Source organism: Tenebrio molitor, chromosome 8 (genome assembly GCF_963966145.1).
Source record: "Tenebrio molitor chromosome 8, icTenMoli1.1, whole genome shotgun sequence".
NCBI classification, from domain to species: domain Eukaryota; kingdom Metazoa; phylum Arthropoda; class Insecta; order Coleoptera; family Tenebrionidae; genus Tenebrio; species Tenebrio molitor.
Genome location: NC_091053.1, coordinates 11,800,763 through 11,872,851, shown reverse-complemented (window position 1 = coordinate 11,872,851; position 72,089 = coordinate 11,800,763). Strand labels below are relative to the sequence as shown.

At 35.4% G+C, this 72,089-nt stretch overlaps 2 protein-coding genes across 2 annotated transcripts; one reads left to right on the top strand and one right to left on the bottom strand.

The window, feature by feature from the left end:
- Nucleotides 1-785: 785 nt before the first annotated feature.
- LOC138137312 (uncharacterized) lies at nt 786-3,303 on the bottom strand. The gene is made up of 5 exons (XM_069056624.1): nt 2,425-3,303; nt 2,070-2,354; nt 1,810-2,017; nt 1,397-1,755; nt 786-1,336 (listed from the first exon to the last, which is right to left on the bottom strand). Exons 1-5 carry the CDS (start codon nt 2,536-2,538, stop codon nt 848-850), a joined length of 1,455 nt encoding a protein of 484 aa, XP_068912725.1. The 5' UTR covers nt 2,539-3,303; the 3' UTR covers nt 786-847.
- A 13,304-nt stretch (nt 3,304-16,607) lies between these two features.
- Nucleotides 16,608-61,258, top strand: LOC138136689 (homeobox protein B-H1-like). The gene is made up of 3 exons (XM_069055968.1): nt 16,608-17,021; nt 47,606-47,825; nt 60,498-61,258. Exons 1-3 carry the CDS (start codon nt 16,799-16,801, stop codon nt 60,937-60,939), a joined length of 885 nt encoding a protein of 294 aa, XP_068912069.1. The 5' UTR covers nt 16,608-16,798; the 3' UTR covers nt 60,940-61,258.
- The last annotated feature ends 10,831 nt before the right edge of the window (nt 61,259-72,089 follow it).

Here is a 72,089-nt window from a genome sequence, read left to right as displayed (position 1 = left end):
GCAAAAACCATTGCTTCAATTCAACGACAACTTTTAAAAGCATTTCAAGTGGAAACAATTCAAGATGTAATAATTACACCGAGCTTTCAGAAATAAACTTGTGATCAAGTGAACCGATGCTCGCTTCGATTCGACGTAGACTCATCATCTGTCAATTCGTAAATGACAAACGTCATTTATGATTCATTTGGTGTGAGCTATTTCTTCTCCAAGAAACAGTTTTCTTTTGAGGGATCTTAAATGATCTCTAATCCCCTTGCTTTTAGGCAACCAAGTAATCACATCAATTGAGCTTTCGGATAGTGTAGTTACGCTACGCCTTGCACGTGGCAAACATCATAGCCAACTAACATGTAAGAAACGTTTATAATAATTTATATGTCCTCATTTAATTTCATCAACATCTCTTCAATGTTATGAAGATCATAGTGTGATTAGCAAACCTTTCAGAATATTGACCTGATTTACTATACCTACATACGACTCAAAACTTGTAAAGTAGTAACTACACAATTTTTTAATTTTATTTTTTAGTTACGATTGAAGCAACAAGATTAACCTTATGACGTAGACTTATCATCTGTCAAATCGTAAATAACAATTATTCTAGGGCCCGGATTTTAGGCAATTAAAAAGTCGGAAATAGGTGCCTAAAATAGTCCCTTAAACTACTGCAAATAGTCCCTTAAAAACTGAAAATAAGCCATACTAGGTCCTTAAAGTTGTGGTTAATTAAATTAAAAAATGTGTTTTTAAAGTTTTAAGTAGGTACACACAACAAGATATTTACTAATTATTTTTTATTAATTAATATACAATACTACAAGTTTGTTAGTTATTTACATTGTTACGTATTTACATTGCATACAAGATATTGCTCTAAATTTTCTACTTTAAAACATTGTCGGTTATCCACCAAAATGGACTTATATTTTGAAAAACTTCTTTCTACCTCGCAAGAGGTAATGGGCGCAAATTTGTAATAAATTTCTTCCATTTTGGTGTCATGTTCCGGCACATCTTCACCTCTAAAAATTCTTGCCAATTCTAGAAGAAATTTGTATCCAGGATTTTTTTCAGTAACATCTTCAAGTTTTTTTAATGCTACTGCTGCTACAGGGCCTGGAGATTTTTTTAGGGAGGTAAATACGTTTTCAACAATTTTGATTGAATCGGTTAAAGGTAACCCATTTTTTTCCAATTGAGTAATACTTTCGCAGATTATTTTAAAATTACTGCGAACATAAATTAATTGGTTTTTTATTCCGGGTTTCTTCATTATAGACTGTGCTTTTTGAATAGCAACAGCAGAACTTCCATCAAAGGACATGACAACCTGTGAGTAGTTAAAAACAGTTTAACAATCAATTAATTTGCTTATCTTTTATATACTTACTTCTTTAATGGAATCAAAGTGTTCGCTGTAAAACATAGCAGCCTGAAGCCATGTTCCCCATCGTGTTAAAATTGGCTGTGGAGGCAGTGGCATTTCTTTTAGTTTTTCTTTGTACATTTCAACTCTCAAAGGTGCCTTAACGAAAATTTTTTTCACGTTCGAAATTAAATTATCCACATCTTCATATTGATAGCGAATTTTTTCAGCCACTAGATTTAAAGCATGCGCTAAGCATGTGACATGCACAATTTTTGTATAAAACACCTTAAGGTGTCTACCAGATTTTATCATATATGGTGCTCCATCCGTTACAAACAAAAGAAACTTTTCAGCAACAACTCTGGTACTCCACAAGATTTCTACGCATAGAAATTTTAAATCAAAATAAATTTAAAAAAGTGAAAAACCCTTACCTAAAGATTGATTTACGAATCTAGCTATTGTCTCATGATTTGTTCTTTCTAATTGTTTAGACGCCAAAAGATAAGATTTTCCAGGTTCATCTTCTGAAAGTTTCCCAACCAGACAATTCGCCACATATCGCCCAAGTGCATCTGTTGTTTCGTCAACTGAAACCCATATGTTAAAAGGATCCAGCTCATTCCGAATGCGGTCAATAGTCTAAAAGTGAAAATAATTTTAAATTAAATATTTAAAGGTAGTATGTTCATACATCTTTGTAGCATTTTGGTAAATAATTTTTCCGTAAAGTAGACTCATCCGGAATTTTTCTACCACAATATTTTGTCAGAAAATTCTGAAACGCAGGATTTTGTAGTTTGTGCCATGGTATATTGGCAGCTAAAAAGACGTTACAAAGTTCCATATTGAATGTACTATTTGCCGATTCCTCCAAGTTCTGTGTCAGCAACGTTTGCCGAAGCGGTGTCATAATGTTCTCTTTATGGATGGCCGTTTGCTCATGCTGTTGCAAGTGACATTTTTTTTCGCATATAAACTACAAAAAATAAAATTTTCAAATAAGTAAAAAATATAAAATGACATATTTTTAATTATGCTTAACTTACCAGTTTACCACAAGCTTTACAAAACATTTCTCGGGTTGATTTTATTTCATATAAATCTTTCTTGCTTGTCCACTGTAATATTTTTTCGCGTAAACTAATTTTTTGTTTCGGCATTATGTTCACTTTAAACAGGTTCACAAGAAACACGACCACTGCACGGAGATAAAGTAAACGAGAAATGACAAATTTGTAATGCTTATATTTACGTCTCCCACCAAATTTCAGAGGAGATGGTTAATTTTATATTTCTTAAATTTTTAGAAAATGACACCCTTAAGGTTTCTCTTATTGTTTCACTTCGGGATTTTAATTTTCGTTTTTATGGCAAGGACCATTTTATAAACGTTAAAGCTTCTAACAATACCTAAGTATCAGAAAACATTAGACCGCGTATACCTGCACCCCTTCGAACAGAGGCAAACAGATAAACTCTGTAATTTATGCCAGTCCAGTCTAATGGTTTGTGGTACTTAGGTATTGTCGGAGTATTTACCGCTGACATCATGGTCCCAACCGTAAAAGCGAAAAAGTAATTCCTGTATTGTACTGCACTTTGTACATTTCAGTAATTACATCTCCTTAAATTTTAAAATCATAAAGCATTGTAAATTTTATTGAGGTACCACTTTTACATTTTCAATACCGTAAACTTCCCAGAATTCGAAAATTGGGAAAAAACCGCAAAAATGAAATTGATTTTTGGTCATTTTAGGCATGTTCAGGCAGTTAAAAGGTAAAATAGGTATTTAAAGGGCATTTTAGGCCGAATAGGCAGAATCAAATATGGCTCTAATTACTCTAATTAAGCCAGAAATCATTTATAGACAAGTTTCATACATGTGCCTTAAAAAATAAAAATAGTCCATTTTGCCTAAAATCCGGGCCTTAATTATTACTATTATTAAGTAAAGAGACAGATAAGGCGGTATAAAAATTCTTAAAAATATTCCACAACTGGTTAGAGTCGGAGAATAAAAAATTTCTCGGTTGGGACAGTTAATGCACACAAAAGGAAAATATCCTGAATGAGACAAAATGAATCGCCACCAACTGCACCAGCACCAGCGGGGCGCTATTAGTGCGCCCACAAAAATCAAGATACAGCCCCGATAAGAGCCTTTGTCGCTTAGATCGCAAGTGGGGCAGTTAGTGTGTTACAAAAAGACACGAAACAATTAAGCAACTGTCCATGTGAGCGAAAACACACAACAGTTGCCGCGATGGTATCTGTCTCTTTCCCAGCACGAAAGCCGTTTGGAAAAAGAGCTGAGCTGCTTCACGGATGGCGACTTTCACGGAGGGTGACGATCAACCAAACACTTCAACGTATGCTAATGCGAAAAAATAATGCCAAGGTCGTTTCGTGTCGTCGTGTTGGCAAGTTCGTGGACAGTTCGGACGTGTGCGAGTAATTGTGGGAACTGGAAGAAAAGAAGACAAATACTCGTATCACGTGATGTGGAAACAGAAACACAAACAATCTTCAATTTGGACACGTATTAGCTATTTTCAGAATTCTTGTCTCTCCGTCTGTTTGTTCGTTTCCACTTAACTCAAAAACTAGTCGATCGAATTTCTTCAAATGACATTTGCTGGAAAGAAGAGATTCGTGATTGTGCTCTCCACTTGGTTTAATCACGATATGACGTCACAGAGTTGCGCGGTAGCGACAAATCTGTGCGATGCAATACAGTATTTGGGCAAACTGGACGCTACTACAGCACAAATCTGTTTTATGCAATGCGAAGCCTTAACAAATATAGAATTATAAATAATATTTGAAAGTACATCGATCATTCAGCTGTTTTCAGAATTCTTGTCTCCCCGTCTGTTTGTTTGTTTCCACTTAAGTCAAAAACTAATGGATCGAATTTCTTTAAGTGACATTTGCTGGGAAGAAAAGGTTCGTGACTGTGCTCTCCACTTGATTTACTCACGATATGACGTCACAGAGTTGCGCGGTAGCGACAAATCTGTGGCACGCAATTCGCAATACTGTATTTGGGCGAACTAGACGCTACTATAGTACAAATATGTTTTATACAAAGCGATACCTTAACAAATCTAGAATTCTAAATAATATTTGGAAATCTATCGATCATTCGTTTTTGTTGCTCGACTTCAATAAATAATTAGTGTGTCGATATAGATGATTAATTTCATTATCCGAGACATAAACACATCATTAAATTAATAGTCAGATATCTGTGCGTCTATCGCACACATTTAGACCAATAAAACTACACCTCGACCATAATTCTGTATTAATGATTTTCGTCATGTCGGTCTTATCTCGCAGGATATCCTAAATGGTTTATTTTCCCACTCGAAAATATAGGTGAGACCCTTCCGTCTTATCTGCTAATCAGCAGTTTTATCGTCGCTCACCCCACATTACAGATAAATAATTATACGGCGAGAGTTGTATTGTTGAGAGCAATAATGTGGCCGACGGTGCGAATTAAAGTGGACCGTGACCAGTGGCGGGTAACATTCGAGACAATTAAAGCAACAGCCTGGATGCTTTGTTTTTGCACATGAAAAAATACCGATGAATTTTTTACAGGCTAGCAGACGAGCAGGGGGCGGCGACGCCGCCCCTGGATCCGGAGAAATTTGGCAGGGTTTTAATGCGAAAGGTGGCCGTGAATTGGTGGGCTCTCATGCTTGACTCCCCTCAAAAGAGCTTAGTGTTTCAGGATAATTGTTACTGTGACACCATCTGTTTCCTTTCGGACAGAAGTAGTAGGTAACAATCTGATTAAGTTCAGGTTGCCGGTGTAAAACACCCCTTGTTGGGGCACGGAAAATACATTTCGTATTTAAGTCGTTAGAACGATTTGGGGGCGAAGTTAGTGTCATTTATGGACAACACCACAAACATCCTTTCATTCAAACAGCCACAAAAATGAAAAAGTCAATATTTTTTCCATTCTATAGGTAGTGTGGGGTGCGGTAACATCTTGTTGAAACTACAATCGAAAAAATTAGCACATCAGACAACACATCTTCCGTAATAATTCTTCTCCTTTTAGAGATCTTAAATTATCTTAAAGCCCCTTGAATTTATGCAACCAAGTAACCACATTACTTGAGCTTTAGGGTAGTGTGGTTACGCTGTGTGTTGTAGGTGACAAATCAACCAACGAGTTTAATAATAACAGTAACATTAATAAGGTATTTGACTCTCTAGAGGACTCACTCTGTATATCTCACTTTATTGTTGCAAGTCGAGTTCCTGGCCATTACTTCATGTTTGTTTCGATAAATTTCAACATTTATTCATAACCATAATAGTCAGTTAAGTAAGCCAGGTGGTCTCTAATAAGCGTAAAATTAATTCTTATCGTGGAGTAAATCTCGAGCTCTATAAAAATTAGTGCAGTTAAATATAAAATATGTGGAAGTCGTATAATTTAGATCTATTAAAAATTTTCTGCCAACATATCTGGCAAAATCTCTAATTACCAACACAACAGCAATAATAACAATAATTAGTTATGCAGATGGAGTCGTATTTGAATTGAGAAGTGATGAAAGCTAAGCATAGGAAACGATTACTAAATTACTTTATTATAAGTCATGAAGTCGTTTATCGCTTTTATTCACCAAGTAAGACCAAAAAATTAAAATATTGTGGTGTGGGAGCGTGCATAGGGGTTCACTGCAACTAAAAGTGAAAATCGAAATTAAAATGTTTTGCTTTTTCAATATAAAAAATCGAAAATGATCGACAATTACTTATAATTTGCGCAACAATTTTCTTTGGAGTATCTAGACACTACGAGATTTTTTTGGGAATTTTTAAAGAACATGTAGACTTTCTTTAATCAATCAATCACGCGAAACTGGAGTATTTCGCGGCGCCCTTTTAAACATCGCTCTTTTTATAAACTGTTTAGGCAATGCGATGCGGTGCAAATGTATGACAAGATCTAACGAACCGATTTGAACCATCCATACATTTTTTTACTTAACTTAATTAGATTGGTCTAGTTGTGGAAGACAACAGTTTGTGTCTTAGACACATAAATTGTGATACACTGAAGGGTAGGGGTGTTGGATTCTCTCATGGGCTGTGACCTTGGTATTATCTGCGCGAAGGCGGAGCGATAAACCAATGGAAAATCTGTAAATGAAAACTGAAAACGTCGACTACTTTCAAATTCGAATATGTACATACAAATAGACGAGAGTCCATGAGAAAATCCAGCACCTCTAGCAAGATGATTTTCCGATTTCGTCGATATACAACTGCCACGACACGAATCGATGACAGCTGCCAATCACCTGAGACTGTCCAATATGTACTTCCGAAACGTCGCATCTACGATCGTTCAGATAATGACGGTTTTAGTAGCTGTCTAATTGCTCGTCGTGTTTAATTACGGCGACTTCCGTCATTACGTAAGACAGTAAAAAGCGGGGCAGTTATATGAATTTTCACTTTTTTACGGAGATAATTTTGAAAATAATTAAGCAAACGGCTGCACGGAACAATAAAAACCAATTAACAAAGCAAAGCGGTCGTGGTGTTGAGCTTTTCGAAATTCATGAATATGCATCAGATCGGGAGTTATTCGTGGCCGGTGTAGGCTCACCACTGACACTCTCATAACGGACTTTCACTCTAAAATAATAACGCAATTATAAAAGTGAACCGTTCACGCTCCAGACAATGCCCAACTATTACTCTTACCTTAACCATCCATTTTCGTTGCGTAATACATTTAAATTGTTGTTCCTCATTATTAGTCTAATTGCCCTGCGCGGCCATTGTGTTTTTGATACCGGATTAAATTTCGTCTGCTAATGATTCCGGTTTGCGAAACCGTCTCAGCTAAACTCGGTTTAGTCGGCTTGCATATTCATTCGGTCTTGTTTCGGAATTATTTTAATATTAGATTAGGCACTGCTAATAACTTAATCGAATGCCCGCTCCTGATTAATATTCTAGCAAAATGGTTTCCCTCTCGGGATCAGATAGCGATATTTCCGCCGGCGAGGATGTCGACTGACACTGACGAGTCCATTTGAATTTTTATCGAGACACATTTGACTGTCTAATACGCGGAAATTACCGTTTAAAAATGAGATTAAGTTTAATCCGAATTTTGGCGCAGTTTTTTGCCTAGAAAAATTTACATCACAACGAAAGTAAAAATTATTCCAACAAGTGAATTTTGTAAGAATACATAGTGTTTGCATGAATGAATTATTAACTTTATGAGACTAGTGGATGTACAATCGTTTAAGTTGACTTTGTTACATGGAATGAATCAGTAGAGCGGAACAAGACAAGATCTTGACAGTATCTCACTTGCAGAGAAACTTGGAATCGCTACAGTGCAATTGAGCACTTTTCTTGAAGCTGTCGTACTACTTGTGGAAAAAAATTCTCGACAATTTTGTACAGTGTGACTATGATAGGTTGTGATGTTTGTTTTTTTTATGTTGGCAATGCAAGTCTGGGTATTCTGTCTTCTGATGACAAATCTGTGAAGGGGATATGAAAACTGTGAATTAATTAATTAAATTAAATTAAAAACATAGATAACATTTCGACTCTGACATTCGCTATAAGTAGCATCTTCAGTTGCTTATTGCAATTCTTGCAAATTGTTAATTGGGTGTGCCAACAATTTTTTTAAATGGAGGAAAAAAAAATAAATCAAGAGGAACTAAGTCAGGTGATAGGCTTGGTCCCAATCCTACTTTTATCAATTCACTCTGGAAAACTCCTCTAAGTCTAAATAATTGTTGTTCGTGCAGTGTGAGCAGTCGCTGCAGCTTGTTGGAAATAGCCGTTTTTTAGTCCACACCATCCAGTTCATAGGTTCATTAAAGTAGATCGGGTCAATAATTTCCCCTCGAAACGTTACAACTCATACACCAATTTTAATTATATGCGATGACACTTCAATAACATTGTGAGGATTATAACCAAATTCTATAATTTTGAGAGTTAACGAAACCAGAAAGGTGAAACCGAGTCTCATCAGAAAAGAAGTAGTGTCTTGCGTGTCATTATTAAGTAATTTGTTGTACCAACGGCAAAATTAGACTCGTGTTGTTGAGTTGTTGAATCAAGGAATATTTGGAACAGTGTAAATGTAAATTTTTCTTGAGAAGTGTGCTAAAATGAAAGAAAATAATTTTGGAGAGGGAAGGAAAAAGATCAAGTGTTAATTCGGAAATACTTATTTGTTGCAATAAAGGACCCACCCAAAGGTGTGGATTGTGTGAAACCATTTGGTTTGGAACATTTTTCGCAACATCTGGTGTAGCTACTGTTACACGTCCAGTAGACTTGTCTAGAGCTCAGTACATATTTTTAAAACGTCCGCCTCTACCATGCGATCTTCTGGATTTAGAACAAGAAATGTATGCACAGATTGTCGTGAATATTCTCAATATAACAGTTTTGATTAAAAAAACCGGTACGCAAATAGGCCAATAGTGAAAACCATTTTAGAAATATTTATTATTTTAGAAAATTAATAAAAAATAAATGTCCAAATGACAAATGTTGAAGCCAGTGTCTTGATTTAAATGTCAGCAAAAGCAATATTTCAAAAGCATTACTAACCTAACAACTTTTTGTGGTCACCTGCTTTAAAACTATACAAACATTTCTTAGACAGAAATTTTGAAAAAGTAAAAAAAAATATGTTACAATTCTCTCCAAAATTGTGTTAAAAATTAAAGTTGTACCTATCGAAAAAAATATTCAAGGGCATCGTTATGTAGTAACATTTTTAAAGATTTCGTTTCAAAACTGAAAAAATATACCTCCGAAAGCTTATGTTGCATCGAGTGTTTTTTTAATTTTCTCCTCAAAGTTGAAGGATCGATTGTGAACGCACCACTCATCAGTTTGCAGAGTAAAAATACAAACATCGCAGAAAGTGAGGTTAGATTTAAACAGCTGATCCGTGATCCGTAATTCGTGGTGCGTTCACAATCGAATCTCAACGCCAACTTTCATGAGAAATTTAAATGAACACCCAATAATTTATTCAAGTAAAAGTCAAAAAGTTCTAACTCATTAAAATTAATCTTGTAAAAAGGAATTTTGCCGAAAAAAAAAATTACTTTATTCTATTGTTAAATCGTTAATAATTTTGCTAATAATAATAATACTTAAGGAAGTAAAATTAAAAAAAAAAAACTCTGTAACAACTTTAACTTTTTATTATTGGTAATAATTTTGTTCACTATACAACGTGTCTCAGGTACAAGCACCTCTCCAAAATCATGACTGGTAATTAAACAAAATTTAACAAAATTAGTAGGTAAGTACACTTCTGTGAAATAAAATTAAGCACAAGCCTTATGACTAATTTTCACAGTATTTTAGTTGTATAACACGGATCTATGGTAATTGATAAAACATTTGAAAACATTTTTGAATTTTTTTCTAAATGGCACGGCATTTTGACATTCCTAAAAAAAAGCATAAATTTTTTTGTTGCTAGGAATTTCGTCTTGTCCCGTTTAAACTATAAAATATTTGCTGTGCTTAATTTTATTCCACAGAAGTGTACATACTATCGATGGAGATAAAAAACTGGGACGAACATCACAATTGTATAAAGTCAATAATTACAAATATACATCGTGTAAATTGGGCTTTTTATAAATAAGGTTATAAAAATTATGACATATTAATGACATATTGTCAGAAATATCAAGTTAAAGTTCAGTTCTTTAATGTTACCTATCTACATTTACAAAATTGCGTTTTCGTATTGAAAGACAAACTAATCAAATGATTTATGACAAAAATATATAATTTACCAACAAAAGGATCACTTACCTTTTTGAACCCTCTTATTTACAGCTTCACCATAAAAGTGAATGGAGCCAGCTCGATTCTAGGATACTACTACCTGCTCCTGGCCAAATCCTATTGTCGCATAATTTACGGCACTTCAACTAGGCAGATCGTAAATAAAATCATTTTTAAAATTATATAGGTATGTATAGTGTTCCCATTTCTAATTTGGTTTTACTACCAGCCCTGTTGTCAGGGAGTTAAATACCCCGACAATAGGCAACTACCGCCATAAATCCTAGGACTGTAAAAGAAGGTCTGTTGTCTGACCAGGTTACAATTTCTTCACTATTGCCAAAACCACAACTCCAGCCCCTAATAATTACAATTGCACTGCCATAAAACCAAATTATAAATGGGAAAAGTATACTTAATGCAAAAGTGGGTTTTGTTCAAAATGTTTCCGCTAATTTCCTCAATAAATATCCCCATACGCCAGCAAAAAAATCAGAAACTGAAAATTTGGTTAAAATTACTTTTTTAATTTACAGTTTTATTTAATAACAAAAAAAATGTTCTTCAAGGTTAACTAACCAGTTACATGTATCAAATTTCATTAAGTTTGTATAATTATAAGTCGCAATTTTTATCTGTATACTTAAATGTATACAGCCGTTCCAGAAATAAGTAGGTACATTAACTTTAACCAAAAACAGAACTTGTCTGGAACATTTTATTTTAATATGAGAATGAAAAATAGTTATTTGTACAACTAGTTATGAAAGTCATACTTTTTTTCACGAATTTGCAGATTGATGAACGAGGGCGTAGCCCGAGTTAATTAAGCAAATAAGTGAAAAAAAGAGACTTTCATAACGTGTTGTAATTTGGTCTAAAAGAATTTATGAAAAATTACAAAAAAAATAGGTACCTATGCTTTGCTTGACAATCATCTCCAAGGAGATGGAATAAAATGATGCAAAAAAGTACCTACTACTTTCACTACGATTTTGCGTGTAAAAAAGTGCCACTTTCATTACGATATGCAAAAATAGTAGTTTATTTGACGAGTTTGTGTGTAAATTGGGCCTTTTTTGGTACGCGTGGGCCATTTTAAAACGCGAGTGAAACGAGCGTTTTAAAGGCCCACTCATGCCAAAAAGGCCCAATTTACACTCGAACGAGTTGAATACAACGTTTTTTGGTTCGACGAGCCCCTTAAAAGCTCCAAATCGTTTAAAATCTTTAAAATTAGTTTGACGTTTCGTTTTGACAAGTTGTGACATTTATCAAAATCCGTTCACATAGGAGAAAATTCTCAAATTCTGACAGTGTCGAACCAAAAAATCTTGTTTAAATGAATTTGAATTTTTTAAATACCGTATTTGTTTAGTTTTTTATTTTTATTAGATATAACCAGCATGATGGTGTACAGCACACATGTTGTAGAAAAGTGACTAAACGCAAATTTTCTCGCAGGCTGGATTGTACGAAATGGTCCCTGCCAATCACCACAGCCAGAGCTCCATGTGATTTTTCTGTATGAGGAAATACTTAGACTTAGAAGTTTTACGAGATTTGCAACCACAAGATATTTCTGCAAAGAGTGGAAGATTAATTTCGACACAGTGTTGTGACCATAACGGCGGCAGTAATTGTGATTAATTCGAATGTAATTAATGGTCGTTTCGTTCAGTGAAGAAGATGAAGACGACTATTTTAAAGGAAGACTTTCTTTGATCTTTGGTACTTTTGGGATATCGTTTTTTCGATAGGGCAAGAGGGTGGACACCCCCAGGAATTCTCAATACAAATTGTGATTTGTAACAGATGTACAAGTAAGTGTTATTCTCTTATATTTCAATATTTCTACACGGCAAGTTACACTTTACCCGGACTTTGTGATGATTCTTTCAACATTAACATACCTAATATACTAAAGTCTCTAATTAATGATTAATGCAATAACTTTTAGAAACATTTTGCAACTACAATTTCAGGTATGGGCGTTTGATTGAGGTCAGTCGCACATCTAGCCTTTGTTGTCAACAACTTATTGTAATAATCAATAAACAATGAATGTACCATTCTAGTTACAAATATTTTTCAAGTGTTTTTTTTTTTGTTGTAATAAAAGATTCAAGACCACAACTGCTTTCATTTACTACCACAATTTCCATTTCACTCATCCACATTTTGATACTTCCCATTTAATATTACAACAACAAGGGTCGCAACAATTAGCTACTATGTCTAAAGTGCAAGTGAAAGTTTTCTTGCATTCGTTTTTTGTTTGTCGTTTGTCGATGCCGGGCAAAGAAAACAGTAGTTATTCATGCGCCAGTAACGAAATGTATACAAAATCTTTCAACAGTTTTTAATTTCATAACTAAAGTATTTACGGAAAAATTATTATTGAAACATGTTGCTAGTATTGACACGTTCTATTACCTATTACAATTAATGTAATTATTTCTGGGAGACCATTTACATACCACTCTTTAAATCGTGTGGTGTAGATGGTGTCTCAGCTGCAGTTGTAAAATATAATTGTTAGTGAAGAAATTATTTATACAACTTTAAAGATATTTCTCTCCTTCTTTCTAACAAAAGATATATTCTATTATAACCCCCCACAAGGCAGCTAAGTGTAAAAGTTTTAAAAGTATAGTTGTCCGTTTTCTCTAAGGTTATATTGGAGTCGCAAAATTATCCCATTGTGTAAAAGTTGATTTGTCTACAATAGGAAACATTTTGTGGTTGTAAACAGCAAGCAAACCCGGCTGGTTGTTTCGTTCAGATTCAGAGTTTTTTGATTTATTGCAGGGGCGCGTAGCTTCTGAAACCCACACAAAAGGGCAGCTTATTCGGAGTAACTACTTTTACGGCTCCAATATAACCTTAGAGAAAACGGACCACTATACCTACATACATAGAAAAATAATGGACAATCCACTGAGACAATATTATTTTTATTCATTGAATAGCTAGCTACAGTACATTCAAATAGAGAAGTACATGAGCTATCCTATGATTTACGCTACAACCAGTGGGACTAAACACCACGTGATAGGTAAGTATGTACTTTTTTGTTTGAGTATGCTCTAGATAGGTACATACATACATATATTCACGCATGGATGAAGAGACTGCTAGCAACTGAGAAACATCATTGTTTTATGATAATTTATTTATTATTGCACTGATCCAAAGCTTTTTTGATAAGCTTTCCAACAGTATACAAGTTGCTCCAAATTTAGTGATTTTAGGATAGCACCCTAATTTTCAGATTCGACTATACAAACCCGATTTGTCTAAAAGCTTGTCAAAAAAGCTTTCGATAAGTGCAATAATAAATACGGAGTGCCATTTGAAAAAAAAATGAGTTTTTGACATTTTTACTTTATTATCTATCTACGTTTAAAAAATCGCAGTAGGCATATGTGACTGAGCAGGTTGTTGAGTAATACTCAACAGATGCGGCAAACATTCAGGAATCAAACAGCGTCAATTATTCTAATTTAGTGCAACGTTTTGGAAGATACGAATTTTCGAACGGACCCCTGCAATTCGAAATTCTGACAAAAAAAATGGCCAATGATCAAAAACGATGGCAGATAAGTAAAAACGATTTGATTAATAAATTTAGCGTAGAATCCAAAAATGAAATCAAACTGGGTAGGTTCTATTTAAAAAAAACATAACTTTAGTGTTTTTATAATATTGGAACACCGTGTATATATACCCCAATATTTTCCGAATGTGCAGTAAAAGCGTAACTATCATCTCGAAAAAAAAGGAAAGTTGATATCTTTAATAATAAACAAGTTATGGAGCTTCATCGCAACTCTGGGACATCCAGTATGTATCGGGTTTTTTAACTTTCACCTCGTAGTGGGCGTTGAAGAGTCGATTGTGAACGCACCACTCGTGTAAAACGTAAGATTTAAACAGCTGATCCGTAATCCGTAACCTCTATAGTGCGTTCACAATCGACTCTTCAACGCCTACTATGAGGTGAAATTTAAAAAAACACCCGATACCTACAAATAGATCAGAGAGAGATGAAACTAGCGTAACGAACGACGATGTTTTCCTATCGATTTGTAGCGCCTACCTGAGACGGATATTTGTCGTTTGCGCAGATATGACTCATAGCCCATGAGAAAATCAAGCACTTCTATACCGGGTGGGGCATCGTATACGCGCACGCGAGAAATCGCGACTTCTAATTAAATAAAATTGGCCAAATTTTATATACCTGACTAATTATTGATAAGGTTTATTTGAGAATTTTTAAAAATTTTTTTGTTAATAAATAAGGCCGTAACAGTTTTATTAGTTTTCTGAAATTAACTGTTAATTTACCTATAAAGTTTTTACACTAAATGAATCTGTATCTGCTAGCCCATCAAACCCTGGTGGCACAATTACAAATTTATTAATTAAATAATTCGCTTTTTTATTTAAACGTAAACCAGATTTACGGCACAATGGTATAATTTCCCAACAAAGGTATAGCCGACCGTTTTAAACCTTTTTGCCATAAAATTGACAGTTTCCATTGTCACCTAAATTTACGATAGCACAAGTGGCAGGTCATAAATAAAAATGATTTTGAAAGTTGAAATGTAAAACTGCGTTTAATTCAAAATCTAATTGGTATTTTTTTCCGTAAATTTCGTAAATAATTATAGGAAGTGAATCTGGGTAGGTTAGTATAAAAATCAGAATTTGACTTTTTGGTTGAAATTTACATTTTATTTTTTTGGCTTTGTTTGTAAGTGAAAAAATATCAAAAAATTATGAAATGTACCTTACCAATAGCCGGGTAAGTCTGAAAAATTTCGACAATTTTATTTAATTAGAAGTCGCGATTTCTCGCGTGCGCGTATACGATGCCCCACCCGATATAAATGATCCTTCTGTTGGTAAACTAAGTAGGTATGTATAAATTTTTGTTATAAATCATTTACATAATTAGTTTGTCTTTTGCTACAAAAACGGAACTATTTAACAAACCAATTAAATTTTTGTAATTTTGATTTCCGAATCAAATACTGAATAAGAGGTGAAGATTCATCTTATTTAAAATGTAACAAATAAATTAACATATTTTAGTAGAAAAATCACTAAAATTGCTAGCGCTACATGCATTAACAAAAAATTTAAAAAATGTGATGCGTTAATACACAATGATCTGTACCAATTTTGGTTAATTGTGTTTAAATAATACTTGTGTCATCTAGGTATACCTAATTACCTTGATGTAACGGGCGATCAATTAAAAAAACCTATTTTTTTTAAATTTGATCGCATGGTATTTATAGGTAAATTGGAATTTTATTGTTGTTTTTATACATATTTAAATATATTACACACAACGTGATCAAGAATGACTGAGTCTGTTGGTAACAATGAAAATTTGAATGATTTTGGTACCACTGTAATCTAAACGCATTTCCAGTTGTCAGCTTTGACAGAGTTGACAGGCGAATTTTATGTTTACCATCAAAGGGTCATTTTTACATACCCGACATAACCTAATTTTTTTTTAATGTGTCAAGTTAAAACATCCGGTCAGTGCCAATTACGAAACAGAAAAACACCAATATTTTTCAATTGTTATTGCCAACAGACTCAGTCATTGTTGATCACGCTGTGCTTAATTATTATCTAGTTATTTAAGTTAAGTTTAAAAAAAATCTTCACCTGTAATAGGTAATTATAATCCTTGTAACTTCTCACAATTAACATTTAGATTACCTACCTATCTAATTTCGTACCAGATTTTAAGATGGATAAGCTCGTGCGACAATTATGACACCACCAGCAGGTGCAATTTATCTCAAATGACATCAAATCCATGGTAGCAATTTAAAATAAATAAGTGTTGATTTAATTTATTTTTCAAGTGATAAAAAATGTTTCGTGTGGCATAAAAAACGTAACCGCATCAAAAGCTCGATCCTTCGCTTTTATTAACTCTTATTCGGTTAAGTTTATCGACTGCATCATAAAACGCGCAACAAAACGCTCATTCAAATGGTCAATAAAAAGCCCAACAATAGTAAAACAACGCCAATTCATAATACCTGCAAAACTAATAGAATAGAACCGCACAATAAGAGAGGCTATTTGAGAGTAGCTTTATTATGTAACCAATGAAAAGAGCTTAAAGCATAAAAGCATAAAACTGTTTACCTAAATAGTCAATCTAATAAAATCTGTACGAAAGACCTGCCCATAAAATAAACACAAGAAGACGACTCACTAACGCCTCGGCCGCCCATTGGTCCGCCAATTATCAACGCGTCCCCGCGATTCGTCAGCGAGTTCTGGAGGGGATATCTGTCGGAGTGGGGCGCACAACATGGCTGATTTACGGCCGGTGTCTGCACAGAATGCCGCTTTTAGGTTAGTTTCCAAGTAAACGTCTCGAGTGTTGGTTTTAGGCACGCAACACACCTGTTAGCGACCGTTTACGTAAGAGTGAGTCTGTGCGACCGGATCTGGTGGCGCTCGAGTTTCGGTGGTCGACCATCTCGGATCAAAGTGTTGGGTGTAGGGGAAAAAGTGTCGAGTACGGTGGCTGGCATGACCGTGCAAGACGAGGTCCGGACCATGCCTCAAACCGCCGCCACGCGTTCCCGTTTCATGATCACAGACATTCTGAGTGGACCGGCCGACGGGGCGGCGATCATCAGAGGGAGGTCGCCTAGTCCGGGACCCAGGGATTTGTCGCTGCACTCCAACCCCATCCACGACAGTGATACGGACAGTTCCGGACATCCGGATAATTCCAGTGTTTGTTCAAACGGTAAGTGACAGTGATTGAAGTTGAGGGCGGTTCTGGCGGAACAAGAGTACCTACCTATCGCATCGGCGGAAACGCATCTTCGAGAAAGATCGCGCTGATCCCGCTTAAAATCATGTCCTAGGTGACATTCGGAAGACAGAAATGAGGAAGAAGAATTGATGGCACTGCTGACAAAATAATGTTAGCGCACGCAAACATTTTGTAACGTCCTAAACTTGAACTAATTTGGCGAATTAAAACGTCAATTTGAAAATTAACAAATGTAAATCGGCATGTTTGCAATGCTGTTCTTAATTAGTTGAAATCGTGATTCATATCTACGATGTGAAATTAGGTAGAAAATGATCTTAAAATCGTTACAATTTATGCTTTAAACACACATGAAAAAAAACAATAACGAAAAAAATATGAATACCTAACAAATTTTCGATTTGTAGACGTCAAAAAATGTGTTCTTAGAACTAGTGACATTTATGCCAGTTATTGCGTAATAACCTAAAAGTCCTAAAACAATAGAATTTTCTAAATTCTTAAATACAGGCTGTCCTAATGGGAATAAAAATATTCAATAAATAATGAATCAGAAAGTTTAAAATGTTGTACAAAAGAAAATACAAAATAGAAATGTCAACTCGAACTTTTCTATTTCTATTTTTTTAGAAAAACAAACAAGTAGGTATTAGGTAATTATGTACCTAGATGCGGGTAGATAATTAGCTAATATTTAGTAGATACATATTCTTAACAGGAAATCTTCTCAATTCTATTTGTGCTTAACAGACAAGAAAAAATTCCATAATAAAAATAACAATAAAATCTTAGATACATAATCCAAAAAGTACCTATAGATAAAATAGTACCTACCTATATCTAGTAGGTAATTGTACGATAGTAGATACATAGGTAATGGAAAAATTAATTTAAAAATAAAATGACGAAACTGTCATCCACAAATACATTTAGATAGGATTTCAAAATTTCATAAAAACATTTTAACATTTGTATTTTACATACATATTTGTATTTTTACTTTAAGCTGTAGTTCCAAAATGTATCATAATGTAAAAGTTTTCACTGAAATTAAGCATGCTAACTCAGTTACCGCCTAATAAAACATATTAAGAGTTATTTTATAAACGCTGTGTAGATAACATTATGATAAGAAATATTTTATGTCAAACGCCCAAGTGTTTACAATAATTAAAAAAAAAACTATGATATATATTCTATGCTGTCTTTAAATATACCTAACTCTACCGGCGTCTAGAAGCTTCAGCGAGTACAATTCGTTTCACAATAATTCTAAAAACTTCCTCTAGTTTAAAATGTAAGTTAGTTGTATTAGTAATTAGTTGATAGATACGTACCTATATCAACTCCAGTTCTACTGTACAATAGTCTAGGTATATGAAATTCCAGTTTATGTGAAAATAAACTGTACACTGTCAAATTATTATTACTTTTTTTTATAACTTATTACTATTAGTGATTTTTTTATTAGAATCAAAAGAGTCACAATTAATAATTGGTAAAAAAATTTGAAAGATACCCACTTATAGATACATATTTTTTGTTGTAAAATTTTCCAGTTTATATTGTGACAAACTGTACGCAACACTTATCGATTAGGCATTTAGCTATTGTTCCATTGTCGAATTATTCATTCAAAACATATTTTGAACAGATTTTCCATTATTACGTACATTTTTAATTTGAGTACAGTTAATTACATAATAATTTCTACACAAAAATCGACGCATCGTGATTATTATTATCACGTTCTCAATTAGAAATTTAATTATGTATCTTGATTTCTGCTCACACTGTAATAAACTGTACAAATACTTGGCTCGTTACCTACTCCATTACGAACACTCATAAATCAATCAGCGGTGAGCGTCAGCACCATCTTGTTGGCACACAACAGATGCAAATTTATTAGCAGCGAAACTGCGCATTTGCATTTAATCCATTATATTTAGTACAATTTTCACTTAATAAATTTTATCTTGCGCATCATCACGTGACCGGAAAAAAGTGAAATGAACCCAAAATGCGTAACGTCCATATTTTACCGTTCACTTGTATTGTAATTTTTTTGCATAACTGTACCGCTCGTTACGTTACCATTTGATAATGATAATACCAACAATCGAACCGAGTTAATTTGATTTTAATTAATCCACCCTGCAAATTAGACGCGTAATGATCGCGTAATTATACAGGAAATAATGTATGTTTTAACACATTACCTTGCGGAATACCAAAACTAATCCAGTATAAAAAATCACCGGACACGGTAATGTCCAAATCGGAGGGAAAAATAAAAAACGAATAAATCCTAGACGTATCTTTGGTTAATTTGACGTTTCGAATGTCTCGAATTTTTTCTATTTACATAATACGTCCATATATGTCGATGCTCGAGTGTTTTTTCATGGACGACTGCGACCTTTGCCAGCGAAAATATTTCGTCGCTTGTCGAACACGATAATTACGGACGGCAAGAACAAAATTCGAATTTGTTCCTTACATCCAATTAATTAGCGAGCACCAAGGACGACGGCAGATAAGCGAATTTGGAAATCTAGTCGGCCGGCGGTCACGTGCTCATTAATGTCAATCATTTATGCTCGATTTGACAACGGAGCGAAACAAAAAATTCCACAAACCAAAACGAAATATTGTTAGCGTGAAAAAACGGGCACGGCATCGAGGCCGGATTTTATTTCATCATTACAGATATTTCTAACAATAAATAACAACCCCTTCGAAACCACTATCTATATGTATTATCATTTTCCTATTATTATTAATTCTGTTATTATTATTATTTTGTACTTTGTACTTGAGTGAACCGCCCAATTTCCAGCTTGCTTCACTCGGCGCTACTGTCCAATCTGACGTTTCTCGAAGCTTTTCCTCCCATCCAAGATGGCGGCGCTCATCGCCATATTCTTCATTAACGCAAACGTTCCGCGAATTTTCCGGTGACGGTTTCGAAAAATTTCATTCATGCCGCGAACACCATAATCTCGAGGCGCTTTGCACGGTGCTGTGACGCTGGTACCTTGTACTTTTCTAAGACACCGGTGCGTCCAGCCTTAGAAAATTGATAGACGATTTATCAATTACTATTACTTGATGCGTATACGTCATTCGTAACCGTCAATTTGTCGCCACGATAAACATGAGCCGGCACGGGAATTTTCTATGAATGGATTTTCCATTCATGCGTCCACTGGGCACCACATACGGATTCACACGCAACGAAAGTCCACGCTTCATTGTCCATTTAATGAATGACAATTTCCACGCGAAGGAAACGAGGACTAACGGGCGAAGGTCGCGTTGGACACCGGGAAATGCGTCGAGAAGGTCTCGTGAACGGTATGGATTTTGCTACTTCAAAGATGTAGGTAATACAGGTCCTGTATCAAGTAAATATGTTACTAGCAAGAAATCAGAAGCTTGACATTTTGCTGATTTTTGACGTTAGTGCCAGGTACTATAGGAAGCTTTTTTGAATTAAGTTCCGCTACACTAGAAACATCACCCTAAGTACATATTGTGCTACAAATGGTACTTTTACAATAGTACCATTTGGTATGACAAACAGTATTGTAAACCATTGACACTAGTACTAGCAACTCCTGGACGTATCTTATTATCAGTTTCCGCTACAGCAGAACTGGATATTTTACGCCAAACGCATTCTGACGCAAATGGTACTTTTACAAAAGTATTACTTTGGTACGACATATACTACCAGATATCTTACACTAGGTACACCCTAAATGGTACTTTTACAAAAATATTAGTTTGATATGACACACAGTACCATACACCCTTGACATTATTACTAAGTACTCTTAGAAGCTTTTTTTAAGTATGTTTGCGTTGCAGTAGAAGTGGATTTCTTAAGCTATAGTACCATGAATCTTTGACCGGCTCGCTCGAAATGGTAATTGCACGGTTTTCGATTGTTCTTCGTTGAATCGAGTTAAACTTTCGTTTTCATAAATAAATGAATTTCTAAAATTAGATAGGTAGGTAGAATAAATATGTGGTGAACTTCCTACGTTTATGTAATGGTTACGTGTTTACGTGTGCAAGAGCACAATGCACAGGAAGCCGGGATCATGCGATTTTTCTGATGTGAAACAATTGGTACAATTATATTTTTCCGTATTTTTTGACTGAACACTTAGCGACACAACAATAAGTACTTAGTTTAAAAAATATTTAAAAGATCACTTGTGGCTTGTAAGTTTTATCCTCTTTTAAAGTAGTAATAATAATAATATGTAATAATGATACAATATGGCCTCAAACCAAAAAAATGAAATCATTTTATGCTGTAACAGAGATTTTGGCGCACGTTAACTGCAGCGAGCACCACGCCCATTGACCATACAAAAAATTTTGAACGCTCGATACCATTTGCCGAAAACAAAACTATGTACATGTTTATTTAGTGGGATAAGTATTGTTTTTTGTGGGCTGTAGCGTCCGTCACCGGAGCCACTTCCACGCCACGCATTTGGCGCGTTCCATGCCCGTTTTCGTAACGGTGTTGCCACGTCTTCATTAGCGTCATTACCGCGGCAAAAACGCCAAAATGACCGTTTTTAATGGGCAAATGGTATTAGCCGAGATTTATGTCGACGAAGACACGAGTATAATTAACGGAATAATAATAATAATGGGCTCTTTTACACGGAAACTGAGCAATTTATGTGGACACGGTATTGCGCGATTAGACTAGAAAATTATGACGATTACTTTTGTTTTTGGTGTGGCGTGCCTCAAGATGAAAAACTAATTTATCCACCTGGCCTATCGGTGAGGAAAATCTAACGGAGAAAATCGCTTCTTGGCTTTGGCCCCGTTTACGTAATCCTGCAACAATACTTTCGAAATCCTAATGGTCACAACAATAAAAACAAACCATTAAACAATAATTTCCGGGAATTAGTTCACACTGGATTTTGAATCGGCTCTAATTAGATATGAACAATTTGATAATAACTTTAACAAGCTATGAAGCAATTAAGGAAGAATCCAATTCTTCACATAGCTCGTATAATAAAAAATAATTGCCGAGCCGTTTTACTCTTATACACTTTTTTTCCTTATTTTATTGTTGCGAGTTTTGTTTTAATTAACTTAATTTCAGTTTGTTCACACACACTTGTTAAGTCCATTTGTTACAGTTTTTTTTACATTTTAACGATATATTGTTTAAGAATAATGAGTCCAACAGTTCTTTAATTTGTCAGCTTAGGCGTTCGCCTCGAACGAGGAAAAGCAACGGTTGTGAAACGTGACCGTCAAACTATGTACCAGAAAACAGCCAAAATGTGGCAACGTCTAGTAGCTCTAACAACGGTTTAATAGTTGTTTACGTAACAAGTGGAACATTGACGTTTTACCGTACTTGTGTGAGATGTGGTATGAGTTTGTGTGAACACACAGGTGCTACAGTGCAGAAAGACGTTCATTACAGCACGACGTGCGGTAAAGTAAGTTTTTAGGCTCACTTCGATAATAAAATCGTGTTGAATGCGTCCCTGTTCTTGTCAGACGCCCCGAAAATAAATCAGATCGAGTTTTGTCCACCCGCCCGATGAATAATTCATAAAGCGAGCGCATCGTATTGTCCATTCATTATCTTCTTTATTGGTTGACATTTGGTGTGTTGTGTTAAATCTCTTCATAAGTTGATTCGTTTGTACAAATATTGGTCATGCAATAAACGGCCGACGAGGAAAACAACCACAAATCAAACGCTCATAATTTATTCACATTTCGATTAAGGCTGTTCACGATGATTTAGATCAACATGACCAAAAGACTACCATTAGATGAGTAAATATTTGATACGGTTATAATGGGATGTCATATCACGCGAAACTGACCTTAAACGCAACCCCACAATAAAGTTTTCATTTGTGATACTCGGAAATTATTGGAAATGTTTACGCAATCGACGATATTTCGTTCGACGGGAAACTAATTCTCCTCTGATTTATTTAATATCGGCGTCGGTGGATGGTGATTGGTGGGTTTGCGGCTTGTTAGAAATGTCAGCGGCGGCGCGATTGCTTAATTAATTGTTGATAAAAATTCTCAAAAATTATTATTGTGGAATTTCTATTGTGAGATATGAAAAAGCAGTCGGTGATAAAATGAAAAACAAAAACAATGATGAATAATATTCAATGGAGAAAGATAAATATGCAACATTTGTCTGTTAAAGGGACGCGACCAAGAGAGAATATTTTCTTAGACCAAGAACGCAACGTGAAATGAAAATAGATACATACTGGGAAAAAATTCTAGTTAATGGTAGTAGGAATAAAATTATTGAAACTTAAAGTATAGTTTTTGTTGAATATCTATCTAATCAGTAATCATTATAATCAATAGTACAGCATTGAAAAATTATCCTTGTACCTATGTAGTTGTTAAATAGGTAAATAAAACCGCCTGCTAGCAAATATAGATGTAAACTGTTCTGTGGCCGCAATTGTAACTGAAGAGGAATAAAATATTAATGCCAGTTGAAAAATAATAAAATAGAAAATGATTTAAGATGAAAAAAAAATTTTGAATGCGTTAGTTTCCTTGTTTTTATTTCACTAAAAAAATTTAAAAAATGTAAAAATTGGCGTTTAAAACTGTACCTACTAAAAAATTTTGTGGAACCATGAAAATGTTATTTTAAAATGTACGTAAAAATATTTTGGAAATATGTAAATACAAATTCTGTTTCACGTCAAAATCAAATCGAAAATTTTCTTTGGTTAAAAATTGCCAAATCGCGTTTAAAATGTTTCCAAAAAATGCCATTGTACGATTGGAAAATCTCCTTTTAATAGTAGTTTATTTAACGAGTTCATGTGTAAATTGGGCTTTTTTTGGCATGAGGCCCACAATGACACAAAAAAATTATTTCAAGAAGGTAATTACAAACATTTCATTTTAAACGTTTCCAAAAAATTAAATTTTGTGCTTTTAACATAACTCAATGTAAAAATAACTTAGAAGTGACATAACGGCATGTAGACAGGTTTATAGTAATAAATAAATGAAAATAAAATGTAAAAGTTTTACTTCTTCTTGGAATTAAATAAGAAATGCAAAGAAATTTTAAAAGGAATCTAAGAACTGAATTACAAAATAATATTGTAGTGCAAAAAACAAAAAGTAACATTTGCTTGTTAATTAGTGCGGAACTGGATAGAAACATACATAGGTATACAACTAAGAAATAAACTATTTATAAAATAATCTAAAATAATAATAAGTAACGGAAGACGTAAAAACAAAGAAAAAGGTATAAGTAGGTATAACAGATTAATAAAATGAAAAATTAGACAGAAAGCGTATTAGAACTGAAATAATAGAATGCGAGAAATAGCAGATGGAAAATGGAAACTTCTCAGAGAAAAATTTAAAATAAATTCTATACATATAAAAATCAGATTGGAATATGTATCTGTTATAACTTATCAGAAAATTTTTGAATTCTTGTCTGTTTAGTTCTGTTTTTTAGAAAAATTAAAATTCTTGATTGTATTATGCACGTCTGTTTCATAACCATTTGACCCCAAGGAGCTGTTAAGTAAAGATATATTAATGCCAAGTATGTTGGGGTGTAGCGAGCTCACCCCCCTTTATTTCTGTTCCGTTGATTTTAACCTCAGTTGCTTTCTGTAATCTATCTCATGTTTCTTTAATTTGCAGTCTTAAACGTCTGAAGTTAGTTGTCAATTAAATTCTTATTTCACTTTCTTCATGCTTTAGAGTACGTTTTTTCCCTGAATTCTTATTATTCGTATGAATTAAATTTCTTAAAATGTTCGCTACCAATTTATTTTTCTTCCGCAACGTTTCAGCACTTGATAGGCGACAGCTCAGGCAGAGAGTTAAATATAATTTTAATTAAAACATTGTTAGGAAATAGGGATGGAATTGAAAGATAAGTAATTAATATCGCATGATAGAGGTAACATTTTTTTTGTCGTTTTCATTTATCAACTAAACCTAATATTTAGCTCGAGAAGAATAAGATGACTAATAATGTAGATATAGAATGGCTAAAAAGATAGCTCAGAAAAAACTTCGAAGAAAATTAAAATTTAAAAAAAAAAAAACATTAAGTAAGAGAGATTTAGGAATAAGGTGATAAAATAGTGAAAACTTCCCGAAGAAAGAAAGTAAAAAATATATCTATCTCTAGGTAAAGGAGAAAGAATACCTGGGCTGAATAAGCGTTGAAAAAAAGTAAACCATTAGGAACAGTGTCAAGTTTGAATTTGCCGCCGTTTGACATGAATAACATTAGTACACCATAATTAAACATGTTTGTTTTTAGCAAAGGGTGCCCTTAGATATTTACTTCTAGAATAGAAATCGTCAGTTATTCTATTTTTAATGTAAAACGTTGCAAAGAAAGAAAAAATAGATTTTTTTTTGTTTATAAATTTTAGGTTAGCTGTCAATTACAACTGTCAATTTACACTTTAAAAAAGCAAAACAATGGACGGTTTCTAACTTCCACCGCCTCCCCAGCCCAGGATTTCATTTAAACGCCCGATATATGGTAAAAGAGTCTGAAAACTATTGGGTAACTCAAAATTATTGTGGATAAGCCTGGCAACTATGTACGAAAAATTATGTGGCAACTATGTAGGTGGGGTATAGTTGACATTTGTATGACATTTCATATGTGTACATTTGATTGTTTTTATACCATTGCACATTCACTTGACAGTTTTCAAAACTGCGCTAGTATGAACTGTCAAAGAAATGTCAACTCTATCCTACCTACAGAGTTGCCACACACATTTTCGTACATAGTTGCCATACTTATCCACAATCATTTTGAATCACACAATACATAGTTTATTATTTGTTTTTAATTCAAATTTAATATTTAGATTAAAATAAATATAGGAATAAAAAGTAATGGAGTATTGAGACAGTTAGTTTTAATTTCTTTGTACCTACTCAAAATTGCCCAATTTGAAAATTATATTATTTTCAGTTTATTTTTAGAAAAAATGCCAAAATGTAATATCATACATATTTCGTTTTTTATCAAAATGTTAAAATATACGTAGTGACTCATCATACCTAACCCTTTTTATCACTTAAAAATTGAATAGTTCCTTTAAAAATGTAAATTCAGAAATAAATTTCCAAGAAACAAATTTTCAAAATTAATTAATTTTTATAATATGAGAAGGGACCCTGCTGTTACAGTCTACCAACAAATAAAAAACCAAAATATGGAGCATTTGCTCACTTTGCCCCAGATATTTCCCAATCAATAAACAAGGAATCGTTCCACTCGAATTTATCCAAATAAAATACATCTTTTGAAAAAAATTGCACCTTCTGTTATTTGTTTGTCGAAGAACATTCCCTATAATCACCCGAACGACCACCACAAGAACACGAAAACACCACATGATAAAACACCAAATTCCCCACGATTGCCATTCTTTGCTCTTTGAAAAGCGCATTTAATAAATTCCGCTATTCAAATCGTACAAGAGTCGTTAACAGTTTGTTCGCGTGTCGGCTGCCGTCATTTGAATATCGGCCGAATCAAACATAAATAGAACGAGCGTTTTGTTGCATCGAATCGACGAAAGATCGCCAGAACGAAGGCTTTTATTAATATAGGTAAGTCCGCGAAACGAGATCCTATCGGGGGCGAATTTTGTTGGGGGGGTCTTTGTTCTCGCACGGTGAGAAAAGCCGAATAAATTACGTGGAAATCGGTTTTGTGTAAACATTAGGTGGTCAAAACACATTAACACAAGAGAAGGTTTTCATTGGACTGTGCTGTTTTCACGAAACGGTGATTTGCTGCCGGTTTATCACATTAAAAGTGGATTAGGAACGCACGAAGTGGGTGGGGGAGATGGTGGTGGTGAGTATTATTATTATTATTTTAGAACTAAAAGGGAAGTATCATCATCTGCATCGGAAATTAAAAAAAAGTATTTTTTTTGTATTTTATTATTATTATTACTTAGAATACTGGTCAATTAGATTAAATTTATCAAAATAAGTTGCTCGAGTGCGATCGCTTTAAAGAAATTCGTAAAATCGATAAAAATAGATAAAATCGTTGGTGCATATGTTTAGATGTTCGGGATAAAATCGGGAACTATTGGACCGATTTTCAAAATTCTTTTAGTGTTAGACAGGTTGATCCTTCAGGAGTATTATAAGATATGTGTGATGGCGATATCACGTGAGGGGGTTGAGCAGTGAAGTAAAATGTCGGTGCAGTAACTGTATTATCATTGCATTTACAGTAGAGTTCTCCGTAATTTAAACGTCAGTCGAGTTTTTCACCTTTCCGGGTGTGAATAATGTAGAATCGATCCACCTGACGATAAAAGCCCCATTTCCCTCCATTCAGGCAATTTCTGTGTCAGTCGCCAATAAAGGAAGCCCATTGAGCGCTCTCCTATTTACACATATTAATTTAAGGGTAAACGAAGGGGTGTGAGCATTTTGTAAAGGACTTTAATAGAATTTGTATTGAAGTCAAGTTTGCCGTCAATACCGGACAAAAGAGCTGAACCCGAACCAAGACCGAATCGATTCCCGTTTGAGAAGCGAAAATTCGTCCGAATCGAAGCGTTGAAACGGACAAATCTAACTGTCAAAATGCAGACGACACCGTTGTTATCGCATTAAGACATCAAGAGCCGTTCGACAATGAGCGAGAAATCGGTTTTGAAAAACCGGTAGTGGCTGTCACAAAGGGCGCCACATTTAAACGTCAATTCTGATCGGATTAAATCCGGCCGGATTTAATCTTCTTAACGCGTTTATTTGTTAAAAGTCGATTTCACACATCGCAGCCGGACCAATTAAAATATTCACGTCAGATGGGGACTCGAAAATATTCATACCCAAGGGCCTCGACTTCTTGTGAAATTGCTGCGCGCCCAGATCGAAGATACAAGCTTCCGGTTTCACTTTAAATTATTCAGATAAGATCTGGTATTAAAGTCGACGTTTAATTATTTCGAAGCGATAAACCGCTCCGCGGTTCACGAGAGAGACACAAAGAACACGAACATAATAATAATCGTAAACGTTTACCCTCTGAAACGCTACTCCACAACTTTCCAATGGGACTCACATCTGGAATCCAAACACCAAAATAAGAATGTATCAAGTTTTATATGGAAAAAACTCACCAAAACGCTACTCCACAACTTTTCAGTGGGACTCCGATCCGGACTGTCAACAAGAAAATAATAAAATCGTAAGCAACACTCTACTCCACAATTTTTCAGTGAGACTCAGATCGGGACTCCGCACACGAAAACAATAAAATAAAAAACTTTTACACGGGAAAAATTCACCAAAACCCTTCTCCACAACTTTTCAATGAGACTCAGAACTGGACTTTCAACGCGAAAATAATAAAATGATTACCTTTTGCTCACCAAAGCTCTACTTTATACTTCAATGAGACTGAGACTCATATCTGGACTGCTGACCAAACTACTTGACCCTTTTTGCAATTGAATTTAAAGCGACCTGAGGCGCGCCCCAAGGCTCCGCATTAGTCACGAACTTGTTACCATCGACAGTCTATCGGTGTCAGATATATTTTTTATTCGGTCGCAACATAAATTGCTCTTTTTGTGTTTTGACAATATTGAATCTGTCCAAGTAATCTCTTGAATAATTGTTTAGATGTTTTTGCGCAAAAACGGAGAGCTCGAGGCGTTTAGCCCGCACACGTTTCAGATTAAATTTCGTATTATTCCATAAAAATTCGAGTAATTGGAAACAGTGGTTCCACATCAGCTGGCCTTTGAAGTAAAAAGCAGAAACGGCTTCGGGCCAGAAACCGTCGGTTAAAATAGAAGAAGCACAATGTAAATTATATGATTACTATGTATTATTATTTTTATTCTGTTGGCTTTAGTCTGGGAGTGGCTAAATAGAGGTAGTCAGAAAATCTGTCGCTTCTTCTGTTCCTTCTGGTCCTTCGAGCCGGATTTGAACCAACGACCTAACGTTATAGATATTAGTTATTAGAGGGGTGACATCAAGACATACGTCCGAACCAAGCGAAACAAACTCCTCGTGCACTCTTATTCGATCGTTGTCGACGCCAACTTCATACTTTGACGTGGCATGACCGCCGGCAATAAAGTAAACAGTAGCGCGAGCAGTTGGTGACCATTTCTGAATGGTTAACGATGCGAAAAACCGTATTACGCTAATAACAAGATTTATAGAAACTGCTCTCGAAATTACAGGATAAACGATTTATGCTTCGAAGGCAAACAAAACATATTTGTGCAATTTAAATGTCATTAAACGATATAATATTTCAGTAATTCACTTTTAATTAAAGGAACTTTAATCAAATTTGGTTATAATGAGGCGTTTTTTTTTTTAATAATGACTAGTCGACGAGTGGACGTCGTCCTGGAGAGTGTGCAGGGAAGGGGTATGGAAAATAACGCTTTCTCGGGGTGGAAAGATATTTTACCACACTGCTCACTCCCCTTACGAGATATCATGATCATACATATCTTGTATTACTGTTGAAGAACCCAGCTATCCAAAACTGAAAGAATTTGGAAAATCGGTCAAGTGATTCTTGCGTTTATCCGGAACAAATAAACATACACACAAGAAATGTTATCTATTGAAACAAATAACTTGTTTTTCACTATTTTTTTTTAAACGAATGAAGTCTAAGACCGTATATGAACCTTTTTCTTGACAATTTCAATCGAATTGTTCAACATTCTGAATGATAATAATAATGATAATAATAATAAAATACAACAAAAACCTTTTTGCGAATTTCTAATCCAGACGATGCTGTTTCTCTTCATATTCTCAAATAAAATACATAGTACCTAATAATAATAATAATGTTGAAATAGATTTTTTTTTTTGTAAAATTTCCAGTCCAGTTGATGATGCTGGCTTTTAATTCTTATAAATGAGTCGTCCTTGTGGTAATTGGTAAACACTTAACCGTAAACGTCTTCTGGTGAGCTAACGGCAACGGCGAACATGTCCGGCAACTTTTTAATAGGCAATTATCGATAAAGTATCTAAAATAAGTCATAATACATTAATAACTTTAAACACGATTAAAGCTAAACTGACAGGCACTTAAGGCTAATATTTATTCAAGAATCGATAAATTTGCATTAAGAGCCACTCGCCACAAAAACTGGACCGCGCATGGATATATACGGAGCGTCCGGATGCAATTAGCGCCGATTTTTCCTTTTGCCAATTCGCCCGTTCTCGATGCCCTCGAATCGGGACGGCAATGGGAGTCTTCTCTTCTTCTTATCGTCGGATGAACTTACTAATTGGTCGAGAACCGTTTTGCGCGATTATCAGGCGAAGAGAACTGTGCTCGGATGGTAAATGTATGCTAAATTGTTCGCCGCGAACAAGCAAAGCGTAACGTTAATGTGTAAAATAATTGTTCGGTTTATGAAACACTAATTTACATTAAATTCCGGCGGTATTGTTGCCGAGAATAAAAATGGTAATTGTGGGACGGAAGCGGATCGACTAGGACCGTGGGTGGTGAAAGTCTGACACGTTTTCCGATTTTCGTTGACGTTTCGCATGAGCGATCTTGAACGGCGACACGTTTCGGTTGTTGGAGTGACATCGCCAGGAACGATGTGGTGGAGCGTTGGGACAAAGTCCCGGGTTGGTAGGAATGTGAAGAACTATAGATTTTATAAATGGGGCTGGAACCACTACTAGTACTACCATGAGTAGTACCTACTGCTAATTATGTGGGAATAATAAGATAGGAATGTGAAGAACTTGAAAATTTACAAATGGAATTAGCACCAGTACTACTAGTATTATGAGTACAGGGTTATTATAATAAATGATTGTCCCATCGCAGTTGGCGTGGAAAACCACACAAATTTTGGATGTGCCGCCAGCCTCGCAACGTTAGAGAAACTAGTAGACAGATTTCCACTACCACCAATATTACCACCTATCGGCGATACTAGTCTGACTCATGTAATGAGGCTTGCGGCACATTCAACGCCAACTGCGATGGGACAATCATTTATAACGACCCTGTAGTAATAGTACCTAATACTTCTAGTAGTACTAGATAAATAGGAATATAGTTGAAAGGGGGAAATTGTGCTGCGTCTAAGAATGTGTTAACTGTGGAAGACAATATTTCAAAATACATAATAAATAAAAATTAAAAAGGCGAAGAGTGTCATAAAATATACAGGGTGAGTCGAGAGGAACGGCCGAAACTCCATGAGTGTATTTAGATGTGAAAATAATGTAAAAGAAACTCATATGTTCTTATCCGATTTTCATTTGTTTTCAAGTTATAGCGTAATTAAAAATTTTATCTAGCGTGTTACTTGTATCCAAATTTTCGCTTGTTACAATGTAGAAATGAACACTCGGGAAGCACTAATTCGACGTATTAGAAATACTGCACCCCAGAAAGGGATAGCAACAAGCGTCTTTCATGGACGAAGCAGAAAATGTTTAAAGGTCAACGGCGGCATTTTTGAACATTTAATAAAAGAACGCGCTTATTAAGACAATGTTAATGTTTGCACTTTTGTTTATTTGTTATTAAGGTTATACCTTGAAAACAAATGAAAATCGGATAAGAACATATGACTTTTTTTAACGTTATTTTCACGTGTAAATACACTCATGGAGTTTCGGTCGTTCCTCCCGACTCACCCTGTATATTAAAAAAGATTGTATGTAATTTAGGTACATATGCATTGAAAAAAGATTTGATTTCTGGTGCACCAGAATATAGAAGTTACAATTCAAAGAATTCAGCATTTGTAACAAATTGTGTACCACAAGAAACTGCTTTAAGATCTCTAATTCTATAAATGAATTCTAGATTGTACTTGAAAGATATTTAACAGTACTAATGCTAAACATCATTGAAACATCTTACAGTTGAGATAAAACTAAAGTAGTAAAGCAATTGACCACTTCGAAGAAATGTTTGTTATTTTTCAAACAATATTAAAGGAAATGGTAGACAGAATTTCTACCATAAATGGAAACGTAATTATTGTAAAAATTTCAGTAAAAATAAAAAAAAGACGAAAATGACTGTGGTACATTTATATTGTTGTAGTTATTCTATTTTATTCAGTTTTAATTTTTGAAGATGAATTTCTGTCGAATTTATAGTGCAGCTGCAATTCATGCATGTATACAGGGTGTATTTAAAATGCGTGTTATTTTTAACACGTAGCAGAGCTTGTTAAATGAAACGTTTTTTCTATATGAATTTTTTACGAAAAAACGTTACAAATTGAAAAATGAGCGAAAATTTTCTGTTATGATAGAAACGGATCGTTGTCAAAAAAGTTATACAGGCTGTTTGATAAAAAACGCCTCAACCCATAACTTTTTTATTTATTATCCGATTTCAATGAACAAAAAAAACAGAGATATGGTTTTTCATGCGCTACGAAACAGCTATAAAATATATTTTTTCTATTATTGATTCAAAAAATTGAAATTCACGCATAGTTATCGGTGCCTGAAGTGGGTCATTTTCTAACGTGTATTTCTTTTTGCATTGTTAGTAAGATCGAAACCATAGAAACCATACAAAACAGTGTGTGAAATGCGATTTCACGCACACGACTATTTCTGTGTTTCACTTCACGCACTGTATTTTATTAGTTACCTAGCAACATGGTCACTGCATTGAAACTTCAGAGTTCCTTCAAAAATTTGAATTTTTAATTTCAATTTTTTGAATCAATTATAGAAAAAATATTGTTTATATTTCGTGCGTGAAGATGTTTTTGTGCATTCAAAGGCTTATACTGCCTCGACCTTCGTCTCGGCGTAAAAGACCTTTTCATGCACAAAAAACACTCTCTTCACGCACTTAATATAAAAATAACTATTTTTTGGCGTTATTTTCAGTAGCTAACGATAGTCAACTTTTTTTTTAATGGACACATGTAGTTTTTTAGGCATAGTCTGGTAAATTATTTTTTTCTGAATCTAATGATGTATTAAAAGTTATCGTTTGGTCCATAGCTGACTGAAAAAAAAATAAAACAATTTTTAATTGTGGTTCAGCTTATTATGAAATTTTCGAGTGTGCCGTAAAAACAATTGGAATACAAATAGCAACAAATGTCAAGTGTGAGTTTGAAAAATTTCAGGTGCAATCTTGAAAAGTTTTATTATTATTTTCTTGGAAAACATAAATAATAATAATAAATATTATTATTTTTTCTATTAAATTTTTGTTTTGTCTAATTACGATTTTTATTACACTCGAACATAAAATAATAGTCAAATGACTGCTATTCTGCATGACTGACAATGTTGTTATTTTATACTAAATAAAAAAAGTTTAAAAAAGCAGATGAAAAGTTCTAAGTTGACGTTTAGATGACATTTATCGTACTTTGGGTAATCTAGCATTTTACGGTGGCAAATGTGCGCATGTGCAAACTTCATATACTGACCCCCTGTTGTCAACGGTATAATTTGCTAATTTACTTTCAAAATATAAATTAGACAGGGCGCAATTTTTATTAAGAAACTACTGCCGCGTTTAAAATTAATTGGGATTCAACAATTTGATCTGAAGCAACACATTTTCGCCATATAATAGACATTTCTACGCATGCGCACATTTGCCACCGTAAAATGCAAGATTACCGTACTTTGTATTCCGATTGTTTTTCACGGCACTCTTAAAAATTTTATAAGCTGAACCACAAAATTTTTTTATTTTTTTTTTCAGTTAGCTATGAACCAAATGATAACTTTCAATACAGCATTAGATTCAGAAAAAAATACCTTACCAGACCAAGCCTAAAAAACTACATATGTCCATTTAAAAAAAAAAGTTGACTATCGTTAGCTATTGAAGATAACGCCAAAAAAAAATATATTTTGTGGCTGTTTTGTAGCGCTTGCAAAACCATATCTTTGATTTTTCGTTCATTGAAATCGGGTAATAAATAAAAAAGTTATGGGTTGAGGCGTTTTTCATCAAACAGCCTGTATTGTTATAGAAAAAATGAAATAATCAAAATTAAAATCTCAAGGTTACAAAAATGTAGAAATTATTGGGTGATTCAAAATGATTGTGGATAAGTATGACAAGTATGCACGAAAATTTATGTGGCAACTCTGTAGGTAGGATAGAGCTGAGATTTCTTTGACAGTTCGCAGTTGCGCAATTTTGAAAATTGTCAAGTCAATGTGCAGTAGTATAAAAAAAATCAAATGCACGCTAATGAAATGTCAACTATACTCCTCGCACACAGTTGCTACATAAATTTTCGTACATAGTTGCCATACTTATCCACAATCATTTTGAATCACCAATAGCATAGTTATTCACACAAAACGACTCGTTTGGTAAAAATGGGGGGACAAGAAATCTTGTACAAATTTTGCGAATTTTGCAAAATGTTATAGAGAAAAGTAAATTGGCGAGATTTTCCACTGGTTAAAATTAACAGACGTATTTCAGATACACCCTGTATAGTTTTTAGTGTAGCATTATTGAAATTGTGTCCCACCATGAACCATCTTAAGACCTTAATTTTAAATAACTAACGGCCGGTTTCATAATCCGACCCTAAAGTCTCCTTTAATAAAATGCGCCTTTAAGGTAAATGCGACTTTAAATCTAAAATAAAGGAGACTGCATTTCATAAACACGGACTATCGAAACATTAGTTAAAATTTGCATTAGTTCGAAAACGAATCATTCACCGTGTGTACGTAGTCATTTTCCTAGGGAATTCTAGGGAATTTTACAGTAAACGTTTGAAAGTTTTGGTAACTCGCAACTGTTTCCCTCGGACTTTGAATTGTATTTCGAGTAGGTATTTTAATTTTTGTTTACATTCTGCATTTTACATTTTGCTAGTGGAGCAGCGCCAAATTAAAACATCCGATTAATAAAAGATTGCGACCAAAAATGCCAAATCCAACCTTTCAAGTGAAGGAGGAATTTTATAAATCTAAAACAAAACTTGTATAAAATAAGATCCTACACTTAAAGAGAAGAGAGGAAAGAGAAGAACATGAAAGGAAAAAACTGTTACCTTAGATTGAATTAGCAAGAAAACAATTGAGCAATAAAAACTAATGAATTCATGGAATATCTTTATTTTCTGAATACCTATAAGTTTCCGAAAGTTGATTTAATTATTCGGTAAGTACTATTGCGGGCAAAAAAAGTGGGACATCAAATTTCTGTCAGTTTTGAAAAATTCGATGTAGTTCAAGCTTTATTGTCATTTTTTTTGACACTATTCCAGCTGACAGTTTAAAAATTTATTTTATACTTCTATTTTCCTTTTCCAAATGCTCTCTTCTTTTGATAAAGGTAGATTTTGATTGGAACTTTGCATTAAATAAATATTCACTACCTGCTTACTTACAATCATTCCCTACAACCTACAATACTTAATGACAACGTCAATCAATTCAAAGTAGGGTTAGAATCAGGTAAGGATTATTTCACATTAAAAGTCAAGACAATGACATTGATGTCCCACTTTTTTTGCCCGCAATAGTACCTACTAATTCACAAAAAAAAAAGCAGCAATTTGTGGCAATGCACTAGCCTAGCGAAATGTCACTTGTCATGTAATTGAGGTTATGTTCCCCATTTAAATCCACCTTTAACGAGATAAAAGGCCGACAACGAGCTTTTAAAGTTAAAGGGGTTTTTAAGGATTTAAAGACGCCTTTAATGAATATGAAACACAATTTTTAGTTAAAGGTGGTTTTAAATTTAAAACCGCTTTTAAAATACATTATGAAACCGGCCGTAATGTGTAGCAGATGGTTTAGTAGTATGTACCAACCATTATGATTATGAAGATATTTTTGAAATGTGGCTGAGCATTTTCGTTTAGTTTCCAAAGAACTGGAAAGTTTTCTTTTTACTCCAGAAAAAAAAAACAGCAGTAATTCGACCAGTTTAGGATGTGCAAACAACATAAAAATTATGTGAAGAACAAATTAAACGAGGAAGAATTTGAATAGATAGAAATAAAAATAAAATAAAAAAAAGGTATAGAAAAAATCACAAACATATTGCAATAGCCAGTTGCACTAGCCATGTTTTAGAAAATTTCATTTCCAAATGAAAATGCTCTGTTTGTAATGAGTTTTGTCGTAAAATATGTACCACAAATATCCGCTTTAGGACCTCTAGCATTAGCAAATGAACTCTATACAATGTACAGGGTTATTATAAATGATTATTCTCGAAGCAGGCCACGCCCATGTTATGAAATTTTTGCCGCTTTCATGTGAACTGTCAATTTGTGTTGCTGTCACTCATTTTTTAGGTGAAAAGTGTGATGATGAGAATTTTATTTATTTATTTATTTATTTAAATTAACTAGTGAATCCTAAAATATTGAGTTGTGTGGCAACCAATTCCAAAAATATTGAGTTGTTTTGCACCCAATTTAACTCCTGTGTGTGTACTCACTTATTCACATTATTTCGATGTTTTTTATATGGAGCGGCAACCATCAATTTTACATTCAATTTTTATGCTTACTTGGACTACAATCATTTATAATAACCACGTATGATATTTAATAAGTATCAATTCTGGCAGTGTTTTTGCAAACGTGATAAAAAAATTTAACTATTTGATATTGCATATGTACCTATTAATAACGATTATAAATCATTAACTCAAAACAAATTTTGAAAATTCTGAAAAGTGTTTTTCTTTTGAGAAATACTATACAGGGTGTCTCAAAATTCGCGAATTCCGAATTCAGAGCGTTGTAGGGGATCAGTTCAGTAGCCCAATATGGAAAAAAAAATCGGGACTCCCCCCACAAAGATACATTGGTCTGAAGGTGCACTTTTGAACTGGGTTTTCTTCAAATACCTACAGGCTGAAAAGTTCAGTGTTTATTGTTATTTATGGTGTAGATGATTGTGGAAAATAATAACGTAAAACAATTTTTTGAAAAATAGCTTTACTTTGGAGTAAAAAATTTTAATTTTTTGTCATTTTTCTTAAAAATGGAACGGCAACGTAGCTAGAATAGTAACGTGCGATCAATTAAAAAAAAAATCGAGTTACCTGGATTGTGCTATTCTGATGCTTTGATTGGTTCAAACCACCATTTTCGCCTACTCTAATTTTTTTTTATTTGATTGCACGGTATTCTTCACTGTGGATATGAAAGCTTCTATGTATTGAACAAAAAGTGCTTAGGTATATCTTTTTCAGGAAGAGCGATTATTTTTCGAGCTCGACCACACTCTGAATTCGGAATTCGCGAATTTTCAGACACCCTGTAGATGTAAACAACGAACATTATCAAAAAGGGGAAACAAAAATTCTGTCTAAACAAATTGAAATAAAAGCATGCGTCCCACATGATTCCATCTTAGGATCTCTATTTAATGCTTACATTTCACACTGCAGTGATGATTCTTTTGATTGTTTATTCTGAACGTCAAGGTACAATTAAATTAAATAATTAAATGCAAAATACGGGGTATTTCACGAGCGATGATGAGTCAGAAGGAATTGAAAATGCAACCCATAATACATTTGCAAAGTTAACGTAGATATTTGTTTTTTGCTTTAAAAACATAAAATCTGTGCAGTTTCGTAAATTTTGACATAAACGTAATTTCCTTGGTTAAATGAAATTGTAAAAAAACGAAGAGTTTTTGGGAAAATGTTTATTATCTTCATGAACGCGCAACAGCAGAAGCATTTTTATTATATTCACCATAAATCAGAATCACGTCTGTTTTCTCATCGTTCGAATACATTTTAATCGTCGTAAATGTCAGTTGTCACAAATAAAATTCATAATTCATAATTTTAATTTTAAAACAATACGATATTAAAGTAGCCACGTTAAGATGTTGTATCAAATTCTTCTTATAATACATTTTACGTACGATTACCAAATATTACTCAATTGGTACCAAGTCTGGAACCACGCAGATCAAACAATTACCCTAACGTTACTCCTGTTGCCGTGCGAACCCGAGCATTATCTTGTTAAACACAAAAAACTTCTTTCTATCTATCATTCCATCTCTCCACTAATTGCTACACATCCACATCCATATTTACCTCATAAATTCATATTTTTCAAAACAATACACTTTTCGAGAATACCATTATCACATTGAATTCTAATTCCTTGTACTGTTACTACTTGTAGCTTTGAAAAATTCCCATCAATTAATTATCCAAATGAACCTCAAGCTCGTAACAATCCCAAAAATCCATGTCGAACACGTTTCTGTTCCACGTTGTTATCTCGTACATGCATGAACCTCACAGGACTCGTTGTGAAAGCGCTCAAAATGAGTACACAGGACATTACATTTTTCTCTCAAAGTGCACACCAAATTCGATCCATCTTGGGGCACTCCCGTACGTGCGTACCCCAAAGGTTCCTTCGAGGACCACTACTCATCCTAAAAAATTGTTTTTCGCGAGTTTTTTTTTTTTGCAAAATGGCACTCACTCGGTCCTGACTGGTGCACCCTCGTACGTGCGTGCCCCAAGAGTCTCTTTTAGGACCACCACTTATTGCTAAAAAATAGTTTTCCGCGAGTTTCTTTGGCAAAGCGATACCCACTCGATCCCGACTAGCGCACCCTCGACGTGCGTGCCTCAAGGGTCCCTTTAAGGACCACCACTTGTTAGCAGAAAATAGTTTCCGGCGTGTTTTCTTGGCAAAATGGAATCCATTTGGTCAGAATAGACGGTTCATCGGAAATAAACGAGACAAAACGCATTTTTGTCATTTAGAGCGTGGTTTCTCCGGCTCGTAGGCGCGAACAAACCTCGAACCGGTGGTCTTCTTCACAATGCCATGTCCACACCTTCACTCCGGCCCTTATCTAACCGTCGTCCATGTCGCCACTCAAATCGATTTAAAATTAAACCTGTGTCGAGATAAGACAGTACGTTTGTGTACACTTCACCTATCTTAATGTCCTCTTATCGGTCTGTTTATTTCAATTAAGTATTTTGCGATGTCCTCACGCCCACGTCCACCAATCCCGACGTGTTTTCGTCCAAAGTAAATGTTACAGCAATTGGCATTTAGCGTTTTTATCGTCGATAGGGCACACACGTGGATGTTTTATTGCTGTGGAGACGAAATCCGATTTTATTTCAGCATAAAATTTTTACTGTTACTCCGAGATTATCTGGACAAGGTGTGATCAGTGGGAAGTGGTACTAAATATATTATTCTTTTTGTGGTCTATTTCTCGCGTTTGCAAGTTTCAGGTATGCTGAATTTGCGTGTTAAAATCGTAATTTAATTGTAATTAGCGTTTTTTCCGACAGAAAAAGCGGGAAAAATTACACGCTTCCTGTCTTAGTATTCTTGAAAATTTTTTTCAGGAGTGGCGTTCGTGAAAATGTTTCCTTCGTAAAAATAATGTACTCTAATCATAATTTACATTCTAATGCGAAAACGTTCAAGGAGAGAAAATTTTTTCATTCGTGTTTGTTCCAATTTTTATAATAATACCGACAGACTCGGCCTAATCATTTCATTTCTTCTTTTTATAATTACATTTTATTTTAATGAGCCACTTATTCCACCTGTACTATCAGATTTTTGAAATCTGAACGTAATTACTGCCATTACTGCAATTATTTGCATAGTCAGGGAAGTTTCGCGGGCAAAAAGAAGGTTGACGTCACTGCCGATAAAATCGCACCGATAAAAACAAAAAACTACACACACTGAGTCTTTTTAATATGTAAAAACAATGCATTTTAATTAGTGGGGTGGCTCTCTGGTGCTCTGCTTCAGACAAAGAAAAATTCAAGACCGAGTTAACACAAAAAAAATGACAGTCTCCTGTGTTATCAATTGCATCCGGGCTTTTACGTCATTGTCAATTACGCTAATTAACTTAATGACAAGTTCGGCTTGGAAATGACACATATTAATGAATTTTAAATCTGGCATCATTCCATCGATATTAAATGAGATATTTTCCCATTTTCTTAGAAGAATGATTGATGGTCATTAGGAATTAATTAGCGAGTCGTTATCGAGCAAACATTTGAAATACTCCATCTCCAAGGTGACTGCGATTTCCAGAAATACGAATTACGTTTGGAGATCAGAATCGTAAATTAAGCCAGAAACGAAGTTGCTAACCTTTTTCCGATATAAATTTTCATGCGAGTGTGTCGTAAATCTGCCAGAGGTTGTTGTAAGTTATGTTTGAGGAACATTAGCGGCTATTGTTGGTCTAATTTATGGTTTTTGTTTGATATTCTCTGTTGGGTGGGTCCGGAGTGATACAAAATCGAAGTTGTTGTCGAACGTGTCGGATTAGGATTGGGTTGTAGGCTTTAATGTTAATGGTAGTTTATGCAACTGGTCGGAAGTGGCACGAGAAGAGGTGTGATTAATTTCTGATCTAGAGAATTATATCAGAACAGAAAGTAAACATGAAAGTGAGAACAAAGGAAAAATAAAGGAGGTGTGAAATGAAGGGGAGGAATAGGATGGAAGAGCAACACAAATTTTAATAAGGAATTTTTACCAGTAGATAAAGAAAAAGAATTTATTTCATTCTATTTTTTATTTAATCCACATGCCTTCATTTAGTATTTTTTCTTTATTTCTATTTTTGCACTTGAATCTCCTTCAAGTTTTTTTTGTTAATCCTGATTTTGTAAAGCTTTCGTCATTTTTGCGATTTATTTGTGGTATTACTGACGATATTTTCTTATATTCGTGACAATATAATTCATGTATCACGTGATCATGAATGATCCAATGAAAACGCGTAAAGTCCTTAGTTGCATGGCTATCACAGCGATAATACAAAACAAAAAAAAAAAATCTTATTTACTTTCCCCGTTACGATTTTTGATTGAAATAAATTTGTCAATTTGACAAATAAATGAATAATTTTGTATTTCATTCATTATATTGTCTCATCGAATATAACACGTGGTATGATTAATCATCGATGATATTAAATTCGTGAAATTGAAGCAGGACATTTCACTCGTCCTTCGAACTCGCGAAATCTCCAGCTCAATTTCACTCACAATATCATCGATAATAATCATACCACTAGTTATATTATTGCTGAAAATGTAACGAAACTAAAACACATTTTTGGCTTCTCTGTCAAATATTTTCTTTTTATTTCTTAATATTGCACCCTGGATTGGAAAATTTACTTTTATTTTTATCGCTTATTCTTTTTCTTTCTATTTCTCTTTCAGTTAAAATTTGGTCATTTTTAATCATCTTTCTCTCCTATTTAAAATTGTTATTGTTCACATTTACACAACATACACTCAACAAATGTTTTAAAAAATATCATTCTCGACTTTTTCTCTAAATTATTTTTACTGAAGAATTATTTTCCTCGTTTTTGATATATATTTTTTATTTTCCTATTTTTATCACATTTTTCTACGTTTCATACCAAAACATCTTTCTGTTTCTTATTATCACTCTTATTTTTATTTACCTTTGCTGTCCTCTTGCTGCTTCTAAACAAAAATTTAAAATAAAATACATAGGTACATACTAGTATCTCCATCAAATATATTTTTATCTTTTTGCCTTAGAAAATATTTTTTCTACAATTAGATTATTTTCTTCTTCTTGTCAATATATCTTTTGTAATTATTTCTGTTTTTTCTTTCTACATGTTTACTATTTCATTCTTTTTTACTTAAAATGTTACACGTTCGAGCCTTTAAATCAAAATACACTTCTGTTTCTTATTATCCTCCTTTTATTAATGTTATTTTCTCCTGTTCCTTGTTACTTCTGCAGAAAAATTTAAAAACGTAATGCATAATTATATTTTAGAATCCTCATCAAATATTCTTTTTTCTTATTGCCTTAGAAGATATTTTTCTTGATTTATATTTGGGTATCTTTTGTTGTTCTATTTACATCGTCAACCTATTTATTGCTCTTTCAGATGAAAAATTTGGTTTTAATTATTAGAATAATCTATCATTACAGTTCCATTTCATTTCCCTTGTTCTCTTTAACAACTGTTGATTTTTTATCATCTCAATTAAATATCCTTTTTTTTTTTCTTATTATTTTCACCCTGTTTTTAAAGATATTTGCTTTTTTATTACTTTCTTCTATTTTTACTTTTCAATGTATCGGATGTTCATTTAAATTTATCCTCAAAGTAGGCGTTGAAGACTCGATTGTGAACGCACCACGGATTACAAATTACAGATCAGCTGTTTAAAATCTAACCTCACCTTTTGCGTAGTTTGTATTTTTACTCTGCAGACTGACGAGTGGTGCGTTCGCAACCGACTCTTTAACGCCAATTTTGAGGATAAATTTAAACGAACACCTGATACATTTTCTTCTAATTATTCTGATTTTCCTTCCAACTTTTGAAATAATGCCTTTATTCACACTTTATTGTCTTCCATCTTACGTTCTATTCTTTCTTTAATTTTTTTCTCCTTAATTTTTCTTCTCGTGACAATCATGATTTGGCTCTTTCTAACTTTTCATCATATCTAAATCTCGTTCTCACTCTTGTTTCTTGACATTTTTGTAAATTGCAAATTGCATTACGAATCCACCGTCGAACTTTTACAATCTTTCCAAATTCCCACTCTTTCTTATCTCTTCTACGTCTTGTTCTCTTCTATTCTCTGCTGACTCCTGTTGTATGTATTTCTAAATGTGTTCGTTCCACATTGTCACCTCTTTGGATGTCAGTAACACATATTTTACACAAAATTTTGTTCCTTTCTTGTTCTGTGTTTTTCCTTTGAATACTTTCTGGTTAGTTTTATTTTTATATGGAAACATTTTTTGAAAATATATTTTCAACTGACTCGTTAAGCAGAATATTCTCTTTTATGGACCTAGCACAAACCCCCCTCACCAATAACGGGTGTTTGGCGTTGAAGAGTCGATTGTGAACGCACAACCGGATTACAACTCTGATCAGATCTTTAAATCTACCCTAACTTTTTGCGTTGTTTGTGTTTTTAATCTGTTTGAAAAATCAGTGTTTTTAAGACGAGTGGTTCATTCACAATCGACTCTTCAACGCCAACTTCGACACCATATTTCAAAAAAACATTCTTTTATCCATACTAGAGCAAAACTGCTTCTCTGTACATTTCAAAAACAACATAATCTCAATGTGCCATTAGCTTACTGTCACTCGTACACACAATTGTGAACATTAGGGGGTCCGAAACAGAACTCTGAGTGACTCTGATGTTGCAGAAACGACGTTCTGGTAAATTTCCTGTTGGTAGTTTTTGTTCAGCGGCCATAATTGAAATCAAATAACGACATTTTTACAGCGCACGCTGTTTAAACCAAAGAAAATAAAATCTGGTTCAATTTATCAGCCAACACATCGCTCAATTGTAAAAGCCTTCGTAATGATCAAATGGCCAGAGTGGCCGCACGCAAACACTCCATAATGTAATTGCCCCATTAAGATTCTGGTGTGGGGGGAAAAAGACGGATTGGACTCCTGTTATGCCACCACTTATTATTGCCGAAATGCTAATCCATCTCTCTCTCTCTTCCACACGCGGACCACACCAATAAAACCGGAGCACGCAACCCCCCACAGAAATAGGCCGGAATCCAAACACCCCGCCAAATAAATCCCGAACTGTACAAACGTAATTTTTATTAAGCCGTTTCGGCTCGATTTAAATCGTAAATCATCTGACAAAAGGAGGTCCAGTTCGGGGGGTTCCGTGGGGGTGGTTTCAACCCTTGCATGCGGCCAGAAACGCTACTTAAAAGGGAATTTGTTAATCGGACATCTGATAAAGTTTAGGTTGCTTTGGAAATTTTTACCCGTCTGTTGACATGCAGAAAAAAAAAATTATTTTTATTATTATTAATTATTGTTGTGGTCATTGTTTTATTTTAATTTTTGGCGTGGATTAATTCTAGATAAATTTAGAATGTTTTAATTTGTTTCTGCTGCGCCGTTTCACACCGTCATTATTATTACCATTATTGTTATTTTTGACAGCTGTCAAAAATGACGTTTGCGGAGCGTAAACAAACGTCAAGCGCGACTGTATTTTTTTCTGGGGATTCGGCCGGGACTCCGGAGCCGTTAACCTGCCGCCCCCGGCCCATCTGCCTCCGTGTTCCGTGCCATAAAGAAGAAAAAATCTGCAGAATGAGAAATACATCTCGGGGTGAAATGTTTCATGCGGCGGAAACGTGAGTCGCATTGAATTCCGCAAAGTGGCTAAGTTTGTTGGGTCTGGGCGACCTTATGGCAGGGGTCGGTCCCTCACCTAGCGGCCCCCAGACGTTTCGCTCCTTTTAACACGCCAACAACGGGGCAATTTCGTCAAATTAGGAGAGCCGGGATTGGCGGCGGAGGCGGCGGTGCATCAGGGATTCCGGCGCTTTTTCCTGATTGGTCGCAGCTTCCGGTGTCTGTTTTAGCCGTCGTTCGGCGGCGGCGTCCCCACCAGGCGACGGCGTCGCCGTTGCGACGCCTAAAACAATGGCCGGGATCAATCCGACTCCACACACGATGGCTCCTCTAAGTGACGGTGTTTAAGGGAGCGGGATCGATGGGCTTAATCGGGATGCGGGCGGCGTCGCGACTGGCTCGGGGACGGCTGCCGAGTCGAAAAGAGGACATTCACGACCAATTTAGATCTAATTGAAACTATTCTACAATAATGGAACAGTTAGGGCTTTACAAATACCCTATGTAAAACAATTTTTTAACCGCCACTATATTACCAAGTGCTCACTCCAATTGATCTATCGTAGACTCTCTCCTAACAACCCTTTTCCTAAACAATCTACAATGCAAAGAATCTTTACACCTAACAATTGTCTTTGACACTTTCTTTGCTTTTTAAAAAAATACAAAACTATTTCTTTCGCTGTTTAATTTTTCTTTTTCCCAAATCCCGTTCGACCTGGTCGTAAACGGCTCATTTAAAATTTATTTATTGAATCTAAAATTATAATCATTAAAACTTTTCAACATTTTTATCAGTTCTAAAACTAGTGAATAATTGCATAAACAGCGCCCATTAAAAAATAAACACAACTAATGACCTGTTATGCATCAACTTGAATAATTTTTTCGGTTTTTTACCAATATGTATTCGACTCTGATCTTGCAAAAACGACCATTACACTTTAATTAGTGCAACACTTATGGCGAAAAAAGACAAGTAGCGTGTTCGTCGGTAAAAAAGGTATAAAGTCCTCTTAAAATCAAATCATTAAGCCTAATAGGCTCGATTTGAATAATTTATTTTCGTAGAAAGAGGTGTGGAAGAAATAAATTTGAAATTAAAATATACTTTATCATCGATTTGCGTCACTAAAGAGCAAAAAAGTGTCCGTTAAAATTACTACCAGCAGAATTTACATCTACTCTCTTAACTACGATTCTAAGAGCGTCGGCGGAGTTTACCATCACTGGTAGAATTGAAAGGTGCTTGTTTGGGTTTATTTGTTAAAATAGAAGTTAATTGCGTTAATTTGGAAAAGTTATAAGCAAAATTTCAAACTTTGTGGTTATGTTGTCTACAATGGCACCTGCTGTCAAAGTCAAACCTAACCTAATATGAGCATCTTGAAACCACCGAAACATACGTTTTTCTAAATATGTAGTTTACCTCTTTGTTTTATTAAATATACTTTCTTTCTAGAGCAAGTTGTGTTTACACCATTTAAAAGTCTAAAGAGAAGTCATAGCAATTTTTGATTTTCATTAATTAGTATGTACAGTTGCGGCCGTTGAAATCTCAGACAGGAAAGATTTAAACACTCTGGATAAATTCCGAAATTTGATTAGCGTAAACAGGATTTTCATCAAGGATTATAAAGTCAGTGTCAGTATTTGACATATTAGGTCAGAATCGGGCGTAACTTTTGAAATGCCGCAATTATCTGATTTGCAAAAATGTGTTAGACTGAGGGACGGTGTGAGTATAAGAGTCATTGCGAGAGAAATTAATGTGGATAATGTTTGAGTGACATTTTGAGAAACGTCACTTTCAATACCATTTACAAAGCTAAAAGTTTGGCGTTGTCAAAGTGTCTGAGTTTTCAACGGCCGCAACTGTACCTAAGTTAAAAATCGAAGTGAGTATTTTTCCCAGCAATTACGTATGAACATATTTCAGAACATGTTTGGCTAAAATCAAGGAAGAAACACTTAATTATGAATATTTAATGTTGTGGTGTAGTTTTGAACATAACCTCAAATTTTTCTAATTTTTCAACCGAGTTCAAACGTTTAAAACTGGTTTAATTTTCTTTTCGAATATTGCTTCAGCAACTCTGAAAGAGTTTTATACCTTGTTTGACCAAATATCAAGAAAAATATGCATCGCAGGGGTATTTAATGTTGTGATGCAACATAACCTCAAAATTTTCAGATCTCCTTTCAGACGATTTAAGAAGAATAAAAACTGGTTTCATTTTGATTGTGAATAGTTTTTGAACAATTTTTGAAGATCTTCAGAAAAATTTGACAAGAATCAAAGAAAAAATCGTTCAAAAGGCGGGTTGTGGAGCAACATAAAGTAGAGTTATTAGTGATGACACTGATGCATTAATAAAAAACACATAACAAAAGAGAGCATTCATAAACTAATTTGAAGAAATTATTATTAAAAAAATTATAAAAATGGAAGGTTTAGAGTCTACGCTGACAACTGCTGTCAAAATCGAACCTAGTCTGTAACCAGCATCAATAAATTACCAAAACAGACGTTTTTCTCCATAGTTTACCTCTTTGTTATGTTAAATACATTTTATTTCTAGTGTTACTAGCAGTTTCATTATTTACAAGTTCAGAAAAATAATTAGAAATCACGGTAATTTCTTATTTGTTAGTCAGTTAAAAATCAAAGTTGCTACTTTTTCAACAATTCATAAAAAGCTTTAGAGCACCTTTGACTACAATTTACGAAAAAACACTTCACGAGGTGTATTTAACATTTTGATGTAGTTCTGAACATAACCTCAACATTTTGTAATCACCCAATCAACGTAAAACTTTGAAAAGTCGTTTAGTTTTTATTTTGAGAAGTGTTTCAACAAGGTCGAAAGAGTATTAGAACGTGTTTGACAAATATCAAAGAAAAACCACTTCACAAGAGTATTCAATGTTGTGATTGTGAAGCATCATAACCTCAAAATTTTCTGATTATTCAGCCAATTTAAAACGTGTAAAAGCTGATATGATTTATATTTATTTTGACTACTTTTTCAGCATTTCTGAAATTTTTTTCAACACTTGTGACAAAAATCGAAGAAATAAATGCTTTACAGAAGCAATAGTGTTATGGTATAACATAACCTTAAAACATTGTAATCCCGTTTTGGGTCAACTTAAATCATTTAAGAACAGTTTTTTTCTATTCTATCTTGTCAGTGAATGATTTCATCTGAGAATCACTTAAAGTTCTTCGCATTTCCATTTCCTTGATCGTGGAGCACTCGACTAAAATGTATTTGATGTTGCAGGTCAAACGGGAGAAGATTCAATAAACTCGTCGAAGAGTTCAAACGGTGCAATAAACAAAAAACAAAGAAAAGCCCGAACGGCGTTCACCGATCTCCAACTGCAGACGTTAGAGAAGAGCTTCGAAAGACAGAAATACCTCAGCGTCCAGGACAGGATGGAACTGGCGGCGAAACTCAGCCTCACCGACACCCAAGTGAAGACGTGGTACCAGAACAGGAGGTGAGTTCGATGATTAACGACAGGGACGGTTCCCTCATCCGAAATTGCAACAGTGCAACCGAATAAACAATACAATCTTTATATGAAGATGGCGTGGATTAATGGGGTTCGTGTCGGGCTTTTATGTGGTCGTGCAAGAAACGCCTGAATTATACAGAAGTTGTTTTCGTTCGGTTCGTACATTGTGTACGGACGCGGCTACACATTCATTACTTGTAATTAGATCGATCAATTTTAATTGGTAATGACGCCGAATTGATTAGTTTTATACGCAAATTAGACCGAGGGGGTATTATCCTTCGGCGAGGCGCCACATCAGGCTTAACAGATAGGTACATAGTTGCTTGAAAACTGCTGTCCTGGATGTAACAACTGGGAGTAAAATAATAAATGCAACTCTAAGGGTTTCATTCATTTTGGAAGAACTCTGATAAATTATAATAATCAATAACTTAATTCGTCAATAAATTAAATCATAACTGTATAATTATACCAATTAATATTCTACCGGTTGTAAATTAAGTAATTAAGCGTAATATAGCAGATCATCAATTAGTTTCGTGAATACTTTAGGTAGGTAACACATAATTTTAACCAACAGACTCAGTATGTTTAGTTTTTAAATGGAGTAGGTAATTAAATTTACAAAAAATCTCTTTTTACTAAGATATCGCCAGATCGGTAAGTCACATGAAATAGGAGTATTTCGCGGGGCCCTTTTAAACATCTGTAATTTTATAAATACAGGGTGATTCTGAAATAAGTTTGGAAAAAAAATGTGGAGTATCCTTGGCACAAAATAATTCTGCGTAAATGACTTTTGGAGGTGAAATCAAAAGTATGGAAATTACCCTATATCCTTGTATTTTCAACGCCTATGAATAGGGAAAATTTGTGTGAATTTGTTCACTTCATTAGCAACCATTGTTACATCAACTCCACAATAAAGTCGTAGGTGCAAGCACACTGCTTTGTAAATGTTTCTATGGAAATGATCGAGAGGAGTAATGTTACGTTTGTGACTGACGGGCACCTTTGATTATTATTATTGTTGGTAAACTACCAAGATAATCAGGTAATCACCTTTAAATCAGCAGCGTACTAGCAATTTTGACCAAATTTTCAATCATTTGTATCTCGAAAACGAAAAAACTTTTATAAGAAACTTTTTTTGTCAATGGCTTCTTCTCAGCATCACCAATTATCGTTTTTTTTTCCAAACTTATTTCAAAAGCACCCTGTATATAATATATTTATTTATTTTTGTATTTATATTTTTATGTTAGATATTTTTTTATTGCCAGAATTGATGGAAACAAAATTTGCTTTCCGAATTTTTATTCAAACGAAACAATTCTCTACAAATGTAACATTTTGATTGTTTCGATAATGGCTAAACAGTAATATACGAGCAATAATTTCTTGTACACGAAATACTCCACATAAACGATAAGAAAACACGATTTCCTATTTTTAAACAGCACCGACCATTCACACATTCCACCTTAACAGTGTTTCCATCCAACAAAATTAACAGCACTCCATTTCCGACAGAAAAAACAGTTTGCTTACTTAAGAAAAATTGGTGCCATTAAATCTGATTCAGATAGTTGGGCCCGATGAAGACTTCCACTTCCACGAATCACGTAAATTAAACTCGTGGACTTAATCCATTAAAAGCTGGTCGTAAAAAAGCCACGACACACACAATATACAAAGTGTTGAGAGAATCATGAGCGAGAAGGTATAGGTTGTGTCGATGGGAAGATGAGAGTTGGGGTCGAGTCCGGCGAGTGACAGAGAGTGAGCCACTGTGACGTAAGCTTGGCGAGAGTCGGTGTAGAGTGACGCGTGCTACCTCTTTCGTGAATAAATTAGAGCTCGCATGGTGTCGGCGAACAGGTCCGAGGTTCTAGGAACAATTTGCCAGCACTTAAGGGTAGTTTAACATACATTATTTATCAGAGATAAGGCCGGTCTTAAACACTTCCGACGGCGGCTTTCAATTGCGCCACGCTGCGCCACAAGGACTCTATGGCCGCGAGACACGCCATTTCTTATTCGGTTTTTCTTGCCAGACGTTGGCGACACTGAATAATTAGGCAAACTTGTTTGGGTTTATCGGAGCGAGTGTGCCTTGTTAAATCGTTCCTTATCGGTTCTACAGTCTGGTCGGTTTAAAAGTGGCGAACCCGCGGTTCTAAAACTTTCTCGGGTGGCATCCGACCCCAGAGAAAGCGTCACGTCATGCTTTGCACGAATCTTGCTTTCCCGACAACCCACCCAAACCACATCTTCCTCCAGTTGCATCGCAATTACGGCCGCCTCCCCGGCCCGAGCTGATGCCGCTCAAATCTCCGCGGTACCTGCTCATTTTTGCATCATCGACCCAATCGATAACAACAGATCGAATTAATGCGCTGCATCTGAATCCGTCGGTGCGGAACGTCGTCCAATTATTGAAATCACAACTAGAAACGTTCGGTAGAATTCGTGTGGAGGTTCCTGCCGTCTATTGTAGTCGCTCCCGCAGTTAATTACGGCAAAACCGCAACGTGAACATCTTGTACATACAATCCGGGAGCCGGGACACGCAACCATTATTAACTGGCACTTTGCGGGAACCGTTGCACCCCATTGTGCACCCTTTCCCGAAGCACCGCTTCAAGTGGATTGCGCCCCAAATATACTACACATAAATCAAAACGGGACTAATGGTTGCACGGGGGACAGTTATAGCCGGTACTTCTCATGTCTACCACCACAATCGGACGCTTTTGCAAAAGAAAATGTTAAATTTGAATTGCAGAAAAAATAACAAGGAAGGTGACGGTTTTGTCACTTGCAAAGCACCAGTTGTGATGATCAGAGAAGGTAAGCGCTGCTGGCCGCGACCAACACTTGGACGGATGACCAACTTGAAGGATAAATTTAAATTTGATTTTGAAAATTGAAAATTGAACCTTGTCGGGAGTCGTCCCCAAAAGTAATCCCCACTTCATTTGGGGTCCGTGTGAAGCAGACGAATCGGTGTTTCCAGAGGGCAGCGTCACCCCTCCCTGCAACCCTCCGCGGCGAACTTGATTAAATACAAGCACGTTACGCCCACCCTATTACGATATGACTGTCACTTTCCACGCTAATCTCCTTATAATAACACCCCGTCTGGCCGGGCGAAAGTGTGTGCACCCGGCCGGCGTCGACACGTTCCCCGGAACAGCCCCCGAGAAAAACCCCAATTAAGGCGAAGCAACGTGTTTTGCGGCCCGAGATTCGCCAAAAACAACACTAATCTGTCGGTTCCGGCGGCGGCCGTTTGCCAACGTGAATTGGCACTTTTCGGATACCATTTTTTCGGCACCCTTATTATTGATTTAGGTAAATTAAAAAGCGCTTTAGTAAATTGGTGTTCTTGTTGAAAACCAATATTCTAATCTTTATGCTTGATCATTGTTTGAAGAACGAATTACGGCGGACGGCTCGGGGGCAGAGGTTCGACCTGTAATTAGGGGACAAAAAATTCAGGGGCGTTGGAAAGGAGTCCGTCCGAAGAGTGAGTGGAGAGATTTGTTTATTAAAACGACCACCTTCATCTAATACCATTTTGGGAATCTCTAATTGCAACAGATTCTAAAAATATTGTTATTATTACTAATTGTCATTAATTTCTTTCGGCCCAGATTTTCTCTTATCACAATCATCATCATTATTTTTATTTCTTTTAACCTCGTAAAAATCTCCCAATTTATAACGTTACCGCCGCCGAACCCGCCACCCGTCACTCTCCCCCTCTCCCGCCGCATCCAGCAGATATTCATCGAAAGATTAGCTAATCAAGGCGGCGGATTTGCATTTGCACGTCGTAATTCACCGCGGAGCCCACCCCCAGAGCCCGACACCTCCAATTCAAACAGTAATTACCCCAACAACGGCCATAATGTTTCGCAAATAATAGATATAGGGGGCGGCATAAATATCCCGAAAGTGGTGCGCGGTTTCGCGTTGCATAAACCCAACCCAAATCGGTTGATGTTTATATCTTCGTTCGTTTCCTGCTGCTGCGTTCGCGCCGGTTCCTGCTGCATTGCAGCCGGGATTTATCGCGATTTTTGCCCCGAAGGACTAAAAGGAAAAAAAGCGGGGAAAGCACGACCGACGGTAATTGTTCGTCGTGTCCGATCCTGCCGGCATTGTCTGCAGGAAATTGTATAAAAGTGCTTTTGTGCCGCATAACGAGCTAGAAACGGGCGAATTTATTATTTTCGGTGGCTAAATGGTCACTGTTGTTGTAGGCGCACCGGAGCCTAACCGCATCCTCGCGCTCACAAAGGACAGAACAAATTGAAATTATTTGAAGAGTTCTTGGAAGTCTTAAACTTACGACGAAACATTTCACGGAACGATAGTGTTAGAGAGGGATGTACAGTCTCCACGAGAACTCTATAGGGTTAAGTTCGGAACAGTACAAAGGTGTATTAATCATTTTTGTACATATTTTGAAAATTTTCTGAATTTTGCTGAACGCTTGCGTTTCGGTAGCGCCGCTACCGAAGCGTGCACTGTGTCCATTGGCCTCACATGATAAATCTACCTAATTAGTGTCTACCGACAAATTAATAAAACACATCAATTCCGCAATTTACTCGTTGGAAGAGTTCGCCCTTGGTTAAATAATGGTTCCAGTTAGTGGCTTCCCCATAAAATCGGTGTACTTTTCGAATCAGAAACCGGAAGTGCTTTGGATAATTATTATAAAACTAAAATCTCATATCCGGCCGCGATTTCGCCATTAACGTTTAGAATCGGAGCCACTTTTGACTAGAGACAATGGAGACGGTGTAATGGCAGCATTATGGTTTGCACAATGACATATTACTCTCCATTATTCATTTTGCGCAATATAAAATTAGTCACAGTTAGGTAAATGACTTAATTAATTATTCTCTGGATGGTTTGTGAGCTGTAATATCGTCGGATCTGGAAAAATGTGCGTGTTTCATTAAACGACTTCCTAACTAAATAAATATGGCGCAGTTAATTGCGAACCGCATTAGCTTGAGCGATCTGGTTACATAAAAGGTTAATAACCACTGTATTAAAAGTAAAAAATTATGATCGCGTCCGAGGTGGAGTTAATAGTTGATGGTAATAATGAAATGTATTAATTTAAAAAAATAAACACGTTGCGATTTTTAGGTTATGTCACTACGGCAACCTAACCTAAAAAACATATAGAAACTGGCAAAATACGTTTTTCTCCATAGTTTCTTTTTTGATTTGTTAAATACATTTATCTTCTAGTGTAAGAAGTATTTTCATTAGGTATATGAAGGTCCAAATGAATAATACATATGTAATTAATTAATTATACTTGGGCCAACCAACAGATATAGTAATAAAAAAAAGGGGATGTGGCCTAGTTGCGTAGAACGATGTACGCCGAAGCCTGTTTCACAATGAAGCAGGTTCTTTGCCATTTGTCATTCAAATACACTAATACAGAAACAAAAGTCTTGAAAAAAAAACTATTTTGTAATACAAATCGAAAAACGCCAAGGAAAACAAACAAACGTAAACACGTGGTCAAACTCCGGAAGCGAGGTTAAAGCGAATGAGATGCCGGATGCCGTCAAGTAATTTTTGTGGATGTACATCAGGCTTTCGAAAATTTGCGCACGTTTTGAATAAGCCAATTGAAAGCTGCTATTTAAAATACGCGGGCACTAGGGGGCGGTTTTATTACTATATCTGTTGGTTGGTCCAAGTATAGAAATCATAGACATTTTTTTCATTAGTTAATGAGTCAAAAAACGAGGTGGCACCTTTTTTTAGATCGTATTTGACAAAAATATACGAAAGAATACTTCCCAGGAGTATTTAATGTTTTGATATTGAACATAACCTCAAAATTTTCAAAGGTTTCAATCAACGTAAAGCTTCGAAAGGTGATTTACGTTTTATTTTGAGTAGATACTGTTTCAGCAACTTCTAAAGAGTTTTAGACCGCGTTTGCTAAATATCAAGAAAAAAATGCTTGAGAAGAGTATTCACTTTTGGGAAGAAGAAATTCTCTGATCTTTCGTACAATTAAAAACGTATAAAAGCCCCCATTTAGGAACCCCCAAAAACAGTCATTTTCCTCAATGGTCTATCTCTTTCTTTTGTTAAATACACTTATTAAGAGTCAAAAAAAGAATTTATTTCGTTTATTTAGTGAGTACAGTTGCAAAAAAAAACGGGAAATGAAAATTTTCAATTTTCCTAATGTATATTTGGTTTTTCCATTAGGTAGTTGTCTATTTGACAATTACTATCAAATAATTTTTAAAAATGTCATTGAATTTTGACCATAATTCTAACCTATCTCTCGTAAGAGATCACTTCACACTTTGAAAAAATTGTAAAAATGTGTCAATTTTTTCTGACAGTTTCTGTTATTTTTGCAACCAGCAATTTATAAATTCCTTTGAGGTGCAGTATTTAACGATGCGATGCAGTTTCGAATATAATTTTAAATTTTTCTAATCTTTAAACTAATTTAAAACTTTGGAAGGTGATTAAATTTTTATTTTGAGTAATGTTTTAGCATCTCTGAAAAAGTTCTAAATCTTGAATGACAAACATCAAAGGAAAAACACTTCCCAGGGGTATTCAATAATGTAGAGATGCAACATAACCTCAAAATTTTCTGCCTCTTCAGACAACTTAAAGCGTGTAAGCCCTGGTTTGATTTTCATTCTTAATACTTTTCCACCAAGTCTGAAAAATTTTAAGAGCCCCTTTGATAAGAATCAACCAAAATGAAAAAAATGCTTGAAAAAGAGTGTTGTGAAGCAACATAAAATAGGGTTAATCAATAGTGATGACAATGATGCATTAAAAAATAAATTAACACAACAAAAGTAATCGTTTATTTATTTAAAAATGATATTACATACTTATAAAAAAAAATAAGATGTGAGTCGACGCTCTCAGTTGCTGTCAAAATAGAACCTTACCTATGATGAGCATTGAAAAACCACCAAAACAGACGTTTTCATCAATCACTTGCTTCTTTGTTTCCTTAAAAACACTTTTTTATATTTTAGGTCATGTTTTCATTATTTAAAACTAACAAAAAAACAATTAGAAATCATAATTTCTTTCCATTAGTTGGTAAGTTAAAATCACAAGTGAGTACAGCGATTCACAAAGAGATTTAAAGCATGTTTCACCAAAATCAAGGGAAAACACTTTAAAGGAGTTATTTAATGTATTGTATTGTGATGCAATTTTGAACATAACCTCCAAATGTTCAAATCTTTTAATCAGTCTAAAGCTTCGAGACTAGTCTAATTTTTATTCTACTGTTCCAATAACTCTGGAAGAGTTTTGTTGCATGTTTGACAAACAAGGAAGAAAACTTCGCATTCAATATTGTGGTGCAACCTAACCTCAAAATGTTGGTTTAATTTTGATCGTGAACACTTTTTCAACAATTGTGTAAAATTTTCGGAACACGTTTAACAAAAATCGAAGATAAAACTGCCTCGCTATCTATATTCAGTGTTGTGATGGAGCATAAGGTAGACTTCAAAGTTATGGTAATAGTGTATTTTTAATCAAAATGAAAGTCTTTATAAAATTAAAAAGAAGAAAAGTGGTCTAGTAACGAAACCTTGTGTAGGTACCCCACGTTAGATTTGGTTATAATTTCTGGAAAAATTTTCCACTCTGAGTAAAAGTCTACAATCACGAAATTCTACATCTGCACTACGATTCGACGTTAAAGTGTGCAGTTTACAAACCACCACCAGAAATTAAGTGTAATTGCTTCGACTTGCGTGGCATACGATTACGATGGTCGATTAGCCTCCAGACCCTTATGCCCCCAACAAATACGACCGAATTTCCTCCGCATAAATCATGCATTTATGCAGACCAACAACGAATCGAGCCTCACGGATCACGAAATATCCAAAGATCTTATCTACTTTTTCGTTTACTGAAATTTGTACTGTAGTCGGGTCGCATTAAGGGCGTCAAGTTATTAATGTGCCCCGAACGAAATCGCCGTCCTACACTCTCCCTTATCACAAAAACCCTAATTATTGGTCTCATAAACGGACACTCGTAATTTATTTCGAACACCGTTCCTTATCTCACCAACGATTCGGGATTATACTTTTAAATCGTCAGACGCATAATTACACCGCCAGGCCGTACGGGGTTTTAATTACCGACGGTACGTCCCTGGAGAAATGTGCCGTTGGGGCTGTTTATCAACGCTGTTAACACCGCCGCCGCCGCCCCCGACGCTAATTATGCGTGGCAGGTGTGGGTGGCCAGCGCCACCCAAAACAATTCACACTCGCTGTCCGTTAAACATTTTCAATATCTTTCAACAAAATCGTTTTTGACAGTCGTACAGTCCACTGCGCTTGTGGTTGTTTTTCAAATTGTCGAAGCGCCACCCAAAGTAATTCCCACTCTCTCTTTTCGATAGCTTTCGACAAGGTAAGTTTTGAGAGTCGTACAGTCCACAGCACTTGTGGTTGTTTTTTAAAATGGTTGAAACCACACCCAAAACATTTCACACTCTCTCCTGTAAATATTTTCAATATCTTCCGAAAAAACATTTTTGACTGTCGTACAGTACATTGCATTGTGGTTGTTTTTCAAATTATTTTAGTACCATGTAAATGCAGATGCACAAGGTTAAGAGTCAATGCAGATTCACACAGGAAATTTGCATTTTCTACATAATTTATGCATGCAAAATCTCAACGATGTCATTGCAAAATAATAAAGACGCATGCGAATACATAATACGACAATTTGTATGTAGTTTTATTTTTCACAACTGTTTTCCTAACAAAACTATCACATTTTTCCTTTTAGTCAAAATACTGGAAAACTTTACACACCAGGTGACACGGCAATCAGGCCAGATTACAGATATTTCTAACAAGTAATGACAATTCTTTTCAAAGCACCATATATTTTTTTAATATCATTTATTTTGCCATACGTCCAATTTTTACACTGAAATTTGCTCATTATTATTATTAGTAGGTAGCGCACAATTTCTTTTCAAGCAGACTTTTCAATCAATGAAAGATTCTTCTTCTTCTTATTATTATTATTAGTATTTAAAAATGAAAATACAGTTGATTTGTTTCTCTGAACTGAAGAAAAAAATCCTCGAGTGGGTATTTTCGAATTGGGGCTCGTCGAAGGCCTCCCCATTGTTTGAAATCATTTAGTCACCTAATTGTCGGGCAAAAGTGCTGACTTGGCATCGAGGCGCCGACAAACAATTACCAAGAGAAGAGTGAGACTCGGAGGGCCGCCCTCGTCTGTTAATAACATTATGTGTTAGAGAACCGCCGGCCGGATTACTCATTATCGATCGGATCAACGGACAGAAGCCATTCATACTCCTCTGATAGTTGATAGGTGACGATTACCTCCACCAACAAAATTACGTTTTAATTTGGTAGCGCTGCATTTGCCGGCGGCGGCGATAATTGGACGTAATTGCGCCAAAGCGAACAACAAGACCACGAGACGGGAGCGATCTAGAAGGTCGAGCAAAAATTTTGACAAAGAAATGTTCTACCAAACTGATCTATCATTATTGTTATTATCATCATCACCACATATCGATTCTTGCCATTTCCAGCAAGTAATTAATCAACGAAGTGAGAAAAGAGAGTATTCTCGGCGTCCCATCCAAATACTGACCTCTTCAGCGTTGCTTACACACAATTAATGATTGTATTACCAGCAAAAATATCAAAAGAGACACTGGTGCATCTAGTTGGGATTTGTTTTGTTCCGAACTTGGCCCTATTGAATTAGCTTGTACCTATCTCTACACTTCATGTTTCTTATTGTGCAATGGCAACGAGAGACGATTACGTCGCACTACTTCAATGGCTATCGCAAAAACCGTCGCCATTTTGTTTTTTGCCTCGACCCGGCATTAATTTTCCGCATCTCGTTAATTTCCTGGAAGCATCGGATTCCATCTAGTGGTCGAATTTTTTGGTGAGATCGCTCGTGCTGATCATGTTTGTCTTTTAATGGAAAATGTTTACACAGTCGAGCCGCTCCGGCCAAAAACAATAAGTCGGTGTTCCGTCAGCGTAAAACAGTTCGGCGAATATTTGCTTTGTCGACGGGGCAAGAAGCGGCATGACTAATGTGGCCAATAGCTTTTAAGCAGGCATGAGAATTCGTCTTTTGTTGGACGGGTGGAATGCCACTCTGGTGCGGACAGCGTACGCCAGCCGCAAGAAATCTATTTATTTTAAATATTGGACTTTTTTCGTGACGATACACTTTTCATTGATATGCTATTAAAATTTATCGGAGCTCGCGGACACTTCTTCCAAGGAAAAAACTGAACAGTGTTTAAACAACAATTTTCTACCACTACTCCAGTAAATATCCATTGGACGCGATGCTGTTTTTCTACAGCGCCTTCCATTCTTCCATGTCAATGTACCTCTAAGCTAATTCGTTCCGTGTTTGCCCTTTTTCAAAGCGGTTACACAGAATTGGTGACGGTGAATCACCGACGGAAAGGAGGAACCACACCACCAACTATCATTATTATTATTATTATTATCATCATTCTTCTTTCTCTCGATCCTTGACTCCTCTTCAGGAAGTAACTTCAGTCTATTATTTTTAATCTACTAGATAACTCCTTTGATTGAGGAACATGTCCAGTCTCCCACTTTGCCATTGTTATCTTCATTCTCCCAATATCACCTTCAATTCCAAAGTTGTCAAAAATTTTGCAAAAACGCCAGAAGACAAAATATTGCGACGTTTGGTAATCTTCTCGTGAAGAATCATCTCTTGATAGTCGGCGCTCCCAGCCAGGGTCGTTACACCCCTTGGCACTCGTAAAAACTTGTCGAACCATTGTCCTACCTCCTCATTGTACATTTCTCATAATAAATCTTGGACCAGTTGACAAATGACTGCGCGATACCTGTAACGTTTACGAAAGTAGTGGAGTGTAATAAATACGATCCGACCCCACGGACTACCAACAATACGCTAATATGCCGTAATGGGAGTCATTTCATATGATATTACCACATGCACATGTATTATAATCACATTAGAGCGGTGGTCGGGTTTCTTTCTTTTCCTATCGTACGCATTTTTTCCTTTTGTGTTCGCCTGATCTTAATGTCGCTCCGGAATGCCAAAAACTACACACCGTCACCGGTTCAATGGTTCTGGATCGTTTACTATCGCAATATCATTACTCCACATAACGGATGGAAATTTTTCTCCACATTAACCAAACAAAAAAAGGGAATGGCATTGCGGAGGAGCGATTTAACGCGACCAACACAAAAACCCAACGACTGTTCGATGATGGTGGAATAATTGACGGGAAAAAATCAGAACGTGGATGCTTCACTGGAAGCTCGCTTGCGCGCTGCCTCCACGCAGCATTATTATCATTACTATTATTTCTTTCTTTCGTCTCAACATCCTTTCAGGTAGCCCGTGATGTCTCGTCGGGGAGACGCTCCAGTATATCCTGAAAGGACGTATCATTATTATTATTCATAGTCAACTGCACATCTCTTGTGTTTTCTTTTGCGCAATTAATTTGTCGATTGGTTTTCTTGGCGCTTTGCCGGAGCGGAAGCTGCAGAAGTTCTACAGTACAATCAATTATACAGCATGTGCGTAATTAAAAAGTTGACGTCTGCTGTATAAAACCTTCCCGGATCGGTGATAAATCATATTAATTGCTCATCCGTGTTGCGGGGAAGATGTTGCTGCGCAAAACGCAGGAATCTGAATAAAATGCGGCGCTTGGAAGTGGGTCATTGCGTTTCTTTTGACGTAACGGTGGTTCTAAAATGTCGTGTCATGTCTATGTGATATGCGCTCTCGGTGAACCTGCTAATGCCTCGTACCACTAGAGAACGATATTACGGGCGTCGAACGCCAGTCGGACGGCCGGATCTGAACCGCACGGAAAATTCTTGGAGGGTCGATTCATATTTATGGCCGTGTCCGGTTCTAAATTCGCACACACGTCCAATTACATGTAAATTATCCGTTGAAATAGGAGTTGCAACACGCTTTTGTGATATTAAGAAATGTTACGTATTCCAAGCGTCATTAAAAAACATTTAACATTTTTATTCGTGTTTATTATGGGAATACATGAATGAAATTATCGTTATTCAGGTGGATTTTCTACATTTCTCGGATGCCGCAGCTCCGGCGCACTATTAACAGATCAAATTACACGAATTTGTGTGTCTAAATAATTAATTTCGCATCCAAAACAAATCAAGATCGTTCTAGATTCGTGTCTGGTCAGGTCGATTAGCGATTTTTGGAAAAATGCAAATCTAACACCTAATCTGCTTAAATTCCTTTCAACAGAATCATAGTTGGCCCACTGGTTTCATATTAATACGTATTCATCACCATTATTATTATTTTTATTATTTCTTGTAAAAGTATCTCTTTAAGAACAGGTCTAGACTTTTTGCAGCAATTGTGAAGAAGAGTCTTGATTTAATAGTCATTAGGGATATTTCTGTTAAGCCACCTGTCCGATTATTAACCATAACTACCGTTGCTTAATTTTTTCATTGTTGTTGTTATTATTATCATTATCGTTTTGTTCTTTTTGCTCAGGACGAAGTGGAAGCGGCAGACCGCCGTCGGGCTGGAGCTCCTCGCCGAGGCGGGCAACTACGCCGCCTTCCAGCGGCTGTACGGGGCGCCGCCTTACGGCTGCTGGTACCCGCCTCAGACCGCCGGTCCGACCGCCGCCCCCAGCGCTGCGGACATCTACTATCGGCAGGCGGCGGCGGCCGCGGCTGCCACTCTGCAGAAGCCGCTGCCGTACCGGCTCTACCCGCCTGGGATGGGGTTGGGTATGCCGGGACCCAGCGCCCACCTGGGTTCGTTGGCGGCGAGCAGCTCGCTCAGCACCTTGTCCAGCTACTACTCGAACCAGACGGCGGAGGGGCCGTCGCCGCGCAGTCCGAGTCCCGACACCCCACTCGACCCCGGATCGCCCGGGTCCGGGGGCAGGAGGACGCCGTCGGAGGACGAGGACACCATCCACGTCTGAGGGCGGCGGCGACCGGGACTTTGATATTGTGATATAAAGTGTACTATAGCTGGACTTGTTATTTATTTCGCGCTTTTACGTGTTGTGTAGATTGATAGAGACATGATGGACGATTTTTGTAATTAGAGATGTCGTAAGGGCTTCGAGTTGAACTGATCAGTGGCATAGAGGCGGCGGTTCCACCGCCGAGATGTACGTGTATATGTCTGAAACTTATTATCCGGATTGCACTCTCGTTGTAATCGTTTTATTTTGCTCGATGAGTATCTTTATTCATGTTATTATTAGAAAATAGAGAATAAAGGATTTTAAGTTTTTATTACCACCAAATTCTTTCATTCAACACCTGCTCCCTAATCAATATAACAGTTCAAATATCTATTTGCCTCCAAGGGACACAGCATCGAGGCCGCTGGCTCACCATCCAATACTAAAAACCACCAACGTTGCTTAACTTCCCCAGTTGAATTATAATTAGTGCTTTCACGTGTTTTAACTATTTCAAGAATTAATAATAATTATTATTATTATTAAAATTATAATAAAAATAAATAATGAACTCATTATTATAACATTATTTGCGATGTTACACGTATTACGTAGAAAATAATATAATTTTTAATTGTTCTACATTACATTACGTAATAATAATTACAATGGAAAGTAGAAAACTATTTTCGCTTAGTCTGCACTCCTTTTTAATTAAAGCATGTTTAAATAAAAAAAAAGAAAGTGCACTTATGATTAGTTACGTAAGATATGTATCGGGTGTTCATTTAAATTTCCGGTCAAAGTTGTTGTTGAAGAGTCGATTGTGAACGCACCACTCGTGTAAAAACGTAAGATTTAAACTACGTACTACGTAATCCATAGTGCGTTCGCAATCGACTCTTCAACGCCAACTTTGACCGGAAATTTAAATGAACACCGAATATTTCTGACGGTGACTAACGCTTGCTCCTCATTGGTCACCAACGGGTCACGTGTCACCAATAACTTTACCTGATCGCCTGGTATGTGCGACTAAACGGGTGTAGATACTGAAAGTGTGAAGAATCATGTTCCATGACTATCGAAACGTTTACAAAGTTTATTCCATCACAAAAAAAAATTAATTCTCGTGAATATGCATTATATATTTGATGAATGTGATGTAATAATTATCTTCAAAATTATTACTTCCTGCTTTGGCTGTAATTAAGATATAATATTCTTGAAAATTATAAATATTTATTAGATGCTTGGTTAACCACGATTTCCCAAAAAAGTGTTTAATTCCACGTTTAATTAAGTTGCGCAAAAAAAAGAAACTGCATTATGAAAACACCTTTTTAATTTTTATTACTGTAATTACAAGGAAATAAATTTAAGAAGCGAGTCAGCACCAAATGCACATTTTAATTATTAATTTAATTGAGAGTGGAAAAAATTGGACGCTAGTTAAAAATGTCTACATTTTATAAGAAGCAAAGTGTCAAGATTAATAAATTAAATAAGATACTTGGTGACATTAATGAAAAGAAATCTATGCCTCCAGCGACACAAAAAATTAAGGTAAGAATTAATATGTTGCCATATGTGAAGATAGAAGATGGAACAAGGAAAAGAATACAATAACAAAATAAAATAAAATCTGATAAGTGCATTTTTACTGATGTGGATTGTTATAAGGGGGGAGATAATGTGAAAGAAAAGAAAGATACTCAACAAAAATTCAGTGATTTTTAAAAACTACCGTCAAGAACATCAGCTGAGAGAAGAAGAAAATGATAATTCGATGACTTTTGAATGTGGATGAAGAGTTAGACATTTGTAAAAATCAGATAGACGAAGATATTTTGAAGGTTCTTGCTGCGAAAAAAAAACAAACTCAAAAGAAAGAAACAGAAAGATGAATTTAGACTTGGTTCTTCATTGGAAACAGATGGAGAAGAAAATGAAAATTCAATGATTATATCGACGTGGATAAAAAGTTAGCTGTTTGTAAAAATCAAGTGGATGAAGATATCGTGGAACTTTGCTAATGCGAACGAAAAGAAGCTGGAGAGAATGAAACAGAGAGCTTGATTTAGATTTGGTTCTGCACAAGAAATAATTAAAGAAGAAAATGATGATTCAATGACATTATTAGTGTGACCAAAGAGGAGACGTAGAAATCATACAGATGAAGATATTTTGGAGATTTGCCTGTGTGACTAAAAAGAAGATCAAATTGAAAAAATAGAAAGGTAGATTTAGATTTTGTTCTTCATAATACCTAAACAACTATTGAAGAAGAGAATGATAATTCCATAACTACATCAACGTAGATAAAGAGTTAGACGTCTGTGCAAATCAGACAGATGAAGATGTTTTGTGGACAAAAGGAGGCTCAAAAGAAAAAAACAAAGCTGGATTCAAACTTGATTTTTCACAAGAAACAGATGGAGAAAAGAAAATGAAAATTCAATGGTAATGTGAATTAAGAGAAGAAAAATTCAGAGTTAGATGTTTGTGAAAATGAAACAGATGATAATACTATACAAACAAAGAAAGAAAAGGATGTTCAAGAGAAAAATCAGAAATGGGGCTCTAAACCTGATTCTTTATGTCAAATAGCTGAAGAAGAATATAATGGTATTTCAACGACTGTATCATTGTGAAAAAAATAAATAAAAGAATGTAGCAAAAATCTCTATTTAGACTAAGTTCTTCATAAGAAAGGTCTGGAGAAAACCAAAATGATGATTAAATGACCCTATCAACGTAAATAAAGCGTTACACGTTCGTAGTAATCAAATAGATGAAGATACTTTGAAGATTTATCTCTGAGAATAAGCAGAACCTCAGAAGGAAGAAATAGAAAGATGGACTTAAACTGGTTTTTTCATAATAAACAGCTATACAGGGTGATTTTGAAAGTTGTGCAGAAATTTTAACCAGGAGCTACTGGCTTCATGTAGAACTCGGAAAAAATATTTAAAAAATTCTATGTCAAAAAATAAAATGACATTTACTTTTTGAGCTACAATTTTTTTAAATTGCTTTTAGTCTTCTACGTTGTTCCACAACCTCGTAGGTAAAATTTCGGCACATTTTAAAAATACACCCTGTATATCATATTTTATAAAACATACAGCAATGCGGTTTCCTTGTTTTGAAGCATATTTCCTATAGGTTACTTCGCATTGACGTACATTTTATAAAACATGATAAACAAGGGTATATTTTTAAAATGTGCTGAAATTTTACCTACGGGGTTGTAGGCTGACAACTAAAAACAATTTAAAAAAATTGTAGCTCAAAAAATAAATGTCATTTTATTTTTTGACATAGAACTTTTTAAATATTTTTTCCGAGTTCTACATGAAGCCAGTAGCTTGTGGTTAAAATTTCTGCACAACTTTCAAAAACACCCTGTATAAAACTTAACTAAACTTAAATAAAGTGTCAGATGTTTGTGGAAATCAGACAGATGAAGGTATTTTGAAGAGTTGTTTCTGTAAACAAAAATAAACTCAAAAGAAACCTTCTGAAGAAAAGCAACTTGGGATAAAAAACGTAAGGCACCTTTAAATATCTTGGAAGACTTCCTTCATCGGTCAATTTATAAACAAAAAAAGTACAGAAACTAACAGATTTGTTTCTTCTTTAAGCGAAACTCACTTTTATCAATCGAGTCGAACTGAAAAACACTTTTGCGGAAGCGGACATCACTTGGAATCGTCACCGCCGCTTACAGATCTAACCCCGCTTGAGATCCCGTGTGACGGCAAGAACACGCACTTCGTCAAACTCCAATTAATCCCCAATTCCCCAACGTGAATTCAAACCTGAAGAAGCCGACCACGGCGGCGGCACAATTTTGATTGAAGACATTGTGGATATTCCTCGGTCACGGTGATTGGATTTGAGGCGGCGCACCGGATTCTTGTTAACTGCCCCGGCATAATAGAAACAATTTAGTGTGTGTTTGAAAATAGTAGCCGGTCATAGCGGATAATGGGCACGGTGAGTAGCCGAAGGAGAGTCATCTGTCTGATGAATTGAACGTGCGTGATGATGAGTCGCAACCAGAACACAAACACTAATTAGTTAATACACAAAGATGGGGCAGAAGCCGCGTGAGAATCCTTCCTGACATCAATTAAGTGAAAATTGCAAGTAATCAAGTTATGTGTGGCGAACACATCGGTGAACTGTTTGCATTGTGTTCACCTCCAGAACAAATCTCCCATCTTAATCTTCTTTTATTTTACGAGCCAGAGAAGAATGGCCGAGTGCACCACTACCGTAATCGTATCCTTCATAACTTATTGCAGAACGTTTCTATAAGATCAACGAAAGTATCCCGGTGGGAAGAAGAACAAGAAGAAAATTTTAATGTTCTAACTGTCAAAATGACATTTAAGACGCCAAATGATTGTTCGTAACCAATGTTGCCAACACCACACGAGAACTGTCAAAAATGACATCTTCAAACTAGACCAGTGAGGAAATGAGGAAAATTTCTAATTGCGACCAGAAATGAAATAAATCGAGGAAATTTCACTCGTTCATACGGAAAACGGAAAAAAACTTTTTCTCGTTTATTTCCACATCCGGTAGATGTAACAATTTAAATTAACCTAATTAGCAAAAAATGTGTTTTGTTTTAATTTATAAACCATATCAAATGGTACTGAAAAAAAATGGTAATGTAAGTTTTGTAGTGAGTAACACTAAAAAAAAAGCGCACAATAAAATGAAAGCTATTGTACTGTACAGATATTAAGTAATGACTCACACTCAATTGTTACAATTCACGATCTTCACCTCACTTCTAACGCTCTTAATTACGATAAAGATTTTTAATCTTAATTACATAAACACAATAACCGATTCCGTATTCATTGTGTGCAACGAAAAAATTCCACGATAAATAACAACAGGACTAAATTTAATTACTCATTAATCACGAAGCGATAAAAACTCACAATCTGCAGCCCCACGACCGTTAATTAAGCAATAAAAGCGCTAATCACTTTTTTGGTGGAATTTAATTTAATTTTAATTCGAAAATTTATAAACCGGTTTAGAGTAATTGCCCAACAGAAATAATTATTCATTACGCGACGTACTCGCTCATTTCCAATTACTAATTTGTCACCACGATCCAAATGAAATTTATTTGGAAAATTAGATGGGGACGCCACTGTGTATGGTAATATGGTAAAATTGATAATTCTGAGATGCCCAGAATGAATGGTTTGTTAACGTGTGTGTGCAGAGGAGTGATGGTCTACTGGAGCCGAGGTTTTAAGTAATCGTTAAGATTTCACTAGTGAGTCGTGAGTGTGCGAAAGAAGAAAAGGGTGTAGATCGGTGAGTAGTAAAGGGGTCGAGACGGACCATTGGGTTAAAATTTTGACGGAAAAAATCTTGAAAAGGAATGGATGGAAGAGAGAAAATATGAAATAGAAAGACAACATATTCAATTGTAAAGTAGGAGGGTCAAGATGGACCCTTGGATAACATCAACCAAATTTTGACGTAAGAAAATTTTTGAAATTTTTGAAAGGAATAGAAGAGAGAAAATTAAAAATTACATGTTAAGTAGAGGGATCAAGGTAGACCCTTGTATGATACCAATGAAATTTTGACGGGAAAAATATCCGGAAAGGAGAAAACGCATGAATGGAAGGGAGAAAGTGTGGAATAGAAAAATAAAAAATTAAATTGTAAAGTAGATAATAAAAAAAAAATTGAAAAATGTTAGATAAAACAATTTTTAATTGAAATTGTGAAGTGTTTGTTTTCAATTGCAAGTGTATTCTTGGTTGCGGTAGGAATTTAGCAAAAACAACAACGAGCTTACTGAAGCGTTATCACCGTTAATAAAGAAGAATAAAACACGGCGCAATTTATCGACCAACTAATTTATTTAATTTTAGTACCGTAATTAAAGGTACATAAATGCAAATATAACGAGTATAGTAATAAGCAATTATTTAAATGAAGAGGTAGACAATTATTCACCTTCTTTATCTTGGAATATTTTAAAAAGGGCATTCAGTTAATTGCAGATGTAAGCCTTTCGTAGAAATTAATTATCAGCATAATTATCTATCATCTTCGAAATATTAAATTAATTAGTCCCCTTATCGTAATACTGATCAGAAGACGGTATTTTTAAGTGTTAAAAGAAGGAATCAATATGTAAAGTAGCCGTAACGAATCGACGTCATTTTAGCGAGTGATGTTTCACCGTTTATCGGCTTATAAGTCATTATCACCGACAGATATGCATATGCATATAGGAAACAGGACCGTACTGAAATATTTTATTATTCCTAAATTGTTTGTCTTCACTGTTACATTTACTTGTGTCAAAGCTCCAATCGCGTGACCCAGTGACCATCACTGCTGCTCACCGTGTTCACTACGAAATAATTTATTAGCTAAAATTTCTATAAAATTAATTTGGCGCAATAAAATCCATTGACAAATTACACACAACAATCGTGTTTACAAAGAGCCTCAAGGTTTTTTTACAACAGCAAACAACAATTAATCCTAGTACGGAAACTAGTCGTAATTTATTAGGTCGGAGCTATTGACACTGACTGCAAAATGTTGTTTGAACACTGGGCATACATTGCGTTGCACACTTATTTTCTGATGTTGTTTTCACAGAGTAAAATGCTCTTGGGACATTGTAACTTTTCTGATTGGTAGTTGAAAGAGAATTATTTGTACCTATTGAAGTTGGATCAAGTGTTGAGAGAAAAATCTGCTGAGTGTCTAGTAGAATCGAAAAGAAAACAGAATCGATCAAATCATTGAGGATGAAAACGGAAAAGAAGAATCAAAAAGAGAATTTGGGGAGAGAGTAAAAAGTCAAATCGAGGGTTATTCTACGTTTTCATTCATTAAAATTCAATCTATTTAAGGTGGATCGCTAGAGGTAGTCTATAAATATTCTAACCTTCATCTTCTTTCAGAGTGATCTACAAGGAGGCAAATCAAGCGTGCTACCTCATCTTTTGTTTTATCGAAACGTTTGTTTTAGCTTAATCGTACACATATGTATACTTGATTGTCGTTTTATTGGTTGCCTACCTTTCGAAAAATCTATTATCAATTAATTAGTTAATGCTTTATCTTCAATGGAGAACTCATTTTAGCACTTATTCTGCGATAATTGTTGCTTACAATTACAGGAAACTTTTTTCACGGTTAACTTCAACACCGTTGCTTTAAAACTGACGTTTTTTTGACATTTCACCGAAAAATATCTGCTTATCAGTGACGTCGCGTTTGGTAATAAGTTGGTAAATTACCCATTCTTACTTTATTTTATAGATTTTCTCCATTATCAGATAATACTTATAATTATAAATAATTATAAAATGCACAATTATAATTCCAACATCTAAAAGTCATGAGGGATGATTTATTATAAAGAAGTAGCATTTGAGACCAAAAATTGTCTACCTCTATGAATTGAATGTTTATTTACATAGAATTCCACTACGACATGACCGTTAATTTGCAATGCCTGCTCTGATTTGTTTTCTTTTTGATTACTTTTTATACTATGATGCGACAAATTATTCCTGTCTCTGATTCAATAGATGCCGATCTTAATCTACTCGGCGCTTTTTAATGTTTGTGAAGAGATGTAAGGGATGAATCACGTTTACAGTTTTGAAACCACACAATAAGTTTAAATCAAACCAAACCAGTTTAAATCTCGTATATTATACAAAAATTATGAAAGAATGATGTTACCGTCGACTTTGTTGTAAATATCGATTAAAAATTATTAGTTGTGGGAATTTTTGCGCCCATATTTTATATTTAACAACGTAGAAGTTTGGCAAGATAACATTCAGACGCGTGAAAAATCTTTTCTTTTTATTTCTCTTGCTGGATTTACTTCCTCACTTCATGATTTTTTTTCTTATACACATTGTGCCAAAATTCTTCACTTTTTTTATTCAATTCTTCATACACTTTTAAACAATTTAACGTTAACACTTTTCTCGCACCCGTCCAATGTTGTCATATCTATTTCACGTACGAGTAAGTATCAACCTAAATTTGACACCTAGAGATAATTTAATTCAAAATTAAAAAGTTTTCTTTATTGCAATTCTGAAAAAAATTAAGCAGCATTTAAATTCAATATATTTAATAGTGTTTACAAAAATTAGGTTTTTACATAATATGTATACAGGATGTCCAAAAAAAAGACGAGTCCGTAGCTCCCTTATTTATCGGAGGATTTTATTATTATTTATACACCTAATTAAATGGTTGTGAATAGGCTACAAAATGGGCTAATGAAATTACGTACCTATAGCCCCAAGGTCTTCGCAGCTAAACTGTCAAAATATTTTTAGTTTGAGTATACACGATAGTAGTGTTTTTTTTTTTGTATTTTTGGTATGTAAGTGTATACGTCCGATACACTGTTGTTTTCAGAATAAAAATCTCTTCAGAATTACCAAAAAAAAAAAGTAATAAAGCAAAAATGTGTTCGAATTTGAAAAAAAGCATTTTGACAGTTTAGCCTTGAAGCCCTTGAGGTTATACGTGATTTTATTAGGCATTGTTGTGGCCTATTCACAACCATTTAATTTGGTGTATAGATAATAATTAATATCCTCCGATAAATAAGGGAGCTATGGCCTCTTCTGTTTTGGGAACACCTCTGTATGTTGTCATTTTGAATTTACATTCCATGTTAAAAACATGCAATTTGAATTTGACACCGCAATCTATTTACCTAATTCTTCAATTAGGTCTCTTTCTAGTCCTCAAGGGGAAGTGTTTTAATTTGGAGAAGAGGAAAAAGCACGAATTATACAAGTAAGTGGCAACAATACAAAACAGAGTTGATAAATTTTTGATAAAGATACCTAATCAAAGTTAAATTTCTTCTTCATTGCTGATCTCTTCTTAGACTGATCCAAGAGATTCCCTCGATACTCTTGGTCGATGAAGGGGTACTATGGGCAATGTGTATATCCTGGACCATTTAACAAGGAACGAATTAAAAAAGAGAGGGGGGAGGATGTATGCACTTTTCATAGAATTCAGGGCGGCGTTTGACAAGGTAGACACAGAGAAAATGTTTGAGTGTATGAAAGAGACAGAGAGGAATAAGTGAATAGCTGGTACGGAAAATTGAGGAGATATACGTAAGAACAAGATAAAATGAAGATAGGAGTGAAAGGAGGTTAATGGTTTGAGACGACAAAGGGAGTGAGACAGGTCTGCCCGCTCAGCCCCCTGCTGTTCACGATATATGTCGCAGATATAGACGAAATGATAAATAAAGCACAAGCGGGAGTGTGGTGGGTAGGGAGAAAGTTTGGAGGCTGGCATTTAGGGACCACTTGGTAATAGTGGCAAAGAGTGAGAGAGAAATGAAAGAAATGATGAGAAGTCTAGGAAAGTATGTGAGGAAAAAAAGCTGGAAATGAATGCTGAGAAAACGAAAATGATGGTGTTCAACAAGAGACAGAGGAAGAGTGAAGAGAATGAGTGGAAGTGGGAAGGAAGAAAAATAGAACGAGTGAGTGAATACATCTACTTGGACTACACATTCAACGAAAGATCTACACATGAGAGAGATACCTAGTGAGGAAAGCGAGCGAGGTAGTTGGATATGTTTGGGAAATAAAAGAGAGAAAGTGGGGATGTGAAGTCAGGAGGAGAATGATGATGTTGAGAGCATGGTAGAGAGCGTATCGATGTACGGGGCAATAAAGATCTGGGGATGGAAGGAACAAGAGGAGGTAGAGACAGTGCAAGAAAAATATTTGAGATGGGTGCTAGGCGTGAACAGAGAAATGCCAGGTTACATAGTGAAGGAAGGGTGCAAGAGGAAAAGACTGAGAGTGAAAGTGGGAAAGAGAGCGGCAAAGTTTGGGGACAAAATGAATGGAAGGGAAAAGTGCAGGATATGGACGGAATGCTGGAGAGAAAAGAAAACGAATAAGGAGAAGAAGGAGAGAGAGAAGTACTACCAGAGGAACGGGTATGCCAGTGAAGAAGTGGAAAGATTGAGAGCAAAAGGAAGATGGATAGAGTGAAATGGACAAAGACACGGACAATCAAGAAAGAAGGAAGAGAATCAAAGAATTAAAGTACAATAGAGACTACGAGAGGGGTATAACAGAAGAAATTCCGGAGTACCTGAGGAGAGAAGGTGCAAGGGAGAGAAAAATGAGGCGAGATTCAGATGTAGGAACAAGAAGAGAGAAAACAGGTATTGGACGGAAGGAAAGGAAAGAAGGTGCATAATGTGCTATGAGAAGAGAGAGACAATCGAGCAAATGTCGAATGGATGTAGTACAATGAGAAAGAGGAAGGGAAATGATCGGAGAGAAATACAGAATCAAGACGGAAGATAGGATGGATGAAAGAGATATGGAAAAGGAAGGAAAAGATAAAGAAGGAGAGGGAAGGGGGTTAGGAATTACATTTTTTTTTTTAATTTGCTTGGAATTTTTATTTTACGTTTATTTATGTTTATGTGTAATTATAATGTATTGCGGAATACGAAAGGCCGTAGGGCAAATAAAGCATTTGATGGGTACTCTTGGTTGATGGTCAATCATTAAATTCCCTCTGGCATGGAACTCTTCCATATTTTTGAAAGGAAAGAAAGAATCTAGAAGTTTCTCGTTGCTAATTTGTAACAGATTCACATCTCATGTCGACACAGTTGTTCTAAATCGTCTTTTGCCAATTTCAGATTGGAAACGATTTCATGAAGAGTCACTAAGCCAAAAACTTCAAGGTTCAAATGATATCGACCTGAGCGTCTCTTCACATCGCCGTTGGTTAGTCTGCCACCGTAACTGACGCGACCCACCATATGTTAAACATTTCGTCTCCGGGGTAATTTTTTTGGCGCGTTGCTTCTCTCCCCACAGCCGAACAATGAGTTCATTGATAATTTAACGGTTTAATGGCTGACAAAAGGCGAGTTGGCGTTCAGTCAAAGCATCGCTGACACCTCCGCAATGACTGGACGAATCGTCGACAAAAGGTGTCCAAGCTTCGCTAAATAGAATATAATTCGCGCCGGTTGTGCCATCAGAGGTGCGAGGATGTCCGCTCTTCCGCCGGAAATCCCAATTAGTTGCCCCTAATTTTTGGTTTTTATGATAAAA

Coding starts and splice junctions, on each gene's coding strand:
- LOC138136689 (XM_069055968.1), top strand. CDS start 16,799: ATGACCGTGCAAGACGAGGTCCGGACCATGCCTCAAACCGCCGCCACG. Junction 17,022..47,605: donor TTCCAGTGTTTGTTCAAACG/GTAAGTGACAGT, acceptor TTGATGTTGCAG/GTCAAACGGGAGAAGATTCA. Junction 47,826..60,497: donor ACGTGGTACCAGAACAGGAG/GTGAGTTCGATG, acceptor CTTTTTGCTCAG/GACGAAGTGGAAGCGGCAGA.
- LOC138137312 (XM_069056624.1), bottom strand. CDS start 2,538: ATGCCGAAACAAAAAATTAGTTTACGCGAAAAAATATTACAGTGGACA. Junction 1,756..1,809: donor ATTCGTAAATCAATCTTTAG/GTAAGGGTTTTT, acceptor TTCTATGCGTAG/AAATCTTGTGGAGTACCAGA. Junction 1,337..1,396: donor ACTTTGATTCCATTAAAGAA/GTAAGTATATAA, acceptor AACTACTCACAG/GTTGTCATGTCCTTTGATGG.